The sequence below is a fragment of the Botryllus schlosseri genome, chromosome 3 (genome assembly GCF_051294905.1).
Source record: "Botryllus schlosseri isolate E-star chromosome 3, Bs_hap1, whole genome shotgun sequence".
Taxonomy (NCBI): Eukaryota; Metazoa; Chordata; class Ascidiacea; order Stolidobranchia; family Styelidae; genus Botryllus; species Botryllus schlosseri.
In genome coordinates this window covers 28,733,770-28,805,858 of record NC_137238.1, presented here as the reverse complement: position 1 = coordinate 28,805,858, position 72,089 = coordinate 28,733,770, and the positions used below count along the sequence as shown (strand labels likewise).

Below are 72,089 nucleotides of genomic sequence, written 5' to 3'. Positions count from 1 at the left end.
GTGTCGGTCGGAGGTTGTAGAAGTAACACAGAAACGGGACCCCTGAGTAATTGGTAACATTAGACAGAAACCCTTGCTGCAGTGCTCCAAAAAGTATAAATCTTTACTTACTGCCTCGACCCGACAATTTAAACATGCTATTATGCTTCCTTAAGATCCCGTTATGGGGGTATGGAGACGACGGGGTCGTGATACGCTATGTAGCCGTTTTCATTTTTCCGATATCTGACGAACTGCAAAAGGATGGGCCCCGGTTGACAACAACGCATGCCATATGAATGAATTTAATGTAAAATAATTCTATCCAATTTCGCAAAAATCCTCTTCCCATTCAAACGGGTGTCTCGATTTATTTACGAAAATTCCATCTATTTGCAGTGTTGGTAATCATCATGCGTTAATCGCGAGCTTGCACGCTGTAATTTCAAGAGTAGTCACCTCCGATTTACTGCTAAATGTCAGCAATTCGTCGAGCACATATAGTTTGGCCACGACTAACCGAGTACTTTCAAGACCTTTCATTACTTATTTTAGTAGAAGTCGTTTTAGCATGCTTTGAAAGTCGTTGCTTCTACTTGTAATCGAGTATACATTTATGTTACCACTTCTACTTCTAGTAATGCTGGCTACTTTGAACTACTCAGGTACGCGTATGGATTCAGATTATGCATTCATGAAATGCATTTCGCGCTACTTAACACCACTCAACATTTGTCAGTACGATGGTGGGTTAGCGACATGGGTGAGTGTGCGGTGGCTTATCTGGTATAAGGCGCCGGTGGCTCCAGATTGTCGTGATAGCAAGGCGTTTCTGGGCCATAAGAAGGATTCCCATGTGCGTCAGGATGGTACGGTGTAATACCGTCCCTGATATGAAGTTCTGACTATTCAGTCCGTCCTTCTTCATCATACGTTATACAGGAGTTCTTAAAGTATGGGTCGCGAAGGGTATAATTTCCGACCGGGTCGAATCAAGAATTCCGGCTTAAGTGTTGGAGGTTTATCTTGGCCCCTCCTTGCACACCTGATTCGCGCGTACGGTGTCTTAAAAAGCCTAGATGTGGACCGTGCAGATACCCAATTATAATAAAGGCACCGAACTGGTGTAAATGACCGTTGTAGTCGACAAGCACCGTGAATAACACAACACACACACAAAGAAAACAGGTGTAAAATAATCAATGTAATCGAAAGACAATGATTACTGAAGCAAAAGTAACAACAGCAACAAATTCTACTCGATTCCTATAAGCGTGGAGATTTCAGTCGAACCGCGATGCGTCTTCTCGTGGTCCATTTACAATTCGGTATTTTTTTCGCAAGTCCTCCAGAACCGCAGGTAGGTCAATATTGTCAGTTACGGTCATTTCAGAACGCCTGGCATCCATAGTAACCGCCACATCGTTATTATCCTGACGTTCACGTATTCCGTCACGGGTTCGATACCACATGTCTTCTTTTATGAGACTGCATAGGCTAAACATCCACTTGCCCGATATGATCACCTGGGCAATGTTTTGAAAGAAAGCTATGATTAGCAGCACGATCATAATGATATATACTGCTTCAGTCGTTCCTTGCTGGCCTATTGCGACGCCGTTAAGAACCAGAAATGCAGCTGTTACAATTGCTGCTATAAAACCGGACGCGATACCTATAATACCCATACAGAGGGCACAAGTATAACAGTCCATCCAACATATATTCAAGGTCATGTGTATCATTAACAATCCATTCAACAGTACTTGCACCCCGACGTAAGATACACCGTAATAGAGAGCACCAGCTTCCTTCAACATCGTGAAGGTGCAGCATAAAATTGCAATTCCGATGAGCAATTCAGCTATTCCGAGCAGTAAGACTTTCCATTCGCACACGACGTCCATATCCCAAGTTTCAGATCACGGCTTGTGCTACAAAACTACCTATTTTGCTAATTCAATCACTATTCAAGAACGAAACATAATTGTCATTACCTATGGAAGCCTCTTACCAGTCTGGAAAATTACTCGGGGTGCAACACGCGCGCATAAATATTAACTGGAGTAGGCGATAACGCTATTTCTTCGCGGTAAGACATCGAGGCCGATATATCAGACTGGCTCTAATTGTGACCATAGGCGTAATCTTGATAAAGATTTGCAAAGGGTGGCATGAATTTAGTAACCATAACATGACTTCACGATCCCTTGCTACGAATTAAACATCATATCGTCACAATGCCCTAGTCCAGTGTTTCTCAAACTTTTTCCGAAAGCCTACAAGAAATTTTCTTATCTTTCTCTCCGTACACCAGATAGCTACAGAATGACTTATATTATTCAAATCTACCCGTATTTATTAGTCATTACCTTTTTATTTTACCACGACAACACCAATCAATTGTAGGAAAACAACATAGATAGATTAAAATGAATCGTCTGCAGAAGTTAGTCTATCCACAGAATAACATTAAACGTCGGGGATCATGTCGACGCTAAATTAAAGGATTACTGCTTTTAAACGTAATGGCCATCAGGGTCCAAGAAAATTGCCCACACTCTCACGTTGAAGCATGGATCTCGATTTTCAATTTCTGCATAGTTCCAACCAAGGTGCTGTCTTTACAAGCTGGGCTGCATGGCTACCTTAAATATATTTCATATCAAGATCAACATCCGTCATTTTTTTCAGGAAATCACACATATCCACCGAGGACGCTCAAGCGTCCTCCTATTCGTCCCACTTTATAACTTTAACTCAGACAGTAAGGCCACTGGACATGCCCGACTAAAAAAGGTCATAAATGACGCGAAATGTGGAATATGGACGTTCGAGCGGGTCTTAGGGGAGAGAGACTGGAACATGACTTTTTTTTCTTTTTATTGAATACAAAATTATTTCCTGTAAAAGTTTTTAAATCATCCGCCTTCTTGTTGGATAATTTAACTTTTCCAATTTTCCGGAACCCAAAATATGGTAACCCACAAACCACGCACTGTGGCAAACATTATCCTCCATTGTCAATTTTGATGATTCCATGGTTCATGCATTGCGTAATATACGTTCGTTGCGACATGACAAAATACATCCTGATTCCTGTACTGTACTGGATGATGGATTAGTTAGTTTGGCCCAGTATCCTAGTAAGCTAGTCGCATCAGTGGCATGGCTTTTCTTGTTGAGAATCTGCAGTGACGGAGTAATACTAACGTAACGTCAAATTATTGCAGAGATGTAGCAGTGTTCAATCGTGTACTGTATATTTACATGTTGAATTTCGCAAATTATGCTGAATAAGCACAATAAAAAACCGCCACTCATCGCGTTCCACTCTCAACGCTCTCGCATACCAAAGTTTCAGAGCTAGAGTGTCCCAATCGATACTTCGTTTCATTGAACGACAATGTCGCCCGCGGCTACGCCACTAATTGTTACAAACCCCAAATTCGACTATTGGACATATTTGCTCAACATAATTCATCCCACTAAATATCCTGCGAGTAAGGTATACCTACATGCGTGCAACACCCAATCTCCGTTATCTGATAGTACTCTGACGCAATGATACGTAGCTATAGCTATACACAGGGTTGCCATCGACATAGACCCGAAAATAAGGACAGTCGAAAAATTAGATTAGCATATAAAAACGTTTTTGAACTTACTTTGTATTTATACAAGCCGTGGTATATCACATTCCATACTTTTCGCCAGAAACAATCTGCTCCAGCAACTCCTTGTTATTAGGAAGTGCTTCATGGATCTCACGAGAGCTCAGGTCTAAGTTTACCTTTACTCGGGGGCGAAACAGCACTTCGTCAGCCCCCCCCCCAAAAAAAAATAAAAATAAAATAAAAAACGCTGGTCGTGCCCCCACCCACATAGGGTGATAAACCAAACTTCTCCACCTCGTTGTTATTAGAGGCGTCAACCAAGATGAAAAAAGGCTGTGGCCTACACCATGTTTAGACAAAATCATTTTTGAGCGTATGGAGCAAGAACTCGAGTAATAATGCTTGTAGTCTTGGTCCTGGCCGAATAAAACTTATTTGCGATGTTGGAATCGGGGAATATTGTTTGAAACAATTGCGATGTACAATCGTTGGTGGAATGATTGCTGGTGTTTGACAGTATGGAATGCCCAGATACCCTCTGCAGCAGCTGCCTCGTCGTCTGTGGTCGTTGGTGCCGATCGACTTGTTGAAAAATTATTCATCGACTGGCTCAAATTAATCATTATGACACACTTCTTGTGTTTTTGGGTATCAATGTGAGTTGAAATAGCGGTCTTTCCTATGGCCTCCAGGTTGATGTCACAATTGCAAATATTGCTATGTGCGAAACACTCGCCCTTCAAACTTCGTTAGATATCTTTGAATTCTCTCTCATAATCGTCATGAAAAACGTTTTTACGCCTGTTCATTTTTACTAATCAGATTTAGCCTTATTAGTAGCTAAAGCTATGTGCGCAAGTGTAACATGATTTAGAAAAATTTATCAATGATTAATAGCTTTACTACTTATTAACCAATGTGTCGACTTCACTGCGCCTTTTTTCACTACGCAATAAATGCTTCCTTTCCCAGAGCTGCAGCTTATTCTGCTGTAGACCAAACAGCAAGAGCCTGGTACTGCTGTTTACTGCTAAAATGACGTCCGCCGTGGTAGCTTATTGGTACTCATGGCCCGAGCTATCTCACCACTTAGAAGTCTAATCTTATGGGGTGTACGTCACGAGAGTTCCTTTCCTTTATGATGTCATAAAATCTCGACACAAATCAAATACCAGATGAAAACGATCGAAGTTCTGTAGTGGCTTAAAATAAGACGAAATAAGGACGCAAGTCGAAAATAAGGACATTTCTTAAAAATAAGGACAGCTGAGTTTTCTAAGACGTGGACCTTCAAAATAAGGACAAATCTTAAAAATAAGGACGGTATGGCAACCCTGGCTATACATGTAGCCACGATGTATGGATTACAAGCATCAAAACTCATTTGTCCAATTATGGACCGCAATACTGTCTCCAAGTATGCTTAAGTCAATCTAAGTTGGGATTTCAAATCTTAATGTAATATAATCGGAGCTAATTACTTGCCAAATACGCTATTTAGCAACCGCATTGAACTCAATAGAATGAGAATTCATGCGGTTGACATTATAGGTAAGTATACAAGAGCGCCGTCCACGCAGTCACGACACGAACAGCAACGATTATATTACGTCACCGGGAGACAGGTTTCGGTCGGTAAGGGAAGTTGAACTTTCTAAAATACATCACGAACATGCGATCCCACAAAGCAGCAATACTAATCAATTTATGATGACCCGGTGTATTATATTAGCACCAGTACTTGGTATATAGCCAATATGCTACATTCATCCAAATATCCCCTCGACCTCTGCCTAATTGCCTATCTATTAGGGATGTTGTGAACCCGTCAAAGGTTCAGGTTCGTGTGAACGCGAAGCATTTTGAAAGGTTGTGTGTAAACGCGAACGTGAACCTATGACGACACGTGACGTCACATTACTGTTGTTTTTTTGGGGTATTCATGGTGTTTGTCGACTGCTATGGTCATTTACACCAGGCCAATATTCTTCATATTTTCCGTAACTGCCGACTTATAGCACGGCCCACCTCTAGGCTTTTGTAAGACACCGCTGACGCGGATGAGGTGGCGAGGAGGAGCCTAGGACGTCACATTACTAGTACCAACCCTACATTTCAGTGAAGTCATATATTTATCTAGGTATACGCGATACTGGGCGACGACTCTGGCCACATATACCACGATGCTGAAGCACAGGCCGACTTCGTAAAGGTCACCAAACGTATCAACTGTAGCAATCAAATGCTATATTAATCCCGTAAAATCAATATCTTTCGTCGCTTTGCCAACAATTTCGACGAGGACTGGCTACGGAATGCATGCTTACGTTTGAACGGTCTAAGCCAGACCGGACAATGTATTCGGCTGCTGACTATTGCTACATTGAGCAGTGTGTAGATCGGGTTTCTATACTTGCTACCGATGTTACGCCATAAACAAGTTATACAATTGCCAACAGCCCAATCGCAATGATTTGTTTTTTTATAATACAATAAACGTATCAAATCAAGATGGATCCCTTAACACCAGCTTGGCGTTTTACTTTAGCCAACGAAGTATTCTTTATATCAATTTCATAGATTGGTTGTTGCATAAGCACAAGTACCAATCGCTAACTACCTACACTACATGTAGTATATTTCGTTCTGAGATGTTGCGTGACTTCGGTTCAAGCTCACAGCAGTCTCACAGTCACTAAATAGTCACACAAAAAAGCTGTATATTTCGAGCAAACTTTTGTAACAAAGCAAGCACAAGGTGCAAGGTGAAAGGTGCATGCTCGTTTAGTGTTGAAGTTTTGATGCTGCCAACGTCATGTACGGAGTGGTCCAAAGTCGAAATGCAAAGAATCTCAACCAAATATGTTATAATAACGAGAAGAATTGTAACATATGAAAAAGGTTTACAGTCCGGAACCTAGCAAAAATCGTTTGTTAACGTGAACCTCTAAATTTCTGAGGTTCTCACACAGAACGCGAACGTGATCTCCACACTGTAAAAAATCTGGTAGATTTACGGGGAAATCTCTGTAAATTTTACCACAAATTACCGGTCGCAGCCAATTACTGTGCGTAGCTTGTCATTTTACATTTTGATATGTAATATTACCTTAATATAGCTGTAAAGTAAGTTACCAGAATTTCTTCGCAAAATTACTGACAGTTACTCGTTACTGCAGTTTACCGGGCTATTGGCAAAATTGATTAGCTTCAAAATCGCTGCAGCCAATGTATACGTAGAACTGAATGTTACTGATATATCATTCTATAGAGGTGATTTGACCTGATTGAACCTCGTTTGCGAGACTGGGGTCTGTCATACCGAAATTGTTGGCCCTAGTATCAATTTAAGCTTGTAGGGTACAAGAAATAACTGACGATCGTAGCTAATGTGGTACACCGTAGCCATATTATATTATAAGGCAATGGCTGTATACGGCCAGTCTCGCTGGTTACATTCGTTGTCACGGATAAGGCTGATAAGTTAGAAAATTAGTTCAGGATGTATATTATTGCTCGGGGAAACTAGAAATATCAGCACCGCATGCTCAGCTAACCATTTGTTAATGGCGGACAAGGCGACCTGTAATAGGTTACATTAGGTGACTGCTTTTTCTGAGATTCGTAGTAAACAACCAACGCACAACTGTGACATCACAAGCAGCGTCTGGTTAGGTAAGTACAGTAAGTAGGGAACAACGCATGGAATATACATCAATTTATACGAAATTAGATGAAAAAAGGGACTGTATGCAATGATAAATGTTTCTGTATGGAAAAAACGAACCAGATCAAACATTATAACGTGGCCAGTAAATATTATTGGTGTCATGTGTCAGCGGATGAATACCATTTATTTCGAAATCGTTCGAGTGTCGTCTGGCCAGTGGCCATTAGTGAGATTTGAGCAAAGGGTGGAGCGAAGCTTGTGCTTGAAGAAAGTGAACACGATCGTTGAAGATTCCTAGGAATGCTGAATGGCATACGCATCTTAAAAGGTAATACAGTAGTACATAGTATTTGTTACCGTGAATATCTGACTCTGCACACCAGCCCTCGATGACTTAGATTTCATGATTGATATATTTCATTCGCCGCATTCTCTGTTCTATTTTGGGATATTTGTCGACTTATATAGTGACCACATACTCCGCTGCGGAGGACTTGAAACTGTTGGCTTGCTAATGTCATTTTCGGGCCATAGTATAGATATGTTTTCATCCACTGCTGGATTTGTTTGCCACACATGCCACCTTAAATTAGGAACCTTTTGCTTCAATACAGAGATAAAGTCATGAATCTCTGCTATGTCATGTAAAAGGCGGAGCCTTCATCACACAATGTGCCAGTACCGGTACTTCAAAACATGTTATATTTTTGTTAGCCTATTTGTCTTAGTCTTTATAATGTCATGTCCACTGTCCAGGTTAGGAACTTTGCTTTATATAGCTACTTACGCACGAATTCTTTTTAGTGGAACTTCAAGATACTACTTACACAGAAGGAATGAGAACGAGAAAAAGAAACAATTGGAAGTTTGGCCGGTGGTGAAATTAATTCACGTTTTCTTGAGACCACTCGTGTTACTGCATGTCTCCTAAAGAAGAATTAGACCTCCAGCAGCAATATTTTTCCATCGATAACCACTTCATCGTGATATCATGAATGAATATACAGTTTATTCCAATGTCGTTTTGTGGATGTGAAGAAAATGTTGCGATATTTTTGCATCGGGTTGCTTTGCGATAGGTATGGATGTACGTGAATTTACAAGCTGGTATGTAATCCTGATTTACAGGAACAGCATGTAGGTAGGTAGGCGGTAAAATGACAGTCTCGATCGCAAATGTACAGGAGAACATGTAGATTATATATACCGGAGGTGACTGTAACATTACAGTCTGGCGTGTAAAGTGAGATTACCGGACGAGTGTAAGTTAAATTTACATTGACTAACGGTAATGTTAGATTACCACGAAATGTCTGGCTACCGTGCTTCCAAACATTTCGCGGTAAATCGAGGTTTTTATTTTTTACAGTGCACGTTCACACCATCCCTAGTATATATTCAATTTTCTGCGAACCAACGGCTCGAAAACGCATAACTTACATTACGGGAAATTTTTGCTGCCGAAGGGAAGATCGAAATGTAATTCAGACGGTTTGATCATTAGTTTAACTTTCATCGCACACACGGGGTCAAGAGTTGCCAACGACATTGATACGTTCTACTTAACGTTACAAATACATGTCACGCGTTAAATCTGTCATTTCATCTGACATTATATTGAAGTGGTGGACTTACATACCCCGGAATAAGATTCTTAGTTCGTATTAAGGAATAACCAGATGATATGTAATGTTGGACATTCGAAGCGTCGTGATCTACGATATACAAGCATATGTTGTGACTACACCATGGGCCAGCAACTCCAGGTAGGGATGCCGACTGTGGCATGGGAGGTAACATTCCGTGTTTGTTTGATATTCATGGTGTTATTCAAGTACATTTTACACCAGGCGGATATTTTTTATATTTTTATTGTCAAAAAGCCGTAACCCTCAACCTCAAATCGCCAAGGAATGTCAAATTAGCTTTTGTTACGTACATTGACAGCGCAGAGACAGGTGAGGAACAAATGTCGCCACAATCAAAGTAACTATAGAATGGTTCAAGGCGTTAGCTACATTTTACCTCTGAAGTGAACAAAAATATATATCCGTTACCAAAACTCGTTTCTATTCGATTCATATGATTATAGTCAGTAACCCAGAAACAATGAATTACTTCCACACAGAAGACTCCGCGCGCAGTTTACAGCCATACTTGCACGTGGGATTGGTAGCCCCGATTTGTCGCATAAAATATCAATAAGCGGCAAAACATTTCAGTAGAAACGTAGAGAGACACGAGATACAAAACTAAAGTTCTATACAATAACCAGCATAAGCGCATCACCTGGATAAGTAATATTGTACTGTTGAAAGGAACGCAATATATTAATGTCCCTCGCGTAGACCGAAATCTCAACTTTGAACATTTATAATTGCATTATGAAAGTAGAAAATATTAGCTATGAATCATATTAAGTGCCCGTAGTTAGATGAATCACCGTAACTTCTCCGAAGCTTGCTTACGACTAGGATCAGTTTGTTAACGTTTAAAGCTCATGCGGGCCATCTGTTCAAGTAGTCCCCGTGGAAACCTCTTTCGCTGTACCTACCGCGATGGCTGGGCTCCTATCTGCGATGATACTGCAACATATACATATTGATCCAGCCCTCGTTGCAGAGCCGCCACGATGTGGTGTCTCTACTCTCTGCGTTGTCAGTGCACCACCGGGTACAGCTTATTGAAGGTTTGGAATTCCGCCTATTTGTTGCGAGCGAAAATCCTGCCGGATGTAGATAACAGGTCATGGATAAAGCTTCCGCCCACAACCACCAGCACAGCAAAATGCCAACTGAATAATCGATATTATAAAGCCACCAAATAGTAGTAGAGTTATCATCGAGTGAAGAATGCATTGGGCCATAATCCGATACCATGACGCCGCTGCAGCAAAGCTCGACAGCGCAACGCCGATTCCAGCAAGTATTATTGCGAGTATGGTTAGCAAGATGTCGGCGTGGTTCCTGCGGGTGGACACATTCGCTCTTGCATTAATCTTAAGAAGTCCATTCCCGATCAGGAAAAGTCCGCACCATATTCCTTGCGCCGTGAACGTAAACGGTGACCACGCATCCATAAAGATTGTCGCGATGCCAAACACCAAGGACATTCCGCCCATCACGCTTTCCACGATTGCCAGCCAAAAAAGCGTCCTCGAGTATTTGAGTTGTGTTAGTCGCGTGTCATCTTGTATTTGTCGCACCGTTGGCTGAGCGGTGTGATGTTGTGTGGAGGATGAGCAGCCGTCTCCGAGGCTTTCGCAATTTCCGGATGTTGTCACATGAGCCGAGCGATATATGTTTGCGAGCTGCAACATGTTGCAAATTTATCCGTAAATGTTTACCAGTAGCTGCGAAAACAATTGGATTCCCCGTGTGTCGTTCGTATATCGATGTTCAAAATAGCCTGCAATGGCAATAGCATCACGGTCGATATATAATCGATAGTTACTGCAATAAAATATCACACACCAGTTACACCTACCCACGTGTCGGACGTTCATCCAGGATCCTCCTCGTCATCTCATCCGTGTAAGATGTGTTCGAAAAAGCCTAGAAGTGGGCCGTGTTGCAAGTCGGCAGCTGCGGAATCAAAATTAAGGAATATCGGCCTGGTGTCAATGACCATTGTAGTCTTCAAACACCATGAATACCACAAACAACATCCAGTTACAACCGCGCTGAAAAAACATGCTTGCAATAATTAATCCGGCTATCACCTAAATCTGTTGACGATAGGTTCTGCTGATTGCATTCCTTCACTTAAGGATAAAATATCTTTACCATACACTGCGTACAGTACAATCGTATATTTACGAACATGTTACCCAACGAACCGGACAAAACCAGCTTACCCTTCAACGTATAGCGTGCAGAGCTGGCCCATATACGAAAGTCAGATCGCCGTTCGAAATAATCTCAATGCATTCGTAACGCTGGTAATCTTAATGCTTTTGCGGCATTAAATGCGCGGTGACACGTATCCTATATTGTCAATATGAACTACAGTGCTGTAGTTTCGATGTCTCGCATATGCAAAAATTTTTGGGCTTGTATTGATCTAGTATTCTGTATCCATAAATAGGACATTTTGTGGTTACTGTAGGAATCGAGCTACAGTCAAGTTGATACTCGACTGTCGACTCGTAATCGAATCCCTGCTGTCAACAACATCATACATCACTCAGTTCCACGTCTCCTTTCAGCATTCCCTTTTCAATATCGTACTGTACTTATTTTAACACTATAAGGTCGAGTAAAACTGCTTGTAACAATTATGCGACTATTTGCAATATTCTATATTGCCGGTATCAGACAGATATATATTATAGAGTAGAAACTAATGCAATGGTTCGCAACTTTTTTAAATGTCGAGGTTAATCTCCAACTTGAAATGCAGCGTGGCTTACCTCTACATTTGATAATCTGCTTACTGATGAAACAAGGTCTGTGCGGTTCCTCCGTCCTACATTCACGGCTTATTTGGGAATCTGATTATTAGGAAATAAAAAGATGAACCCTCGGTACTTACAGCTAAACCGCCTGTCTATCATCCTTACTATAATGTATGAATCGCAATCATGACAGTAGCTATTTTGATTGAATCGGTATTATGAGTGCATCGCCAACATGCATCGATATTTTGAATGCTTCGGTTTTATGACATTCGCTTTATGTCACTGGGCGATAGGAATGGCTCGCTATTTTGAGTGACTCGCTGTTTGGCAACTCGCTAGCTAGTCCAGATATCATAATCGACGAGACTGCACCTGATAGTTCACTTGTAGCAGTCACACTAATTACCAGTGATGGCTTCATTGGGCCATGATTACATTGTACTGGCTATTTCACAGCTTACGGCTGGTGATGTTTTAATTCAAGCTATAAAATAATACGAATGCTTCGGTTTTATGACATTCGCTTTATGTCACTGGGCGATAGGAATGGCTCGCTATTTTGAGTGACTCGCTGTTTGGCAACTCGCTAGCTAGTCCAGATATCATAATCGACGAGACTGCACCTGATAGTTCACTTGTAGCAGTCACACTAATTACCAGTGATGGCTTCATTGGGCCATGATTACATTGTACTGGCTATTTCACAGCTTACGGCTGGTGATGTTTTAATTCAAGCTATAAAATAATACGACATTGACACGAGCTAGCTGTTATCACTCCCGACAATCATCCCGTTCATCTCCGAGCAGCTTATAGACGTATGAACCGCAGCGTTCAAAATAACACCCTGCGGGCATACGGAGTCAAGTTGTGTGAAGACAATTAAAGAGCAATGTATGTTCGTTTCAAGTCAGAATACCAATTACCAACTTGAAGTAGTCTAAATCATGCGAACTCTAACACTCATACTGACTGATGCTATACGACAATTGCCGCGTGAATTCATGTGTATGTTAGTCGCGTGTCATCTCGTATCTGTCGCGCCGTTGGCTGAGCGGTGTGATGTTGTGTGGAGGACGAGCCGTCTCCGAGGCTTTCGCATTTTCCGGACATGATCCGAACGACATCTGTTTGCGAGTTCCATGCACTCGATCATGATGATGACCAAGGAATGAAGGTCTCTAAACACTTTCCGGAATCAAGCGCACGTTGATCTCATACGAGATTTGAGGTAAGGAGTTGGGACCAGGGAACGCGACACTCTCATATTATTAACCGATACGGCGATACAGTTACGTTTCTGTCAATGAACGTTCATGTCAATGATTTGTTATTTTTAATATAACTTTCAGGGCTAGACTCATTGCAGTAGAATTCATTGACTCGAACACTTAGAAGGCCCCTTATCAGGAATTAACGGCTCAATACGAAGCATTTCACGTACAACGAGATTCAAACGGAAGCATTTTTGGCTAAGTATGACGTTACAATGCAATAACAGAAAGGAAAGCCAACTGTACCGGTAGTCGTAACAAGGAAACGAGAGCCAATAATTTAATATTGATGGAAATTTTTGAAATTGTAATATTGCAAAACTAACAGTAAGTGTTTGCTAGTCGCTACGATAACACTTTGGATTCCCCGGTGCCGTTCGTATCGATGTTGAAAATGGTTTGCAAAGGCAATACCAACACTGTCGATATATAGCTCAAGTCAACACATAATTTTAGGCAAACAAAGTAAGAATGGTTTGGGGGTTTTGAAAGGGCATTGATTCCTAACATGGCCTCATATTTTTTCAAATTGGCTCTAGTTTTGAAGATAACCCATGGGGCTATTTTGACCAAATTCTCATATCTTCTCTGTATGGGCTGGATAAAAATTTGGATAAGTCGTACCATCAAGTTCTGAAATGCAATTTAATTTTCAATTCTACACACTGAAGACTGTTTTAAATTGAAATACAGCAGCAGCATTATATTTAGGGGTATTCGATTTATCATAGTTGGAGACGGATATCATGCGCAGCAATGAACTCCAATCATATATGTAAGTAGGCTATTTACCTAGAAGCCCAACTAACGTTGCATTCATTAAATCAGGGCCGGATATAGGAAAATTAAGTACTTCGCGGGCCGGATTGCTGAATCGATACATTATTCGCCTATTTATCCACATATACAAGGAATAAATCGTATTTAATGAATGCATTTTAACGACAGCAATGTCACAATCTCGCCGATAATGACGAAAACAATGTGAATCTGAGAACAGCATTGTTATACACTCTGCTTCTCCCTGATCAATTAACACACGGTGCAAGTCTTAAATAAAATTTCAAGGCGTTCTATAAGCCCGGTACCCCAACTTTACCAAGATATCAATTCATTAGGGTTGAGTGCATGGTAAATGCCGATAATGCAAGTCTTCTCGCTTCGATGAACTTACGCGTAAGCTCTACTCTCGCACGCTGCGCACACACGTATATAATAACACACTGTCACTAAAATTTGACGTTTAGTGGGGAATCTCGGCGGACTGGGGCCGCGGGCCACAATATCATGTAAGACGGGAAACTGTCCGCGGGTTCGGCTAGACTCGTCAAAAGTTAGAGGGAACATTGGCGAGACGTAGGCTACAGTGTCATGTATGGAGTTACATTGTACAAGTCGAAAATGGTAAGGGGAACCGCGTCTTTTGTCTCCCGGTTACGCCTATGATGACAGCCTACTGACAATCGAAACGAAAATAGTTTCAAATATGTAATAACCGGAAGTTATTGCTGAAGTAACCTAGTATTACTGCAGGGTCATACGTCGCATGCGGTTCAAAGGGCGTGCATTAAACTCGAACTTAAGTGCGTTTGATGTAGATTTACGATTTACTGTCTTCGGCAGGTATAGTATTATTGTAACATAAAAATAGTCATAATTGCTATTTATTATCAATTGTCAACTTCCCGCGGAAGTACACAGCAGTTCGGCAGCGAATCGTATAGGATTGAGTATTTAGAGCACCGCATAAATCTTTGAAGTGTCGGTCTAAGTATGTCCGGTCTTGAAATCATTGTAGGCTACATAATTTAAGAGTCGCAATAATTCTTTCCCTCGTTGAATTGAATGTTCAGACATCGCAACTTCAGTAAGTACAAAACATATGCACAGCTTGAAGAATAAAAATTCTTTTTCCACTTCTCTTTAGTCCCCCATCAAACAGTTCCCTCAACATAGTGAAACTACAACCTCAATCACGCAAACTGAGTTCCTGGATGCGGGATTGGATCATTGTGTTGCGCGGCGTGTGTGGAATGCTGAGCGGCAGTAATATGTACGCAAGAGTTATGCCGGGCATAAGCGCCATAACTACCGCACCATAAACCCTTCCTATCGGGGTAGCTCGAAGGAGGTCCAACATTATTACGTTAGTCGTTTGTTGGAGGAGATTCATTCATCAGGAAATCTTCTTTTTGCGATTTTTTGTCGCTGGAGGTCTAGACTTTAACAATAATAGCAATAAAAAATGCGGATACTTTAAAGAAAGAAGGCATATCCGCGTCGATGATTTCTACGCATTGAGCAGGACTATGACTCTAGGCTAGGAGGCGGGCCACAGACCATTTTGAAACCACAAATGGTCCACGGCCAAGAAAGGGGTGAGAGCCCCTGGCGTATGCAGTGAGGTCGGTGATGAAGCGCCCAGATAAACCTCCGGCACATAGGAGCTGGCCCGAACCGGGATTGGAACCCACCTCCATTGGCGTCGCGACTGTAGTGCTTAACCAACTTCGCCGCTCGCTTCCCCAAGTCATACGATGTGAAGTATGTAAAAGTTCTGAATAGATTGCACAGGTGGTCAGGAACGAAAGAATGTATGTAGTTTTTCGATTTGTTTGTTTGAACTTTATCTGTGAGACTGTCGTCCAAACTGAGCAAAATAGCCCCACGCCACGGTAGCAGAACCTATTGGTATTGTAGTGTCGTTAGTGCACTTAGCGATTTCGGATATCGAAACATACATGTCTAAAAGCTTTTGCGAATACTCGATCAAAATTTCTTTTTTAAGCTCCTCACTTGATTTCTTTTTACAGCCTCATATTTTTCTTCAACCTAAAATATTTTGAACATGTCTTATACATCACTTCGACTTCAATCTGAGTTATCGACGTCAACGGCATAACTGGTAATACCACATAAATTGCAATGACACCATCTGTCATATTCATACCGTTCTTCGAATTTCATCCCCGTTTGGTTGCCCGAAACAATATGTTGTTACTTCGAAAGTACTAGAACTGGGCCGGGCATACATACGGCCCGCTACGGGATTTTGTCTGGCCCGCCGACAGATCGCGCTCATAAGTGATGATGTGGGCCGCGTCGCCGTCTACAGGCATTTAGGTGCAATCATTTTGGACAATGAACATCATTAGCAAAACAAAGCGACGTTCCAGTACAACTGATATTCACCGCTTAGGCGTAGCCAGGGGTAAAAGGGGCCATGCCATTCCCAAATGTTTCGAGAATATTCGTAATATCTATGAATAGCACAATATTTTTGGGCAGATGGATTCAGACTAAAAAATTTCGCGCGCTTTTCGCGATTTCGTGTTTCTATACGTCCATATCTTGATTGTGAGAATAAAGTATCATAGATGCACTAAAATATAGCCCGAGTCCGTGCATGGGGTAGCAAAAGTTTCCAACGAAGTAATTAATAAGAATGAACCCACCCGAAGTGAATAATCTGCGACAAGCCCATGAATATATATTCTTATAGCATGACCAATGTTCAAAATTATAAGAACGTGTCGTAAATTTTCGAAGAAAGCACTTGCTCATACACGCACTAATATCATTAATCAAATTCATTTATTTATTCAACAAATTACCGCGCCTGGCGTGACTAGAAGCCACATACACAATGATTTCATATCACCAATTTAGGCCCGTGAATCGGTCTCCCAATACCGGGTATAGTTCGCAACTGCAAGAATGTGTTCGTCTCTGAATTGTATATACAAAGGGTGGTGCACGGTAGGATGGATGGATCTGTGGCGAGTTCCCACGTGGGAGATAGCCTGAACTCATAAAAAATTCAGAAATCCAGCCCGCCTTATCTTCATGTTCCCTTATCCGGCCCGCCGGACGGAGAAGTTGCCCGTCCCTGTACTAGATTAATGCGCATTATGAACGTTATAAACAACAGCTTGAGCAATATGCCAGTTAGAGCGCTAGGTTCCTTTTTTGACCTGTAACACAATATCTAGTCGCTCGATGGCCCTATAGTCTGGTCACCTTACTGAGCAAAAATCTGAAATTATTACCTGGAAATATCACACAGAAGTACATTACTTATCCGTATAATTCAAAGCAGGTAAATAATAAAAGTCCATCAAAAGAAAAATGTCAGACGGAAATTCATGTATATATATATATATCCGTTAGGTAGAGCTTGTATCAAAGTGTTTAGCCAGCAAAAGATCTGCTCTTTTCGGCTGAAGACATAGGACCAGAAATCATTGTGCGATTTTTGATCCGTCGGTACCACATCTCCCTATAGGCGGTATTCGTTCCGGGCCAAGCAAGTAAGTGCGATTTAATCAAGGCTAAGGCCAAGGATCCGTTAGCTCCGTGTAGCAACGAATGGTTTGTTACATAATAGCAAAATTGCCTCACTGCAGTTACAACAGCGGACAGCCATTGTCTGCCAACGCCTTTGCTGAGAGAATAGTAAAGCATAGTATAATGGTGGAGCTTCCGACTAATTGCTTGGTAGGTCGTGGGTCAATCACGTCGTGGTCAAGTCGAAGAAGTGCCCAATAAAGCCGGTACCTGTTGCTACCCTGCTTTACGAGCGGTGTTCGGAGGATGGGTTGATTAAAGACTTAAGATAACTGACTGGGCCATTTCTGAGCCTTCGCTATCCAGCGGCATATGTATATCTAGCACGCAAGGTATATGCGTATGCACAGATCATGTGTATAGGTATCATGACTCGGTGCGCATGCCGTCAACACGTCAAGGAAGTATTGTGTGCTTACGTATATATGATACAATCACCTTGCTATTTGACAAGCTCTGGTGATTTTACAAAAAAGTACACGGTTTTTGGACGCTTTTAAACCATTATCAACTACAAGCCTTTACACAGGCACACGTTTATACTCTTTTATCGGATTAACAACAGCGGCTTCAGCCCGCAATTAGGCTTATGGATACATATACCCATTCAAGTACACCTTATCGGAGATCAAATTGGACCGGCGATTTTTCAGCTGATTTCAAGCGTTTCTGATGTTGCAATGGTGAACAGTAAAAAGTTTCTAGTAATTTCACAAAATTCCTACTCAGTGTGATTACACACGATATGCATGACATGATTCTGAGGTAATCTACCAATGGTTTCGAGCTTGGCAACCCGCTAAGGCATCGGAACAACATTCGTTGTGAATGAAGTAACAATTTACATCAAATCGCATGATTTCGCTCAATATGTAAATCTGCGCAGATAAACCCGATCAGCTATCAGGCCAAACTTCGACGTACGCGATAATTACTGAAGCACAGCATTAAATCAATAATCTACTTTTCTGTAGATAAGTGAAAAAATACCCTGAAACTTCAGCATTCGATAACTTGAGCGTGCTCCATAATCGTGGAATGATATCTGTTAATATCGCAAAATTACTTCTTGAAATAATTCGGTGTTTGGGATTGGACGTTTAAATGGCAGGGATTATCGGAGGGTGATATATAGGTCATCCAGTCAAAATACTCAGTAACTAAAAATTACATAGAATGATAGATGTGTGATTTCGTACATTTTTCAATATTCTGAAAATTACATTATAACCATCAAATAAAGAGAGCGGTCAAGCCACTTAATCGTGCTCTAACACAGGGGCATAAACATAGGGAACGGTACGCAAATGGAATATCCTGATGTGCATCAATGCAGCGATCGTTCAGTCTTGCTAGGGTTAAAATCGGTTACGCCATCGAGACAGGCATTTTGTCCGCAGCCTGTCCGGACGCCGGAGGTGCGCCCATTGCGTTTTGCTGTTGGGCGTAACCAGTTTGCTGCTGTGCGTAACCAGTTTGTTGCGGTACGCTCGCTGGACCAGGCTCGTACCGCACGCCGCCACAGCATAACGCTGCGTGTGCGATGCTCAAGACCATCAGAGCCACATTCAACAACGCCATCATGGCGTGCACCGCTGCCAAACTTGCGAAGATTCCTGAATATTGGGACGATCTCGATGCAGATAGTGCCATCGCAGCAAAGGAAATGATTGCGCAAATGATGCCCATGATCATGTTCCCGAGGTACGTCGTTTTGATCGGTCGTATCGGCAGACGGACGCCCAAAATACCGGTTGTGATTGCGACCGCTGCGCACCAAATGAACGGTGAATAGGTGAAGTAGTTTACTGTGATGGAGCTGTAGTATCTTGAGTACTCTTTGAAGACTAACGCTATCGATACGATGCCAACAACAAACACTAACGATCCCAATACCAGCTCGACGATTCCAAGTTTACGAATTTTGCCTGCGTGTCTGACAAGAGGCTCTCCGGGTTGGGTTGCTGCATTGTTCTGTGCTTGCGGATTGGCAGACATTTTCGGTGACGGTGCGGTTTGCGGCGGAATAAATTAGAAGATTTACAAATCAGTATATGAGCTGGAAATAGGGAAATGCATATTAGGTTCTGGTGACTTATTCCCATAAACACACCGACTATCATCTATGATGCTTAAGAACGGAACGCTGCATGCGAAGTAGACAATTCAGTATAACAGTTTTCGTTTCATTCTATAAATTGGAGCTCCATGTCTCTTAGTCACCGATTTTCTATAAGGCATCTCAGGATCGTGTCCCCGACAATTGTAACATTCTCGCAAAGCGAAGTGAAACAAGTGTATACGAAAAATAAATAATTATATTTGATGAGTTGCCTAACTGGAATTATTTTCTTTGTGGACGCTAAAATCCACACTGACATGACATTATATTGATTGACGCGAAATAATCGACGCGAAGCCTAATACTCGACCCAGAAAAGAATCACTCGGGAAACAAAACAAAAAACTAATTACTTTGTTGATACGATGATAGGCATCAACGCACCATGAAATTGAAAGCCGGAATTGAATAGAACGAATCCAGAACACACTTTACTTAGGCTGAAGTGTCCAGATACAATTAGTAAATGTACGTTTCAAAACGATTCAACTCCACTGCGAGAAAGCGGTCTCGAGTCGCTAACAATAAAGCAATGCCAAACTGAGCATCTACTTCAGATTAAATTCATATCTCATGCACGTCATATCAGTGGTGATATCACCTGGATTATAGACGCACCAATCAGAGAAGGCCACGTCGCCCTATAGGACGCCAATTGCCACATCATCAAGTGCCACATCATCCACCCATTGCCACATCATCTGATACGTCATCTGTCACACCTGTGCCACATCATCAAGCGCCACGCCTATAAGACGCCCATTGCCACATCATCGTCACGTCGTCCCAATTGTCACACCTATATGACGCCCATTGCCACATCAAAATTGGCCTTGGCTAGAATTGAACCTGGGCTTGTTTGAGTGTAATTTCACAGCGCCCACCACTATACTATCACGCAGACTAGGCGTACTGAGCTGCTTTGAGAATATGAGCACCGATTCTCTCTTGAATTCTGAGACTTGATAATACCTTGCTCTAGAGCAGAGGTCTCAAACACGCGGCCCGCCAGAGCATTTTGTGCGACCCGCGACGACATTTTTGATTTTTATTAATTTGACAATATATAAATGTCACATATTTTTTTTCAGGTTCATCATCATTCATCAAACTTCACTATCACATCAATTGCAAACGCTACCATGCAGTGGAAGATTCACTATTTCGCCACATTTTCACTTCATGATGATAAAACCTGACCCTTAGACGATTCGTGACTGAAATTTGTGAGTGGGATTTGGACGCGACCTTTCTTAAAATTACTCGAACTCGGGCTGACTCGATGGAAAAATGACTCGAGTGGACTCGGAATAATGAATTTGTTAGAACCATGGACGCAGCAAACTAATCGCGTGTCATGGAAATAAATAAATCAGAAGGTCGCAGTTTGGTATTTCGCTAACCAAGCAAGTAGTTATGTCAACCAGTGGCAATCTATTAGTTACATCTTAGGTCGCTTAGTCGCTGAACCATGTTATTAAGGCCGCGTCAAGGTACCGAATAGCCTACCTTAGTGGTACGCTCCGAAGATGGCTCGTTCGGCGTTCCGACATTTCTATTACTAAGACGCATTCATTATTATATTGATGTTATATTTATATATTTTTCCGCTCCTATTTTCGAAGATATTTGACCATGAGATTAATAGCCTACTTATCAGGAGTATACCCGAATCTTGGATTGGAATTACACTGCCCAACCCAAAAATGTTGTGATATCAGATCAGTCTCTATTATCACTCTGTTAAATTCGAAATAGAAATAGGCGATAACCTTAATGATGACAACATACATTTATCCGCTCATATTGTGTCTATATTTTATAATTAATATATATCAAGTACAACAAGAATTCTATTCAAATAGTTATAAATGTGATGATATTTTTCCTGCCAGGCCTAAATTGATACAAGAGTAAATCACATTTTGACGATGTGTGTTTATTGTCAGCCTGCTGGATCTGCTCACTTTCAATAGGACAATTCCATCCCGTCAAATAAGGCCTACTTGGAAAGACATAAAATGCCCTTATATATGCTGCGGCCCGCGGCGTCGTCAAAACTGGAAAACTGGCCCGCGAGGACATTTGAGTTTGAGACCTCTGCTTAGAGCAGGGCTGGCCAACATTTTCAGCCAAAGGGCCACATTCGATTGACGAACTTTTGCGCGGGCCACTATCCGCGCACAGCGCGAAAAAATTTTGAAGTTCATAGTTCAATAATATTGTCACTTGACTATACTGCGGGCCTGCTGTATATCGTTGGGCTAAGTTTGCGAGGGCTGGGCTATTCGGCGCATGGACATATCGATATCGAAAGCTGCGACCAACACGCGTCAATCATTTCGTGCCTATAGGTTTCATAGTCGACGGTCTTACTGCGAGCGCAAACGCAAGGTCGCATATGTTGAACGACACTTTGTCTCATAATCGCGAATATAGTTACACTCAATCTGATACATTGGGTGTTCTTCAATTTGCACAAAAGGGCAACAATTTTAAAAACAAAAAATCGAGTGACAACATATTGCGCTAAGCTTGTAGAAATTTTTTACCTTCGATAAATCTATCGCAAATTATTCTGCTTTATTGTTGTGTACGAAGATATAGGCTACCAATATGTGAATGGTTGATGGATCTGTTAATGAGTCGAAACTGATATTTTAGTCATCACATCTCAAGTGTTGCGGCCAGACTAATCAAATTTTTGGATGGCCTTGCAAGTTCACAATCTGTGCAATCCATTTTTGATGATATTAGAAATTTCGGAAATTACCTCGCGGGCCACTCAAAACCTTCTCGCGGGCCACATGTGGCCCGCGGGCCACGGGTTGGCCGGCTCTGGCTTAGAGTAATGACATATAAATGTATGTCTATGTAAGACTATGTTCGCGCCGGCTATAGCGATCGTGTCATCATTAATTACTCAATGATTTTGTGGAATTCTCCGAATGCAACTTGTCTAGTTATCACAACCATGAATGCTCACATTCCAACAAAAGCTTGAGACGTGTATATGTGCCGCGAATATTGCCGAATACGATTCCAAGAAGTTGAGGCGTAGACATGTGCCACGAATATTATTACAGAATTACAGTATTGCAGGCGATCCCTGTTATCGTCCAACCATGAAATGTAATAGACAACATCCAAACCTATTACCCGCAAGCAGATCTCATTCGATCTGGCTTCATTCGATCAAAGGCAACCGCTGCCAAGCTGTGGCAACTTATACCGCTAATACAGCTGTGATACAGATGTGATACACCGGATTGCCGGAGTATATGATAATATACAACATTGTGTATTTCACGCGATATTTGGATACAAATATGACTTCCTATTGCAATGGTCACGAGTCTATATAAGCGCATGTTAGCTGACTCGAGACGAAACTCTTTTGCTAAACCTACTGTTCTCAATGTCTAAATATATTCGTATGTCTTGTGTAATATCTGCGACTTAAGAAGATCTCACCAGGATACAGGATTCCAGGTTAAGTAGTCAGCCAGCTTCACCTATTATACTTTGGTTAGCTATACTTCTACTACCAGGAACATTAGGCCTAACACTATATCGTTGCAATATGACGAAAGTATATGCATAATATGCACCATTTCTGTAAACACAGAGAATACAATACTCTTTACATCGCCTAGAACAAGGTGGGTTACTGATTCCATAGGCAACTCCTAGTCGCTTCCACATCTTCCTTTATTTCATTGTATCGCAATTTTTGTGTATTGAACTGATAAAATTGCTAATAAACCAATGATGATGATGATGATGATGATGATGATGATGTCAGTTCTAGATCGTTTTAAAGATTATTTGGTATTTTTGGACGATGTCTATTTCATTGCACTTTGTGAAAATAATGTGGGTTGATCCCCATTTCACAGAAATGTCGTTTCCACCAGCGTGCGTGGCTTTGTACGATGGCTTGTATACTCGAATCATTAGAATTAATACTCGAATCATTGTGCCAAGCCCTAATGTGCAGCTAACAAGTGAAATTTCGCTGTCGACATCTCTAACTGCTATGGGGGAATGGGGATATTTGCGGTCATTCGTGGTACAGCTGTTCCGTCGGCTGCTGGATCAATAATAATCATAGCATTCATCTATCAATGTTTCAAGTCCGGGTAAGTCATCTGTTCGAAAAGTCGCCATGCAGTCATGCAATATTACGATAGCGAGTTTTACCGAAACATAGTGCCTTTCCATATTTAAGCACAAGAAATAAACCGCTGCTTATATTACTGACAACTAAGGCAATAGCAAGGACATGTCAAAAAAGTCAAAATTAGATCAAAATTGTAGCGTTAGGTCAAAAATTTCAAAATTGTAAACAAAGTTAAATTATTTTTACAACCTGCACTTCGGAGATTTTGCACTGTCGGAGAACTTATCATTTGAAAATTTACAACTTGCAGCCTACTTTATAGGCCTACCGTTGGAGACGCCCATTGTCTGCTCATTGTGAATCATAAACATTTAAATAAAACAATTATGTTGACGTGGCGTTATGCTCAACCTACCGCACTATCCTAACTGAAGCAAGACTGCGTGGCCACTGCATGGTTCTTATATCAAGAAGCGCATTATGAAAAAATTGTGATGTAGACACCATTGTAAGAATGAAGCAACACGGCGTGTCACCAGCAGTGTACGCGCGCACAACTTCAGTGTTGTCAGCCAACAACTGCTACTGTTCTTTCTTCATTATTAGCAAGCTACTTAGTAAGGACAGACACTTTCTACCCGAGAATGTAGGAAAGTATCTTTCGTTGTACTACAATATATTTTAATTATTTCTACTATGATACATGATGTAACTACTGCTATTCTTCATAGAGCCAGATTTCGGTAAAATCAAGTTTTTACATGAAAACATTTCTCAGTTTTTTAATTCCAATTTTTTTTTCAGGCCGAACTACTACGTAAGGAGTTGACAGTTCGAACCAGAAATGATGAAAAGTAGTACAATTCTAACACATTATGTGAGGAAACACCTAATTTGCATACGTTAGGATCCAAATTTGGTCAATATCAAGTTTTTTACGGACAAAAAATGTCATAACTTTGATTTTGTAGGTCAAAATCTTCCGTTTTTTGTTAAAAGTACCCTACTGATAACAGTGCTGTTATTTCAGTTAATCGTAACGGCAGCCCACAATCTCAGTGGAAAAGTGAATTGCATGCAGTAGTCATACGTATGCTCAAATACGCGAAGCATTATTCATTATGTCGTAATTCTGTGTTCATTTTATCTCATTCTCAAACGGCCCTATTTGAACACCAATCGTTATTTCGCAATTCTATACTCATCAAACGAATATGCCACCACAGTAGGGTTATTCAAAAATAACTTGTTTTCCCGAAATTCCAGCGTCCGGTTGTCTAAAAAAAGTTATACGCCCAATTTGACTTAATTCGGACCAGCAGAAGCCGCTGCCGACCAATTTGAAATTCCGGCCATTTTTGGAAATAAAAGTATTTACAATAAAATAGTATATTCATATTGAAATGAACCCGAATATTTTCGGCTGACACTCGTCAGGGGTAATCGTCAGCAATATTTTGTGATACGATTGTTGATATACAATGTTCTTTCCAACTCTCTACTAGTTGCTGACGATTACCCCTGACGAGTGTCAGCCGAAAATATTCGGGTTCATTTCAATATGAATATACTATTTAATTGTATATTGAAGTTCTGTACCTCCAAGAAGCTCTTCAAATAGTATTTACGGTGGCATATTTCATCACTACGGAATGACGAAAAATCGTGTCCCATGTATACCTGTTGAAGAAATATGCTTCACCCCATGGTGTTCCATCATAACAAGGGTCTGTGATATAGTTTGAATAACGACATCGCCATTCAATGAAAATATATATCACACTGATCAGCTGGAAATTAGTCAACTTCATCGAAATATCCACATTGAAATGATCGTAATATAATTTGCAAATAAAATACTTTCGTCATTATTATGAGCGACCACGATAAGGAAATAGAGGTAAAATACAGGTTGATATATCTCACTAACAGCCAACCTAACATCCTACCTATAATTAGGGCTGGGCACAATGATTCGAGTACTCGAATCTGAATCGAGTATTAATTTTAATGATTCGAGTCGAGTAGTAAAATACGATTTTTTCGAGTACTGTAATTATACGCTCCTAGCAACTGAAAGTTAATTTACAAACGACAATTATAGTTTTGATACTATTTTCCGCTGAGGAAGCCTTGGAACCTTGATTGGCTGTGTCGCAGCATAATAGACATAGTACAAAAGCTACGAACGTTACTGAAAATAACACATATCCGAAGTCATGATCGTTCCATAACATTGTCAAGAAGTGCAATGAAGTCGGTATGGTCGAAAAAATACCGAATTATCATTAATGTGACGGGTAACAGGCATTATGTTCTTCGTGGTGGCATAAAATGTACATATTTGAACTTTGACATAGTACATTCTGTTGTGACATCATAATGGGTGATACTCGAATACTCGACTCGAAGCATTTTACGTGATTCAGAATCGAATCACTCAGGTACTCGATTTGGCCCAGCCCTACCTATAATATCTAACTCGCTATTATGACACTCGCTATTATGAATGACTCGTTATTGTTACGCCTGCTGTCGTGATACCAGCTGTTCTGAATGAAACGCTATTATATATGCTTCGCCAACATGGATCGCTATTTTGAATTCTGTACCGCATAGGTCACTTGTAGCAATCACAATTATTACCACTGGCTTTAGTAGGCCATACTTACGTTATACTAGGGCTGTAACCAAGTCACAAGGTTCCGAGTCACAGGTCAATCTACTTTTATAGTTTGGACTCGATTCAAGTGGAGTCTTTTCAATTCACCACCGAGTCAAGTCCAAGTCAGCGAGCAGATGGTCGAGTCCAAGTCATGGTATGATGACTCGAGTCCGAGTCCAAGTCATTGTGTCGACTGTTTAGTTTCCAGTTAAAGTCTCGTTGAACCCGTCTTTATAAATCTGTTTGGTGATATCGAATGGTTCACATATTTAATCTACTCATTTTCGTCACTTTATAAGTTTCCGTCCCATTTTAAGTAGCAATGCCAATAGACCAGTGGTTCCCAAACGGTGCGGAATTCTCCACCGGTGGGGAATTTCGGGATTTCTGGTGGGGAATGGACTCACTTTTTAAACAATCTTTACAGTAATATTCTCCTTTATTGAATGTCGTTTCGAAATGCCGAGCGAATATTTCATAGCTAATTTGCAATTCAGCGATTCATATCATCAGTGCCTCCAATTAGCGAGAATCGCCTGGATAGCGACACGCGATCTCCAGAAATGTTCTTATTCATTTCTACGCCATCATCGGTCACGAAACGTAGTGATAGAACAATTCTGATTCGTTGTAATAAGAGCTCATATTGCTAACATGTATTCAAGGGAGATCATGGACTCGATAATTTATAGCACATCTGAACTTGTTACAAATGAAATTACATATTTATGTCATTTCAAGTTCTTTTAGTATTGTGCGAAAGTGTAGTTTACGGCGGTTTATATACATATCGCCCTTATGAGTTCATCAACATCAGGAAGTTTATCGGACCCATGTATAACTCGGCATTTACGTGTGTAAATTGATGCTTCCCCGCAACATTTGGAAAATTTTCAAACCCCTCTTATTTTTCTGTTGGCTGCGCGCCGAGGTAGATACATATATTGACGGCGGTGCGTTTACGGTTACCCGTTCACCGCTGCGTTAATTTTATTGTGAGCTGATCGATTCCTGGGATCTTAACAATCACCAATAGCACGTACTATTTACTAAGCAAAGTCTTGCAGAATGTTATTGGAGGTAGCACTTTGAAGGACAGATATGGATATAGAGATTTTAGGTGGGGAATGAAGGCTCGGAAGAAATCGGAAGTGGGGAATTAGGATAAAAAGGTTGGGAACCATTGCAATAGACGAAATCCCAAGAGCATGGTTACTTTACTATTCTTCGAAATTACTATGAAATGTCGGTATTGGCCGTCTGAGTTTCGAGTCCTATTACTTGGTCCGAGTCATGCAAAATTACACGAGTCCAAGTCGCGACAATACAGAGATTGACTCGAGTTGCGTCGAGTAATTTCCGCATTTTAGGAAAATGACTCGAGTCAAGTCGAGTAATCATTAAATCGCGACTCGAGTCATTACAACCCTGCATTACACTTGCTATTTCACAGTTTTCGGCTTGTGATGTTTTCATTCAAACTAGAGAATAATACGACATTGACACGTGCTAGCTGTGGTCGCTCTAAACTACCATTTCGTACAGCTCCGAGAAGCTCATATATATATAGAGAGAGAGAGAGTCTTTATTTTTCATCAAACCAAAATACATAACACTCGGCAGTGGTGATGGTACAGAGAATATGCATGCACAGTATTCGGTATTAGATAGGAATGATCGATAAGACCGTCAGGGTCATCTAGTCTGATCATACCAGCATCAAACAGGTACACTTGACTCTAAACAGTCTGGCAGTAAAAAAAGTTACAGTAGTTAAAAAAATAAAATAGAAGAAAAATTAAACGATGGTAGCAAATGATCAATGAAGCAATGTCTGGGCGAGGTAGGGCAACAGTGTTAGTGTAACGATAAGAGGTGATAAAGTAGGGCTTTTTTGAATCTATCATAAGGCAATTCACGGATATGTGGTTGTAATGCATTCCAAATGATAGGTCCCGAGTGGTCGATAGATCTCTTAGTTAGGTTGCTATTGAGTTAGGTTGCTATTGGGTGGGGGTAAGTAGATATTTCCCTTTGACGAGGATCTCGTGTAATGGGAATGGACATTTTTAGCAGGTATGAAAAAGTCATCAAACACAGGAGGCAGAGTATTGAAAAAATATTTGTGAACAACTTTTGATACTTCGAAGCGATATAGCTCATCAACTCGCAAAATTCGATGCTTACGGTAGTAAGGCGATAAATTGGTACGTAAAGGTACAGATGAGATCAGCCGTATCGCACGGTTTTGCAGGGTTCGAATTCTGCACTGAAATGTTTTGCATGCACTTCCCCATACTACGATTCCATATTGCAGGTGAGAGTGGAAAAGAGAAAAATATATGGTTCGTAGTATTGATCTGGAAACCAAAGATTGCAGACGGGTCATTATTCCCACACACCGAGCTAGTTTTGATATTGTGCATTCAATATGCTGCTTCCAAGACATTTTAGCATCAATAGTGACACCGAGATATTTTGCTGAGTCACATATGGAGATTTGTTTATGATTGATGTTCACAGTGAAACTATGATTGGCATTATTTAAAAGGAGCATCTCGGTCTTATCTGCATTCAAGCTTAGTTTGTTTGCTTGGAGCCATCTCACACTTTTGGGAGTTCCCTATTCACGGATGCATGCAAATCATTGCCATTGTTAGAGGTTATGAAGAGGTGAGTATCAACAGCAAATAGGGTTGTGCGGAATAAAGATGCATTAACAATGTCGTTAATATAAATGAGGAAAAAAGTCGGTCCAAGGACTGAGCCTTGTGGGACTCCACAAGTTATATCTCTGGTAGTCGATCTTAATGTCCCCAGTTTAACAAATTGTTTGCGATTTGCCAGGTAGCTTTCAAGTAGAGTTGCTGCAATACCCCTGATTCCATAGTGTTCTAGCTTGTATCTTAAGATTCTGTGGTTAACTGTGTCGAAAGCTTTGCGGAGGTCGATAAAAATGCTGCAGCCACTTTTTTTTGCTTGATGGTTTTGTAATAGTCCGTTACAATTGATAGTATTGCATGGTTGGTGTTGTGGTTTGATCTGAATCCATGCTGGGTCGGAGACAGTACTGCATTCAATTCAAACAATTTTTTGAGTCGGCAGTCAATCAGTTTTTCAAAAACCGTGGCAAGATTTGGCAGAACAGATATTGGTCGGTAGTTAGAAATTAGCTTTTTACAGCCTTTCTTAAACACTGGCATTACTCTGGCAGTTTTCAGTGCATCTGGGAAAATGCCCAGACGTATCGACTCATTAAAGAAAATGCATATAACATCACCAATAATATTAAAGACTAGCTTCAGAAAGTGCGTTGGGATGAGATCGGGTCCTACTGCTTTGCTACTTTTCATTTCAGATAGTATGATGGCAACTTATCCTTCACTTGTCGGCTCAAGAAAAATGGATTTCTGAGGGCCAGGACTCAAGTACGAGAGAAAGTCATCGGAGGAGTTTGGTATTGAAGCTGCAAGATCCGGACCAATGTTGCAAAAATACTGATTGAACTTTTCTGCTACTGCAAGCTGGTCTTTGATCATGCTGCCATTCTCGAGTAGCTCGATGTCAGCAGCACATATGGGAACTACTGAACAATATAGTTCAAAATAACATCCTGTTGGCATACATAATGTGTGAAGACAGCTATAGAGCAATATATATTCGATTCAAGACATAATACCAATTCACGGCAGTCTAAATCAGGGGTGGCCAATCTGCGGCCGTGGACACGTAATTCAATTAGTCTGTGTTGGCGGCCGTCGGCATACAATTTGAGTTAAAGAAATGACTCCCGATTTCTTGAAATATTTTATTAATCTTGAAATCTTCTTTGCGCTGCGCGCGATTCATGTTGACTTCATTTTTCGATTCTAATGTGATAGTGCCTTTTGCAATCAGAGCCCCACAATACTGATGCGAACAGCAAAGGAAAATGATGCGCCTCATATGGAAATACCGACTCGGAATCGTGTGATCCTCACTATATTGACAATCCTGATGGGAGGTCAAGAAATAACAGCATGTTACAAAGTGACTAATAACTAGGGCGTTTTTTTTACCTAAAAAAGGAACATTTTGACCTAAAAAATTTAAATTATGACTTTTTTGACCTAAAGAAACTGAATTTTGACCAAATTTTGACTTAACGTATGCAAATGAGGTGTTTTCCCACATAATGTTAAAATTGTGCCACTTATCTTCATTTCTGGTTGGAACTGACTGTCCTAACGAAGTAGTTTGGCATGAAAAAACGTTTGTGGCTTAGAAACATGCAACATTTTACACGGAAAAACCAATATTATAAAATTTTGTAGTACAACGAGAGAAAATTTCCTACATTCTTGGGTAGAAACTGCATGTATTTACTAAGAAGCTTGCAAAGGACGTTCAACAGCAGCAGTTGTAGGCTGACAACACTCAAGTTGTGCGTACACTGCTGGTGACAAACCGTGTTGCTTCATTCTGACAATGTTGGCTACATCACAATTTTTCATCAAGCGCTTTATAATATAAAAATGATGCAATGCGCAAGAAGTCTTTCTTCAGTTAGGATATTGCAGTGCATTGACCATAACACCATGTTTACCTACTTGTTTTATTTGACCGTTTATGATTCACAATGAGCAGACAATTAGCCGTTTACAACGGTAGGCCTATAAAATAGGCTACAAGCTGTAAAATATCAAATGATAAATTCACCGACATTGCAAAATCTACGATACGAACGAAATGCAGACGTCAAAAATATTTTGACTTGATGAAAAATTTTGACAAATTTTGACCTAAAGCCTCGTGCACATTTGCGTAAATCGTACGCGCGTACAGTGCGCATAAAGCATTTCTTTAGTTTCTTTCCTTTCTCTTCTGTTCTCTCGTTTGCTCGTCGCGTAAAGAGCCTCTTCTCTCTCGTTTCCTTACGCGGCCTTTACGCGGAGAGAGCGATTCGTACGCGCGTATTGTTGACAATCCGAGTTCATTTGTGAGAATTCACACACGCAAGGGGTCGCAAGGTATTGATGGTTTGGAGTTCATTTATGAGAATTTAAACTCGCAAGGGGTCGCAGGTTTTAAAATATTGAGTATCGATCCTGCGCCGGAAAATAGCTATGAAGTCCTGCCGAGTTCAATTGCGATAGTTTGGAAATTCAATTGGTCTTCTGTCGGCTGGCCGTACGGTTTTACCAATTGCTACAGGTGTTATAGAAGGACTTCTTCCCAGCTAGTTGACCGCGCGTAGAACGGCTGTTTTTTATGGTTGAGAAGTACTTAATTATTATACTGTGAAGTGTGAAATGATCATGCTTTTGCAGACGAGTAATATTATGGAGAATGTAGATATTAATGAGAGGCTTATTGAAGAGGTGAGGAGCAGACCATTTCTGTACGCAACGTCGATGAATGATCATCACAGCAAAGCAAAGTCGGCTACATCCTGGAGGGCGATAGCGTTGACATTGGAGGCATCAGGTATGAGATGAGATGAGTTTTTATGTGCAGTTCATTGCTTGTAACGTGGATGCCTGGATTGCAGAGGATAAGTTGAAAAAAAGATGGAAGTCGATTCGTGATCGGTACGTTAGGTCAAAGAAAAATCTCCCATCGGGATCAGGAGCGGATGCGTTACCGACAAAGTGGGCCTTAAGTTCGCTCTTGACTTTTTTGGATCCATATATCGAAGTTCGCAGGTTAGCTTCGGTTTATTAGCAATTTTATCAGTTAATGCACCACAAAAATTGCGATACAATGAAAATGATATGAGTCTAGAAAAGTTATTGCTGTAGTCGAGATTTATGGAAGATTTGTAGATGTGGCCGTTCCTAAATTTTTATTTGTAGCAGGGCGTTTATTTTTTCTATAATGGGAATTCTAATATGCTATATAATTTATTATGTTATTTTCAAATGATAAATTAATTGAATATAAAACTGAATCTACAGTACATCCGGCAACATGGCGGACTGTTCGTTGGAACTGTCCGTAAAGGATCCACCGACTTCCTCAGTGCCCGACGAACCAACTATATGTAAGTAGTATACACGGTAACGTTAGTTTGCTGAGCTAAACAATTACCTCTTTTTCTGCAGCAACACCAGCACGAAAACCGAGGAAAAGGAGAGCAGCAACGGAGGAAGAGGAGGAGCAAGACAGTGACATTCAGGCGGTACTGAAAGTCATTAAGGAGGGTCACAAACGTGTGTAACCAACCGAACTTTAAGGCCCGCCAGGTTTCATATTGTGGCACATGTCGATATTTGCAGGACAAAGTGGTAACGACGCGTTTGGGGTTATGGTAGCGAGAGAGTTGGACAAATTTGATGACAACGACCCATTTCTCATGCACATCAAGATCAAGGTGCTCACTGATATTTCCGAAGCCCAACAGAGGAGAAGAAATTTTCCGACCATCAACCCAAACGCTTTCGGATGATTTTCTATTGCAGCATTGGTGTCTGTATCAGTGGTTCTTTACCATGGGTGGTCGTTCCCCTTGGTGATTCAAAGCAGGATGTGCGACAAGCAGTATGCGCATATTTGTGATCACGTAACAAGTAGGGTTGGTTTTGTACTTGTATCGGGGATGGTTTAAGTCGCATCGTTATTCAAGTAGAAGCAGCATAGCAATTTTGATGGCATGTCAAACCTGCTTCAAGTAAAAAAGAAATACCGTATCTGAGAAGTACTCTACTGCTTCAAAAAAAGTTGAATAGGTTGATGGTTTCCGCAGGTAATCGGATGTGACAGCGGTGCATGGCAAAACATTGTTTGGAAAAGAGAAGTACTTGTGGCATTTTACGTATTTTGTAACATTTATGACTCCCACTGAACATACAGATGTCATATGTTGCAATAGTGATCAAAACAGGTAAGTATGCAGGTACGGTAAGTATTGAGTAAAGTAGTTATTATGGAAATAAATTCAGTTTATTGTTAATAAATTTATCTTTCCAAAAATACTGCAAGACTGTGATACATTGAAAAGATAGGAAATTATGTGCACTGAGTTGAAAGTTATAGAAAATAACTAAGAAAAGCTATAAAAATGTGCCGGTGTGTCTCAGGTGAGGTCAGTTTCAGACCCTGGTCGAGCATTGGCTGCTATTCATTCTATAGAATCTATAGAATGATATTGGATTATGATTAGGATAAGGCTTTATAGAGAATCAGAAAAACTCAAAAGCGTCACGTAGCACCTAGAGAGGTAGAATAGACCGCAATAACAGCTGAGGGAATTTGGCATTTTCCGGATTGGAAATAGGTTGATGTTCATGTTGTCATTGCAAGTTGTACTTCTTTGTTATCTTTTAGCTACACAGAACAGCATGACGCAGCAAGAAGCATTTGTCTGAATGTCAGGAAATGGTCATAATAAATGGCTGGGAGATCTTTCATTTTAACCGGGTTTAAACTTTGGTCTCCACGGTGTCTTCTCAAGGCGAGAAACACCAACTCCTACAACCAGTTGTGCCCCGGTTTGCACTTGCACATCTTGGGTCTCAGACAAATGCAGTAATAAATCTATTGTACAAAAATCTGGTCCTGTGTCTTTCTCTGCCTCTGCTAGTATTTAGAGTCATCATCGCTAACAAGAGACAAGATTTTAGCAAAATCAATGATTTATCATATATTGCAGGAAGAAGTGTAACAGTGAAATGTTGCCTCAGAATATTAAATCAGGTTGCTTATCATTGGCTAAGAATTCCAATGTCCAAAGCCTCAGCATTTCCGACAATATGTGATCATCATAGGCAAAGCACTTGGATATGATCAATTGATCATATACCTCATTCGCTTATGATTAGAAGCTCTTCAGATTAGAGAACTGCATAACCATAGCACAATCGGCTACAAAATGGTCACGAAGATTCCTAATAATATTTCCAATATCATGAGCTAGTATTAACATGCATGAATATATTTATATATATGGAATCTATGTACAGAGGTATCTATAAAAATCAGTAAATAAACATTGATATATTATATATATGAATTTAAGACAACATTGATATATTATAAATATATATTTATGGAACAGAGGTATCTATAAAAATCGTGAAATAAACATTGATATATTATATATATATATGAATGTAAGACAACATTGATATATTATAAATATATATATATGGATTCGAGACTCAATGCTAGGGATGGTGTGAACCTCAGAAAGGTTCAGCTTCGTGTGAACGCGAACCTTTTTGAAAGATTCTGTGTGAACGCGAATGTGAACCTCATGACGTCATATTGCTAATTCCAACCCTACATTTCAGTGAAGTGATAGCGTATATTAACATACACGATACCTAGCGATGACTCGGGCCATATAATGCCATTACGCTAAAGTACATATTGACGTTTCAAACGTCGATAAATGTATCAACCAGGGCAATCAAATGATATAATAATCCCACAAAATCAATATATTCCGTCGCTTTGCCAACAATTTCAATGGGGAATTGCAAGGGAATGGTCAGACCGGACAATGTATATTCAGCGGATGGATATATGGAAAAGGTTCACAGTGCAGAACCTACCAAGATTTGTTTGTGAACGTGAACCTCTAAATTTGCGAGTTTCACACACACAGAACGCGAACGTGAACCTCGCGTTCACACCATCTCTACTCAATGCCTACGCAAAATCACCCCGCTGACTACTGAAATAAGAAACAAAATCATCCCTAATCTTCGTTGCCTCCTCTGTTGGACGTCTTCCCGCTCTTACAAGATTCCGCCAATGCGGTGCGGGTTGCTGTGGGGGTTCATCGCCATCGTTTGCCATAAATGCAAGGTGATGTTGATCACCTGAAAGATAATTATGCAGGACAGTAGCTGCTTTTACGATATGGTCAGCATGTACAGGAGTGATTGCCAATGCCCTGCGAAACATTCTAAACCGGGACGACAAAATGCCAAATGCATTTTCTACAACATTCCTGGCTCGAGATAACCTGAAGTTATAATGCCTCCGCTCTGGGCAATTTAAATAGGAACCTGGAAACGGCCTCATAATATGCCTCTGCAGTGGGAAAGCTTCATCTGCAACGAAAACATGAGGAATTGGACTTACACACCCAGGCAGGGGAGCATCTGATGGCAGATCTAGCTGAGCCGATGCTAAACGCTTTCCCAAAGCGGAGTTGCTGAAGCACTTACTATCATTAACCCTTCCATATTGGCCTGCATCTACTGCAACAAACTTTCTGTCCGCATCAGCAACTGCCATCAGAACTATACTAAAAGTCTTTTTATAATTAAAATACATTCTTCCAGAATTTGCAGGCTTCTGAACGATCACATGTTTACCATCAATACTGCCAATACAATTAGGAAAGTTCCACTTATCTTTCAATTGTGCTGCGTTCTCTATCCATTGTTCTTGTGTTGGTTCTGGCATGTAATCCGCTGCTAAAGCCTGCCAGATAGCCACATAAGTGTCCCGGATCAACTTGGCCACTGTTGACTTCCCGCACCGATACGAAAAAGCGATAGTTTGAAACGAATCACCAGTAGCCAGGAACCTAAAATAGTGAAAAATGCTTTTGTACAGGGATTCTCAATTCAAATTTACTGTACACAGATGCCGTATATAGGCCTATACCACAGTTGTAAATTGGTTTCAACAATTTATATTGTAATGATCAAATGGATATATGATTTACCTGAGAGTGATTGCCAGTCGTTCATTGGGAGGAATCGGTTTCCTCATCGCTGTCGTCTGCTTCGAAATGAGCGGGCCAACAATTGACAGAAGCTCGTCAAACTTGTCAGGTGTCATGCGGAAATATTGAAAGAAGGCTGCAGGTCTTTCGTATCTCATTTCCTGTGTTAGCCTGTACTCTCCAAGTTGATCCCTTCTCTGGAGAATGGGGTGAACCCAACAGGCCCGCCTCTTCTTTTGTTTCTTCTTCCTCCTTTCGTCCTTCTTTAGAGCCAAATAAAGTAAAGCCAGCAGGTCCATTTCCGTTTGGCTGCTTGCCCCAGCCGAATCATCCTGCCCTCGTACAATACTCATCCTTGTCAACCAAAGTAATTTTCTCCACCACAAAATGCTGTGTCCAGTGCAAATTGCGAACTCAAAAGAGACCGATTGCTTTTGTTTTCGCGCGAAAGCAGCTTGACGCTCGGCAGCGACAACATGCGGAAACGCGAAAAAATTTATTCTCACTTTTCGTTCAGCGATGACGTAATCTCTCGTTTTGGCCAATTTAGTGAGAGAGTGATAATCGTACGCGCGTACGATTTACGCAAATGTGCACTAGGCTTAACGCTACAATTTTGATAAAATTTTGACAAATTTTGACATGTCAAAAAAAAACGCCCTACTAATAACAATGGGCCCACCCGAAGATGCATCACAATATATAACTTGCCCCAAATTTCCGAAAGCACCCCCTGCATGAACTCTATACCAGTGAATCTGATAACATGGGCTGCGAAAAGATAAACGTTTGATAGTAATATGTAAAATTACCAATATCAATTACGAAATTCAAAAGTGAATCTGAAAATTTTTTCGCGCTTGCTGCGAGTATGAGCATTCCCTTTACATTACCAGTGACCATACTCGCTATTTTGGTGCGTATAATAAGCCTATTGTAGCGGCTCTACAAGGCGCGCTCGTCGATCGTATTGTGTTGATTATTTGATTACCAATTTGTGAAGGTTTCCGCGTCCCTTTCAATGCATGCATGTGATGCGTTACTGGTCAGTTACTAACTTCGCTCGCAATAAACGGAGTTCTCGCTTCATTGGTGACCCCGACGTGCAGGAACGTATTCCCGCACTACGGACATGGATCAGCAAGCAGGCAAACAGAATGCGGTAGCTGTTAAGTTTCCAACCTTTTTGGGCAGAGGATCCACGAGTTTGGTTACGACAGGCGGAAGCACAATTCACCTTGAAAGGAGTAACTTCAGATGAAACCAAATTCTATTACGTAGTTTCAGCTTTAGATCAGACCACAGCAAAACGTCTGATAGAACTCTTGGACAATCCTCCGCAGGCAGAGAAGTACAACACAATCAAAAGTAGGTTATCACAGTCTTTTGCCTTGTCTCCACAAGAGCGAGCTGCACGTCTGTTAAATATGTCACCTCTTGGCGACAGAAAACCGACAGAGATGATGGACGAAATGCTCGCACTGCTAGGAGATCATCACCCATGTTTCCTTTTCAAATACTTGTTCTTACAGCAAATGCCGGAAAACATACGTATAGTGCTGGCACAAGAGGATCTAGATAACCCACGAGATTTGGCTCAGCGGGCTGATCAAATGTGGCTATCGAGATCCGGCGATTACAGTATTAGTAAATTGAGCAAGACCAAACCGATCATTCCCAATGCGATGGAAATGGTTTCAAACTGCTGCTTCTACCATCGACGATTTAGCAAGAAAGCACGATAATGTTGCCCTCCCTGTGCTTGGCAGCAGGAAAACGACAAAGGCGGTTGTCCGCAGTAAACGGGGCAACTGGCAAAAAATTCTTTTACCTGCAATACCTTAGGTCCAAATTCCTTTTTCTTGTCGATACTGGGGCGTAAGTGAGCGTATTCCCACCCACCAGGCACGAACGGAGACACAAAACTTCTGGTCCGCTGCTTACTGCCGCGAACGGAAGCCGGGACCAAGCGTCTTTCTTTGGTTTTCCCGTCAGGCGAATATGGTTGGGAATTTACCTTGGCTGACGTGTCCCAGCCGTTGCTTGGAGCAGATTTCCTTAGAGCGCAAGATCTGCTGGTTGATGTCAAACACCGTCGCCTTATTCATTTGCATTCCCTAACCAGCATTCCTCTCGGTATTAGTGAACACGTTTCGCTTGGTCTTAATTCTGTCAGCACGGGAAGGTCTTGCTACGCGCAAATCCTAGCCGAATTTCCCGAGATTATTACCCCGCATTTTACGCATGTACAACCCAAGCACAAGGTGGAGCATCTTATCATAACAACCGGACAGCCTATTCATTCTCGTGCAAGAGGATTGGCACCTGATGAACTCGCCATCGCACAAACTGAGTTCAATAAAATACTAGAGTTGGGAATCATCCGCCGTTCTTCGAGCCAATGGTCTTCACCTTTGCACATGGTGCCCAAGGGTTCCGGAGGTGGGCGTCCTTGTGGAGATTACAGGCGTCTTAATACCGCCACGCAACCAGACCGTTAACTCTATCCCACATCTTCAAGACTTCACCGCGCGCCTCGCGGGATCAAATGTCTTTACGAAAATCGACTTGGTGCGAGGCTACCATCAGGTTCCCGTCGCACCTGATGACATTCTGAAAACGGCTATCACCACACCATTCAGATTGTTCGAATTCCTACGCATGCCATTCGGGCTTTAAAATGCAGCGCAGACATTTCAGCGAATGATGGACATGGTGTGCCAGTCACTGGCCCACAACGGCCCACAACGGTGAAAGGTCTTCAGGAATTTACGGGGATGATCAATTTTTATCATCGGTTCATACCCGAGGCGGCAAAAATCATGATGCCTCTCTATGGTGCTTTTTCTGGAAATCCAAAAACGCTACTTTGGACAACTGAGATGGAAACTGCAATGGCAAAAGCAAAAGAAGCTCTAGCCAGCTCCACACTTCTCCATCCTTTACCAGAGGCAAAGACTGCTTTGACGATCGATGCCTCGCAATACGCGGTTGGGGCAGTCTTGGAGCAATTTATAGACCAACGCTGGAGGCCATTAGCGTTATTCAGTAAACACCTCCGACCTCCGGAGCTCAAGTACAGTGCGTTTGATCGGGAATTGTTTGCTCTGCAACTTGCCATTCGACATTTCCGGTATTTTCTTGAAGGCCGCAACTTTATAGCCTTTACTGACCACAAACCACTGACGTTCGCATTTGCGAAGATATCAGAGCCTTGGTCGGCGCGTCAGCAACGTCACCTGTCGGCAATCTCCGAGTATACCACAGATATTCAGCACATTGACGGGAAAAACAATCGTGTAGCTGACGCTCTTTCACGAATTGCAATTTCCAATGTACAGAACCCGTTACTCGACTCGACTCATTAAATATATTGGGCGAGAGTTCGCCGGAAATGGACACACACACTTTGACCTGGGCATTTGGCGTCCAGCTCGTTCATTACGACTATATGCCCTGGAAGGCGGATGTAAGCTACTATGGTTATCGAAATGCGGCCGTGAATGGCAAAAAGGTTGGCCACCCCTGGTCTAAATGATACAAACTCAACCATCGGTTGTACACTCAAACTGACCGATGCTAAATATAGATAGTTGATGCGCGAAGTCATGCGTATGTTTAACAGTACGAAGACATTGATGTAATTTAAGTTGAACTGAAAATTTATCAACTGCAGTATGATGCGAACCTGCGAACCTGAACATCCTATCCTTATTTACTTAGCCAGGTACGTTATTATGTGATCGATACGTCTTCAATGGTATCTGCTTCTGTTTGACCATTGATGTGTGAAACGCGTCGACATGTGTAGCTCATGCAAAAAACTCTGGCAGAAATGCGTCGGGGATCTAAGCATTCATAAAAGGCTGCGTTGCTAAACGTTGCATAGTGCATTAAAATGTCAATTTCGCGGTGCATTTTTATCGAATTGACATTACCTTTCAGTTTAGTATCGTTTGTAATTTGGATTCTCTCTATATACCAATGTTTCTTAACCTTGCTTCCAGTGCTCCCGAAGGGGCGATCTGGATTTTGATGTGTAATGATACGCTCAGAGGGCGATGTGGGCGCTCGTATAAAAGGGGCGGTAAAGGGGGAGCTGGAAAAAAATAACGTCGCAGTACAGGGTCCTGTATAATTATATAGTGTGAACAATAGTTCCATATTTCCTTGAGTTCTCACTGCAAATCAACATTCGATAAAATCCGTCAAATTCCGAAATTTTTCGTCGCGTTTCGCGCGGGATGCACACTGACAGTGCTTGAAAGTTATTTCTATGAATGCAGTGCTTTATCAAAATTCATGTGAAATCAATCGCTCGTACTTCTAGATCGCCAATTCCTATTGAAACACTTCCATCACGCTATCTCGGGTTACTTTCTTCAAAATGTATCGAACTAGGTATTGTATCCTGCCGCGCACGGCGTGTCGAAATCGAAGAAAGAGGCACTGTACCACTTTTGAGAGCGAGAGCCTTTTGTACATTGAAGATGTTTTGGAAATTTTTGGCGAACATATTAACTAAATTTACTTCTATTTGAGAGTTACAAAATTAAATATTCAGAGTATCATGACGGACGACACTATTTAGTGTTGTGATCTACAACCTCAACTGAACGTGATATAATATGGATTGCTTTGTTTGAAATACATTTATGTTAAAATAAATAACTGGGTGCAGCGCTAAATTCAATGTGATCGAAGAATGCTACCACTATCTCAGTTGATTTGCTAGTCACAGATATCAATATAACAAAATCCAATACAATTAGCGTCCCCATATTGCCCGTCGCAGAGGTGAATTTGGGATGTGTGCACCGGGCTTGAACCAGATGGTACGAGCCCTTACCCGAACATTGTTGTAACAACCATGCTTTGATCTTCCAATTTACCACATACAATTAATATATCGTTATTTAGTTGAGCGGTCCTCGGGAATGTTCAGGTAATTTCCAATAGTGAAGGCCAAACCCGAAAGGACCAACCGGACTTCGAACTGTTGCCTCTTGTTTTAGTACTGTCATTAAAATATGCTTGGGGGTGCAGCCCTAGGCAATTGAATAATTTTGGGTGCAACAAAAAAAATCAGTTGTTCATGAACAATTGACATCGGCAAAAATATCAACAATCATTGTAGGTTGGCATAGTTATCTCACCTCGCCGAACGTCACTGATTAAGACAATGTAGGTTACTAAGGTAAGATAAAATTATAGCTACACTGTTAAAAAAATACCAGTAAATTTACTGCTCAAATAGCAGGCAGCAGTTTTACTGCTATTTGTAAATGTAATTACTGCTTCCAGAAAGTCAATTAAATTACGGTGTTATAGCAGTAAGATTTATTACTGGTTTGCTAGTAAATTTACTGACTAACTGTAAAACTAAATACTGATTCCAGTAAGATTTATTACTGGTTTGTCAGTAAATTTACTCCTTATTGTAAAACTAAAAACTGCTTCCAGACAGTCAATGAAATTACGGCTAATAACAGTAGGATTAATACTGTTTGCTAGTAAATTTACTGCCAATTTGTAAAGCTAAATACGACTCTTTGGCGCACTTCGGAATCACGGCACAATCACAGTAATAATATGCCCGATTTGCTGGTAAATCCACATACAATTTCCTCGACTCCTAGACCGGGTCATAAACCCACACACTAATCATCAATTAATGATGCAGCGTCGAAGCATTTATTGATGTATTCATGGAGCTTTTTTCAGCAACTTTGCAAACTTTATCACTTCAGGGTGAACGTCAGTTTTTCTTCTTTTAGATGTCTTTGAGCCCTGCTCTGCGATCCCAGCAAAGTACCTATAAATGAAATAGGCTAGATATTACTAACAGGCACAAAGAATCAAAACGATTGCCAGCTGATAGTAATAGTGTATTCTAGTACAATTCATGTCAGGGGTGGCCAACCTTTTCAGCCGAAGGGCCGCATAAGATTTTCAAACCATTGCGCAGGCCACTTCAATATTGATAACCTTTTAGTAGTCGTCCAATTATGAGCGAACCGGATTAGGTAACGGCAAAAACGAGACTTATAAAACAGCTCATCAAAATCGATAACAATTATGTTATTAAAATCCTGAATACATAGCCGCGCCAAGCGCAAAAATTATTCAAAGTTAATGAATGAATTCGGTCAATAATGATGACACTTGAAATATTGTGGGTCGCCTCTGTATAGAGCTAGGCTCATTTGGCTTGGCAAGGACTGGGTTATATACATATTTTAGTCATCAAGATCCTGCATTTCGCAACCAGGCTGATCAAATTTTTGTTTGGCCTCGCAAGTTCACAAAACATCACCTGGGTAATTAATTTTTTGAAATTATAACTAACTTCAAGAATTACTTAGCGGGCCCCTCTAAACCTTCTCGCGGACCACGGTTTGGTCATCCCTGATTTACGTAGACCAGGGTTGGCTAATTTAGAAAATTACACCGTGGTTCACTCTCACGGGCCCGCGATTTGGCCACTGTGAAGCACTTCTACACAAGTACTCTAGTGGTTATGGGATGCATCAATTATGTTATTGATTACTTCTACTGGAGTAGCATCAGAGACTGCTTGGGACAAGAATTAAAGATAGAAGTTGTTGTCTTGTAAAGCATATAAAGGTAGGCATAGTCGAGATCAGAACGTGTTTCGGGGAGTCCAGGTGCATAATTAGTATCAATTAAATTTAGTATAATCTGTTTCAATTGTGGTCTCACTCTCACTCATAGCTCACCTTTGCATGAACTCCAATGCAGCTGTTGCTTCTTCTGGGTACTCCATATTGAAGACATAGAAGCAGGCGAAGAAATAAGCTACTGCAGAGTAGAAGGATTCCGTCGAATAAATGGTCGATTTTTCAGCGGTTATCAGAAACTTGTCTGTACAGTGGACGGTCGAGCCTAAAAATGCACGGGTATTGTAGTCAGATTAGCATCTTAATAAATCATACCAATTTAGAGGTGGTTGTTGTAAACCAGTGTTGGGATGACTCCAGTCAAGACTTGATTCGAGTCATCTTTTTGTAAAACTTGACTTGACTCGAGTCAATTTGTTAAAACGACTTGACTATACGTATCAGAAATGTTGATTGACTCGTGACTCGGATCAAAATTCAGGAGTCAATTCCAAGTGATAAAGTTATCGGTGTTGATGAAAATAAATGAATCTTGCATATGTTCGGATTGTTCGCGCAACGCTGGTGTAACCAGTGACAGCTACCAATCATTCCATTATAGTGTGTTTTACTGAGCCGCCATTGTTCTCTCGCAAATAAATTGACCACAAACGAAGTGTTCGAAGCTTACAGTTTACTTTGTGGTAAACAAGTAGTAAATTAATTTATTAGCAAAATATCTGTCTCTGTCCGTACCTTGACCATTAACCAAACATATTGTTTTATTGAAAATGAATTCGACTATAGTTTATATACTCCTCAACTATTGGCGCCTACTTGAATTGTGTCATATTAGTTAGTATTAATTGGTAATGTGACTTGACTCGCGACTTGACTTGAATCGACTCAAATCACCTCCAAATTGTGATTTTTATTAGATACATTCCCGCTAACTTTCCACGCTAATTCCTAAAATTATATAGCGCATGCTGACATGAATTGGTGTAATCATGAGCATAAAATGTCACTTCCAAAACTATTGCATTGCAATCTAAACAATAACTTACTGATTGCGATCAAGAACGGATGATTTGGAGCCTCCTCCACAAAGTCTCCTTGAACACTTTCCTGAAAACAGATATGGATTGGATTATTACAACACACCTTCATTGACATCATTTGGACTTGTTTGATTGTTGGAGTCATCTATCAAACAATGGTAAATGGCAACAAATGACTGCAATGATTCGACTACTCAAATCTGAATCAATTATTATTGTAATTATTTGAGTTGAGTAGGAGACATTTTTTCGTGTACTGAAACTATACGCGTCTCTCCACTGAAAAGTGAAAGGTAATTTATTAACGAGAATTATAAACTAACAACTATGAATAAAAGAAGGCTTTTTGCTTACCATTCGCCTGAATATTTGCGAGATTGGCTCATCAAAGTATGAACATAGTAACTAGAGCATGCCCATAGAAGCCGTGTATGATTGCGATTGAAGCATTTTGCATATTGTCGAAATTCTTTCCATTGTGGTGACAACCCTCAGTGACTTCACCTTTTTCAACGCCCTGAAGAGAGAACGGGTTCCTTTTATAAAAGATAACAGTAAGATAGCTGTCTGCAAACATTCACAACTCAATATTGAAATAAAACGAATTTTGAGCTTTTGTCTGCGACAGGCAATATAATCACGACCGAGTCTGGGGAGTCATGTAGTGACATAGCATTATCTATATCAAAATATAAGGATAGCTATTTATACTTACGTTTGAATGAGGCACCATAGCTACTGTCCATCATGCGAATGATGTGTTCCTTTCCATCAACCCTACCAGTATGCTTGGAATAATGTGCAAGCATATACTGATCTTCCTTATTCTATGAAAGAAACCCTTCTGTCACACCCGCAACTGTTTGCCGAGAACAACCGCTGTATCCCGTCTGGCAATTCTTAACCTCAATCTTTCTCGCTAATCCCCTGGGATATCGAACAAAAGAACTATCGCTGGCTTCCCGCCTGATGAAAGTCACTCAACTATGACAGTTGCGAGTTGAGTGACTTTGCGCCTGATTAGCTCCTGTTATTAAATATAAAGATGACTATAACCCTTAAAGTCGATGTACCACCATACAATCTATTCTTAAGCCTACTTGGTGTTAGAACGGCTGGCCTACTGAAATTATGTCAACATGAAACTATTGATTGTTGCGATATTGAATTCCTATATCTATAAATGCATATTTTCAAAATGCTGATTGTCAGCAATCTCTAGGCCCATTTACATGACGGTTTAAGTCAGCTTCGAAGCCGACTCGTCGATCCGACTCTCTCGTATTCGAGGAAGAGAAAAAGGCAAACTGCTTCAAGTCGACTCGAGCCTCAAGCTGTTGTGTAAAGTGGTTTACGATCGGCTTGAGCTCTCGCAACTTTTGTTGTTCGCTGAAGATGCTTGTTGCTGCGGGGTAACTAGGCTTGTTGATTCATATAATTCCCGTTTCTTGTAGGGAAATTGGAAAAGTATGTTGACTGAGAGTGAACTTATGAGGATTCTGTTTGTTATTAAGTATGTTTATGATGGGATTCATCAAATTTTACTGGAACAAAGGAGGCATCAACCCCCCAGGATTATGGATTCCTCAACAGACAACCGTACCGGAAGAGTATGGATGCATCCAAGGTTTGTCTAGATTCGTATTTACGACATCTAATAAACACCAGAACTTTATTGTATAGTATCCTGACAATTTACAGCGTACTGTTGTGATAGTCTGGCTATACTTTAGATACGGGGAATATTGGGAAAAAGATGCTGCTGAATACAACAACGCTCAATGGATTGAAAATTTTCGGTTGACTAAGGAAACTTTTATGGAATTATTGAACCTAATTAACGAAGATATGAGGCCAGGTAGTGTGATAATATCTTAGTCGTAAATCTATCTATAGACTGAGTTCGCCAACGTCTAGCAAAATGTTTAATATCATCAGATGATGTGACAGTGAGGAAACCAATACCTACAGACAAAAGAACCGTCATCGCAATTTATATGCTAGCATCCTCTGCTGAGTACCGTACTGTTGCACACATTTTTGGAGTAAGCAAGTCGTCGGTTTGCAGGTGCCTTAAACGGTAATTTGGAATTTCCTTGATTGATGTATATATATTATATAGTCAACTGTCAAACTAATCTGTATTTTTGTTATAAGGTTCTGTCAGGCAATAAACAAGCAACTCCATGTGTTCATTTCGTGGCCAAAGCCAGAAGAGGCTGAAGAAATCGCAATGCGGATACAGAGACATCACCACTTTCCTCAGGTTCACAAGAATTCATTGAAAATCTGCATTGTTGCTCAGTAATATGCCTATACATCTTTCATGATAGGTTGTTGGATGTGTCGACGGAACCCACATTCCAGTGACGGCGCCATGTGAGGGCAAAAAGGATTATACAAACCGAAAAGGCTGGGATTCAATAATTTTGCAAGCAGTTGTCGATGATCGGTATATGTAAGTGTGAAGAATATGTCAAAAATTGATATTAATTGACTATAAGGACATATAAAAATTTAAGGTTTAGAGACATAAATGTGAAATGGCCTGGCAGTACCCACGATGCAGCCGTCTTCACCGAATCAGGCATATTCAAGCATCACGACAAGTTACCCAAGGTTTGGAAAACATTGCGACTTTATTTCACTGAACATGTGAAAACGAATTTTTTCATTATTTTTTTAGGCATCTATCTGGTTGAATGAAGTGGAAATTCCTCAACTGATACTCGGAGATCCGGCATACCCACTTCTACCATGGCTTATCAAGCCATTCATCGGTTTTGGCTTGCCCCCTGATCAGGAGTCATTCAACGTGTACCATTCCAGTGTTCGCATATGTGTTGAGAATGCTTTTGGAAGGCTGAAGGCACGGTGGCGAATATTGGGAAAGAAAATTGGTGCATCAATTGACATGGTACCTGAAATTGTGTCAACATGCTGTGCTATGCACAATTTGTGCGAAAAGAATGCAATCGCTATACCTGAACAGATTGACCAAAACCACTGCTTTCCTCAACCGCCAACACATTCTCTTTCACAAAGCGAAAACCAGCATAATGATGGCGCTAGGGTTCGCCAGGCAATAGTTCAGCACTTGGCTGACACGCAGCCTCTGCGAATGTCTTTTCGTCGATAATAAGATATGGATTCAATTTTTGGTGAATACAGTTGTATAATTTAAACACAAATGTGTATTCGCAAGGAACGTGTAATGCAGGAAATAGGAGTGTCTAGTTGGTAGGCATTCTAGTTGGCAAACACGGTAGTAGCTGGCACTTTGCAGCTAGGTGCAGGATATTGCTAAACTTATCAGTATCACAATTTGAGCAAAAGCCAAATTACTAGTACCACAAGAGGAACTACATGAATTTTATTAACTCTTAAGCTTAGCATTCAACTTTCATCATTGTTGATAGAATCATCAATCTCCACATGTACCACCACAGGTGGTGACTGACATTCACTTCTATTTGTATGTACAACTCCTTCATCTTGTCTCATCATCAGTATTCTGAGCGATTCCATCAAGGTCTCGTTCATCTTGTTAACTAGCTGTTCTTTACAAATTCGATCCTTCTCGCACTGCTCAGTGAATGCATTGATGTATTTTTGCCATCCATCATCGTCTGAAAAACGAAAAGTGCTCCATTATACACATCAAAATATCCAAATTAATTGTACATTACCTTTTTTTCTCTTATGCTGGCGAATATTTCTCACATCTAAAACATTATTTTATGATTGTCAATTTCCTATACCAAACTGGTACTCGTGTACTTTGCACCTGCTCTTCGCTTCCTAGTTCTAGGCATGCCAGTCTCAGTCTCATCCGCTTCGTCTGCAGTTTCACAACTAACGTTGAAAAGGGTGGCGGTTGACTGAGGCGACGATGTCGATGTTGTCGCAGTCTCTTCACTGGTCACTAGAAATATAGTCAATCGTAAAGATGAAATACAACGATGTAAAATGATGCATGAACTAATATAACATACAATTTGAGTCATCAGCAGCAGCAGCATCATCATCATCGACGGAGAGCAGTTCATCCGGTGTTGCATCTAAAATGACAAGAACTAGTTAGTTCCAGAATTTATGTCACTGACAAATCTGTATCATACCAAACTTCTGGCGCATGGTGTCCACCATTGTCAAATCTCCTTGAAAAGCCTTGAATTCAATAATAGGCATGATGTATGACAGCATAAAAACAGTTCAATGATCATGAAAAATGGAAGCAAATCACATATCACTGCAGATAAGATTACAAATGGCCTACGGCTTAACATATAACAACTGTTTACTTTGGTTCGTGGTCTCTGTGACAAAAGGCTATGCATTTTATCGTAGAAAATCCAGGTCACTGCACCGGCTCCTGACTTCGACGCTACCTTCAATTTACTGTAGTAAATGTTCTTCATATTTTTCCACTTCGTAGATATCTGTTTCCTGAATTCATATTGCAATATTTCTCACTATCTTGGTATTTTTTCACATTATGCAATATACATAAACAGAATTGACAGACACTATCAGAAGTATTACAGTGGTAGCTATCTATATATAAAGATGGTGCGGTGAGGTAGTCTATCTGCAGTGACGAGGCAAAATCTCGGTGGAAATGTTACTAAAAGTCGTAATTTCAATACCACTACAGTAAAATGCTCACAAAACTAACCAGTCTCTTTCTATATTTCTCTTCATGAATTCTTCAGTAACACTTTGGTAGTATTGCTGATTCCTTCCTCGACAACCATCTATCTTGTTGATTATATTCTTCTCCTCGATTATATCAAGAAGAAAAAAAGTTTCTACATCGGACCACACACCTGGTCGTGCTACTTTGCTCATGCTATTTGCCAAACGCAACCTCTTACTCCAATTCCCAAATGCAATGCACCGTTCGAAAATATTTGGTAACGGCGTAACAAAACAGTGGAGTAAAGATTCATGTAAACTGCGCGCTTCAGCGAGTCAGCTCGGAGTTGTCGCGTGACGTCACCGGAGACGGCTTGAACTTCAAGTCGAATCGAGCACGTAACCAGGCCTTCTGACACGACTACTAGCAAAATCGTAATACTCTACGCGTTTATGTAACCCTATTGTATATGGAATTACAATTTTATCAAAATCTTTCTTTCTTGGCCACAAGAAATGCCCACCCATACGTGTGACAAATGAAATAATTTACGGATTGATTCGGTGAATCGAATTGCGATCTCATGTCCGTAAATGAATACGGCGGAAATAACAGTAAATTTCGTTACGACCACGCATGTAAACTCGTTTACTGCTCAAAAAGGTGTAAATTTACGGATTTATTCGGTGAATCGAATTATGATCTCGTGTCCGTAATTGACTACGGCTTAAATAACAGTAAATTTCGTTACGACCACGTATGTAAACTCGTTTACTGCTCAAAAAGGTGTAAATTTACGGATTTTTCTAACAGTGTAGGTTAATCAAATTACCGCAATATCTTGCTTGGTGTTGTGTCCTCCGTGCTTGTTCATCGGTTCATTGAAATACAGTTACCATAAACCAGTGCTTGATTGTGTGAACATAAACGATTAAGATAAAGGCCGCATCGTTGTCAGACATATCTGCATTTCGTTCTTGCAAACAGTGTCTTTCGTTTTCCGTTTTAAATCGGGCGAAGCGAAAAAGCCGTGTTGATATAGTCATGAAGATTTGGATTATAACACCAGTTTGATTGAATTTGCACCGATCAGGAGATAGGTGCTGTTGTTTGTGGTATTCATGGCGTTTGTCGACTACTATGGTCATTTACACCAAGTCAATTTTCCTCATCTTAGTTCAGTCGACTTGTGACACGGCCCATTTCTAGGCTTTTAGAAGACACACAGGATGAGATAGCGAGCACCGAGCAGGAGTCGAGATGAACCTCCAACACTTGGGTAGGAATTCGTGAGTCGACCTCGGTCGGACTAGTACCCGCAACCCATTGGCGTTGCAGCTATGGATTATACCGATACGCTATCTTGCCGCTTATCAGGGAATAGTAGGCTATTTGAAAGCAGACCGCCAAAACTCAAGATATTCAATCCGAACATAGATTCCTAACACTTATCCTACTCTATCGAAACTCACACTTATCCTACTCTATCGAAACTCCCAACTCCCATTGTTGGTTGCATCGCCGTATGTGCTTGAATAACTGGTGAAGCATTTAGCGCAATTTCAAGTTTCATAAGCTGCCGGAATACCGCATTTTTACTGTTTCTTTACAGAATTCCAACAAAATTCGCACAGAATTCCAACAAAATTCGCACCAAGTTCCTAATTCTGTTTAATCATTTCACCGCACAATATTGCGATAGGAAGGCATCGAAACGAATTGGAATAGTTTATTGACCAGTCACCCACGTTGGCATACAACACTTAAATACTGAATGAAAATTGAAAAAAAGATTCCGTGGCATGTGTCGATAGGCGGAGCCGTCATGTCAGACCAAGGTCCAGCATTTAGTCACCGACAACGTGAAGGTTCCACAGCGATATTATAAGGCCGTAAAGCGCATACAGATATCGCATTTCCCACATAGGCCTAGTAATAAATCCTAATTATTATCACAGCATGCTGCTGGATTCTATGCAACGACCAGTTGCAAAATCTGTTTTTGGGGGTAATAGCTGTGGGGTCCTCGTGATGTCATCGTAACAAGGTGGTTCTGGATCGTAGCAAACGTTCACGTGTGTTTCAAGGTCGCACGATGTCGTCGCGTCGACGGCTCGAAATTTATCGCCATTCCTACTTCCATCTTCGAGCGAGATAATTTGTATCCGTGTACGTGTGTCGTTTAGAACCTCGCAACAACACAGCCAATAAACACTCCACCGCCAGCCCGTGTAATGACGGTAGAGCTCGACGGTCCCGCGACCAGACCGAATCGTTCTGGCCCGGCCGTGAGTTAGAGCATACGCGGCGCGAATCGGAGCGATACGGTACGCCATGTGAACGATGCTCGCCGCCGTGCCGCATAACATGCACAGTAAAATGCCAACGTGAAGTCCGGCTAGAGTAATGCCCTCGATATATAGAAATGAGATTTCCATCACCACACAAACGCTGCCGGCGATTGTTGAAACGGAGCCCGCAAACGCACTGCATCCATAATCAGGGGCTGCCGTTGCTTCTTCTTGTGAAAGTAGAAACTCAAACAATCCAGATGACAGGATAATCGTCGATGTCACCTGAATCAATATTTCGCGATATCCAAACCCGGCGGCTAGTCCCATAGCAAACGACACGATTCCAAAAACCATTTCCAAAATTCCGGCCGCAAGCGATATCGTCTTGTACAGAATCGTTTTTCTGGTCAGGGCTTGACCAGACATGATGTCCTCTTCTCAAGTATATGTGCCCTTTTTCGCGTCGAGTCGATACGCTTCACCAGTCTTTTGAAGCTAGGCGTTATTACCGGCAATGGCAATTAGTCGTTGAGCATGAAAAACTGAAATTGAATAACCCTATGTTACGGTTACATAATTGTTTGTATACATGGCTGGTCAAACTAGTCACCTTTGCTACTCAAATAAAGCAACACTGTAAAATTGAACCTAATAACATGTAGAAACACTAATTTTACGGGCATCACCGCTAATTCAAGTGATAGATTAAAATGAAGGAGGTAAGTAAGTAGTTTCGAAAAGTAGATTTTAGCGCGGTCGGATAATTTTAGTATTGGCTAGTTAGTTAATCGGTGTTGGTTACCATCTAGATTCCAGGAATACGTCCAGATACGCGCAATTTTCGAAAATATCAAGAACTACCGTGATTACAGGGACTATTTCGTGCAGCTGTCATGGAAATGTCCCTCGTCAAAGTGACGCTAAAATATGTCGAAATTACTTTACACTTGGCAAAATCAAAAGTGTGGAAAATCAAAAGTGTGGAAGGTATAAGTAAAATCAAAAGTGTGGAAGGTATAAGTAGCTCTGCCTAGAAAAGTGGTAAGTAGAACGAGAAAAACACGGTACACGAGTAAGCAGTGCAATAAGGCCAACTTACGGAGTACTCAGAAATAGAAAGTTCGTTACTGACCAAATCTGCTTGTATATTCACATTGCACCATGTAAATTTAACAGCACTTGATAGGCATATTATATCTCAATTTCAAGCATATTGTCTGAACGTTTCGTAGTATATACCGGAACTTTCGGTCCTCCGCTATACAATCGGTTATGAATGTTGCGGCTATAGCTTAGTAAATGCCAACTAGGGCTGGGGACAATGATTCGAGTACTCGAATCTGAATCGAGTAATTATTTTAATGATTCGAGTCGAGTAGTAAAAGACCATTTTTCGAGTACTGAAATTATACGCACCTCGCTACTGAAAGTTATTTTATCAACGAGAATTATGGTTTCGATGCTATTTTCCACTGCGGAAGCCTTGAAACCTTGATTTGCCGTATCGCAGCATACGAAACATATAGTACAAAGCTACTAAGGTTACTGGTAAAAACATTTCCGAAGTCGTGATCCTCCCACGACATTGTCAAAGTGCAATGAAAGCGGTAGGGTCTGAGAAATACCGAAGTATCTTCAATGTGATGGATAACAGGCATTATATTCTCTGCGGTGGCATAAAAGGTACATATTTGAACATTGACATACTACATTTTCTGTGACGTCATAATGAGTGATACTCGAATACTCGACTCGACTCGAAGCATAATACGTGATTCAGAATCGAATCACTCAGGTGCTCGATTTTGCCCAGCCCTAATGCCAACAGATGTAAATCCAGGAAATGCCGCAATAGTTCGGATCCAGACACGGTTGACTTCACCATAGTATGAATGATGGTTCATATATGTACCTTTTACAGCAACATAAAGAATATGCCACTTCTACATCACAATAAATTCAATTTTCTCTTTTCCTATACCATACCAAGTTCATTGAACTTCGTGGCAAAGTTTCTCACGACTCTGATATGTCATTAGCGCTAACGTGCGAAGTTCTGTACTGCGTCTTTCGTATGCAACGATACGACGACCGCATTTTACGGCTGTGTGAAAAATTATATGGAAACGATAAATCTCACTGGTAAATTATCTCTTAGTGGAAGAGAGCTGAAAGTTTCAGTATTCGAAAAAATCATCTCTCCCTACTTGTGTCGAAAAGTGACTGGTGAAATTTGAGAAATTGTTTTACACGAGTGAGTCATTGCCGCCAATTGTAAGGCTATGGAGACGGCATTTGATACATGGAAACGCTGTCTCCAGATTAATGACCAATGTTATGGCGCATATCCGATGAATAAACCTATTTTCCGTCAATGGCCGTAAGTATTCAGACTAGATCTGTCTTAGAAAACCCACACATGCCACTGTAGATCGCCACTGTAGATCACCACTCTATATACTCATATATATTCCCGCTAATACCTTGCTGTCGCTTTACCAATGCTAGCACATCTCGGCTTGTCGCTGACACGTAACAATATAATATCGAACAGCTGCGAAGCCATTATCCGCCTACTTGCACAATCACAAAACACCCTTCTAAAGCACTACCCTGCGGCGTAGTGTATAAAGAGAGTTGGATCGCCTGTAATTAGGTCAGGGGAAGGAAATTGTCAGCCTATAATTGTCACGGGGTCATTCATCCGTAGCTGCCTCGACGAGAACAACAAAGATGTATTTATGAGTTCGCGCCGGGGCGTCGTGCGTGGAAAGTGGTTGTCTCTTGTATCTTTTTCTGTATTCATTAGGAGAAAATTCGTCAGCTGCTGCAACGCTAGAGAGATATAGCCGAATCAAATTATATATTCCTCAAACCCGGTGTCCCGCTCATCAGATACTTAAAAAACGGATTTACTTAACTCGCTAAACAAATAATTAGTGCTCCATATTGCGATCCCAGGCTATTTACGTTATGGAAGGTCACACAGGGGCATCTTTTCTGTAAGTGTGCAACACGTAAATGCGAGACAAAGCACAACCTTCTTTGCGTCTCTCGAATTTTTGATAAGTTGTCTTACTAATACGAATATGGTAAACTGAAATAATAAAAAACTCCAATAAATGCACAGCCTAATCCTAAATTAACTGTAAAACTTACCGACTGTCCCGGCTCTACTCACACTACTACACTTCCCACCGTTTACCACACAAAATAAATCAAGCCGGACATGACGTCAAAGAGTACCAACTAAAGGGGAATGATGCAGAACTGCACAACACAAAGATAGTACGTCTCTAACACTCCATATCTTCTAGATTTATAAATTTCTGTCTGCAATCTCATCGTTCATGAGTGACGACGAACGCAAATCAGGCGCGCTGGTTGACTTGTTTATTAAATTTGAGGTTTGGAACGTGAAGTAACAATTTAAAGGACACACCTTGTAATTCATAATATTACAAATGCATCAAAATTGTTCAAACAATACTATATGGAAGCACTGGCTTCATATATGGATTGGATTACGCATGCGACGTACGTACGCTATGCAGTCGTAGGAAACAAATAAACAGACTTCGTAAATGTAATCACTGTTCACTGTTCAGGGTTCATGTTATACAACTCATATGGTTTTAATCCAAACGTTAGAAGTGAGTTTTATGTTCGAAATTCCAAGCAACTTTTGATGGTCGGTCAGAATCACGTCGCTTGCTGTATTTCGCCCGTTGACCTTAAAATGCCTCGCTTTGATATGAAATATCAAGAGATTAGTGCTAGGTTATATCATTAGTTTATAAAAAGTTAACATAAACCAGTGCTTGCTTATACCAACATATACGACTGACGCGAGATTGTATCGCTGATATGCCCGCATTTCGTTCTCGATTTCGAGCAGTCTTCATCGTTTACAGTTTTAATGTCAGTCAACGCAATAAAAAAACGTTTTCACATATACGCAAATCCAGGATAGTTTTGATTGTGTTTTCATCGCTCACGGAATATGATTGTGAAACAGACGGCCAAAACTCAGACATTAAATTTTAACTAGGGATGGTGTGAACCTCTAAAAGGTTCTGGTTCGTGTGAACGCGAACCTTTTTGAAAGGTTCTGTGTGAACACGAACGTGAACCTCATGACGTCACGGGACGTCATATTGCTAATTCCAACCTATCCTTCAATGAAATGATAGCCTATATTAATGTACACGATACCTAGCGACGATTCGGGCAGCATTACGTCACAATGCTGAAATACATATTGACGTTTTAAACGTCGCCAAATGTATCAACTGGGGCAATCAAATGATATAATAATCTCATAAAATCAATATCTTCCGTCGCTTTGCCAACAATTTTGACGAGGACTTAGCAGGGAATATAAGGGAAGGAAGGGACGTAGTTTATTTTTGTCTTTGATGTTCTTGCGGCATATACACCGACTCATGATATACATACACACGATCTGCGTATATGCATACCATGAGTAGGCTACATGATGTGCATATGCCGTCGGGCAAGGAAGATGCAGATTATAGCCTTGTAGCAGGGTTGGGATGACTCGAGTCATGACTTAACTCAAGTCAGACTCGAGTCACCTTTTTCGTATGACAGATCGGAAAATGTATTCGGCGTCTGAGTATTGCTACATTGATATTGAGCAGAGTGTGAAACGGGTTTCTATACTTGCTCTCGATATTACCCCGTTAACAAGTTATACAGCAGTAGCCAACGCCTCAATCGCACCGATTTGGTTTTAATGATCCAGTAAACATATGAAGTAAAGATTGACCCCATACGCCTGCTAGATTGATTAGTGGAATAAGCATCATTCACTGACTAGGCCTACGTAGCTTATTTCGATCGTGATGTTTTGTGATTGTGGGTCAAGCTCGCAGCAGAGAGTCAATAAATATTTACAAACGGAAAGTTGGATATTTCGAGCAAACTTTTGCAACAAAGCAAGTAAAACTTTTGAGATTGTCAAGGTACATGCTCGTTTAGTGATGATTTTTTATGCCTATAGCGCCATGCATATAGAGTGGCCTGCAGTTGAAATGCAATAAATTTGAACCAACGATGTTGTAATGAAGTGAAAATTGTAGTATATGAAAAAAGTTCACAGTGCAGAACCTACCAAGGTTCTGTTGTGAACGCGAACCTCTAAATTTCCGAGGTTCACACACAGAACGCGAACGTGAACCTCACGTTCACACCATCCCTAATTCTAACATAACAGCGGCCCAATCATAACGTACAACTTATTCTCCTGTTAGTGGGCAATGCCACAATTGGTGTCGTCGGTGAATACGAAAATATATCAGCTACTACAGCAGTTGTAGCATTTTCCGGTATTACATTCACGTCAAGTATGGGGGATGGTGCGAACCTCTGTAATGTTGAGGTTCGTGTGAACGCGAACACTTTTGAAAGGTTATGTGCTAACACGAACGTGGACCTATGGCGTCACGTGACGTCAGATTACAAATTCCAATCCTGCATTTCAGTGAAGGGACATATTCAGGACCAAAAGAGCACTTCGTCAGCCCCCCCCCCCCCCAATAAAAAACGTTGGTCTTGCCCCCCACATAGGGTGATAAACCGGACTTCAGGCGGGCTTCGCCCCCCTCCCACAGAACTCCCTCGTGATTTACGTCTTTTGCCAGTACTTATCGTCTACATTTGATGTACTTTTGGTGAGTGAGCTTGTATCGCCTAAAACGCGCCAATCGCGACAAATTTCTGTAATTCATGATTGAATCGGCCAATATGATCTGGAATTGCATAAATATTACTATCAATTTTATCGTTTCTCTGCTCACGTAATCAGATTTACCGGTAGACCTGAGTGAGGTGTGTTTGAAACGGCAAGACCACTAAATAATAATTAGGCATCCTTCGAACGTACCCGTTGGTATAATGACTTCGTTAAATTATGCTATTTCGTGACCTCCTATCTGCTAAGTCAAAAGATATTGAAATCGCCCAAACGTACTAAACTGAAAGACGTACACGATTTCAAATTGGTAATTCTTTACTGGCAAATAATGTTCGTTGCGGGATGGCATTTGTCTTGTGGGGCTCAGATCGCCAAGACAGGAACATTCGGCGCTGGTGATTTAGACTCTCATGGAGAATTAAGCATATATGTATATATATCGAAGGTTTCGGTCAGCACCAGGGCAGTATTTTTCGGCCAAGGTCTACTCGCTACTGATCGTTCTGGCCCACTTCTCAGAATCGCATGCTACATGGCCTATAACTTCATGTGTCTTGGTGCGTCGTGGCACGGTAATGGCCGATGCCGAAGTGCCTATTTCTATACATCAATGCGTAAATGCATAAATTTCCCCAAAAAATCTCTATCATTTATGTTAATTCGTCACCTATCACATAGCTCAATTTGCACCTTTTTATAATCCATCCAATCAGGTTCGTTTTCACAACTACTTACTTACTTGAGTACTTTTAAAGTCAGTCAATTCTACTTCTACTTCAAGTAGTTTTAGGTTGCTCATGAAAGAAGTACTTCTACTTGTACTTGAGTAGATTTTTTCGTCGCTACTTCTACTTCTACTTGAGTAGCTTTCTTGACTACTTTGATGACCTCTGTATGTATATCACAACCCAAACCTTGTGTTATAAGCGACTTTTCGTCATATATACCAGTCACTACGGTCATCCGCAAAGTGCACTGATCGGAATTTTACTTCTATAGCTTAGTTAACGTGAAATGATAACATCAAGAGGAAGCCGCTATAGTTTATGAGCCATTTAGATTCACCGTCATAAATGTTTGTTTTGTTCACGTTTATGAAAGCACGATTACCGTTCGCTATCATACGAGAATAGTGACGACGTATCGTGCAGCACTGTGCCCGTTGACAAATATCATATGCTGCGTGGTACATTACTATTCAACGAAACCTACCCCGTCTGTAAATGAGCTAGGATTGCTGCGATAAATAGATCTGACCTTGCAATTGCAAGTCACACAAACCACCATATAGTTTACAACGCTCAAGATAATACGAATCTATATACTGGCTATTCTATTACCCCATGGACACTTCACTGCAGTGGTAGCACTCTTCGACCTACCGTTGCCACGCGTGGACAGTATACCAAGCAGCTACTAAGTTGCTATCTCCACATTCAGCAGTGATACCAACCCCTTCTAAAGCAGTGCCCCGCGGCGCATGAAATTAGGTTAAACGTTCGCATGAAATTATGTTACGGGCTCGCATGAACCTACGTGAACAGAAGGTAATTAGCATCCCATTCAATTGTTCCGAGCTCATTCATCCGTAGTTCTGGCGCTACGAATGCTGCTGGCTTATTATATGCTTCGTGTCGTATGTTTATCAGTACGAACAACAACGGCGTATCTGCGACTTCACGTCGACGGGCCATGTCTGGAAATTGATCGTCAGTTGTAGTGTTTTACCCCAGGCATTATGCGGATTTTGTATTGCGGTGATGGTACCAGGGTAGGGCCGTAACAGCACTTCGTCACCCCCTCCCCCCCCCAAAAAAAAACACGTTGATCTTGGGCCCCCATATGGTGATAAACCGGACTTCTGGGGGGGCGCAGACCCCCCTCATGCTGTTTACCGCTATTTATCAACTGCATTCGCTGTCTATTTTGTGAGTAAGTTTTTCTCGCCTAAACGCGCGAAGCGCGAAAAATTTCTATTATTCATCATTGAATCGGTCAATATGATCGGGAATTGCATATATATTGCTATCAATTTTCATCCTTTCTATGCTCTCGTAATCAGATTTACCGGTAGAGCTGAGTATGCCTTAAAAGGTTGGACCCCTCAATAATAATTAACATCTTCGGGCGCATACCCGATGGCCGGAACGAAACAGCACTTCGTCAGGCCCCGAATAAACTTGGGTCTTGGGGTCCCGTAGGGTGATAAACCGACCCCCCCCCCCATCATGTTGCTCGCTTTTGCCACGAAATGATTTGTACTATTTAGTGAGCAAGCGCGAAGCGCGAAAATTTTCGATAATTCATGATAAAATCGGTCAAAAAGATCGGAAATTGCATATATATTGCTATCAATTTCTTGGCCTCTCTACTCACGTAATCAGATTCACCAGCAGATCTGAGTGAGGTGTCTTGGAAACTGAAGGGCCGTAAATAATAATTAAACATCTTCGGGCGGGCGGACTTGGTGTGACTTCGTTACATGATGTTATTTCGTGACCTCCAGTCTGCTATACCAAAACATAACGTAGCCTACTGAACTAAAAGACGTACACGATTTCAAATTGTTATTTCTTCACTGGCATATAATTTTTACCTGCGCGATGGTACTTGTCTTTTGGGGTTTGGATTACCAAGACAGGAACATTCGGTGCCAGTCATTTAGGCGCCTATGGACAATCAAACGTCAAACCTATATATGTATTTTGTATATATATAACGAAGTTTTCGGTCAGCATAAGGGCAGTCCTTTTCGGCCAAGGTTTTCTCGTTGCCGATCGTTCTGGCACAGTTCTTGGGAGTCGCATGTTATGTGGCCTAAAACTTTATGTCCTGGTGCGTCGGGGCTCGGTAATGCTCAACGCCGATATGCCCATTTCTATTAATCTTGCGTATTTTTTCTTGGGGGAAGAGTACCCAATAACCAAGATATTTGGCAACTTGAAATCGCGCACGGCACGGAAATTTTTTGAAAATGCTGCATAAATTTTCCAACAATACTATATAATTTATGCTAATTCACGAAATAATTTTGGGCCCCCTCCGAGTCAAGTCACGAGTCAAGTCACAATTCAAGTCAAGTTGCCTTTTCGACGTATGAGGCATGATTATTGCATTTTGCCAGCTGTCTGAAATACAGATTGAGTGGCCATTGATTCTGAACTGATGAACGAAAATAGAGTTAAATATACATGCAAGAAGGCGCTGCATCGCTCACGTATACGTAGAACTGTTAAACTACGTCAGTTTATATTTACCAGCCAAAATAGAGAATAGAAAAACTAATGGATAAGATGTAATACATTACCCATTTATACATATTGATATGATACAATTCGAGCCTGCGCCAATGGTTGAGGAGTATATAAACTATATTCGAATTCTTCAATTTCGATTTAACAAGAGGTTTGGTTAAGGTAAGAACAGGAACAGAACTAAATATTTTGCAATTAAATTACTTTACTACTAGTTCGCGACAACGTAAACTGTAGGCTTCGATCACTTCGTTTGTGATCAATCTATTTGTGAGGGAACAATGGAGGCTCAGTAAGACGCACGATCATTGAATGATTGGTCGTTCTCATGGGTTACACCAGCGTTTCGCGAACAATCCGAACATGTGCAAGATACACCGATTACTTGATGACTTGAAATTGACTCGTCAATTTTGATCCGAGTCACGAGTCAATCCACAATTCTGATACGTCGAGTCAAGTCAAGTCAATTTAGCAAAGAGACTCGAGTCAAGTCAAGTCATACGAAAAAGGTGATTCGAGTTTGACTCGAGTCAAGTCAGGACTCGAGTCATCCCACCACTGTAGTAACTGTGTATCACACATTTATATGCTATCTCCTGTACAGTAGGCTACATGTAGAGACTACAAGTCGCTGTCATGATGGCGACGGTTGCGCCACCCTTCGTATTGCATGCCCTGTTATTTCTGGATACGATACTTTGGTTTGTTGCATTTTAAATTTTTTTGTCATTATTTGGATAATGTCAATTGTAAACGATTGACGCCAGTCACCGCTGAGTCTTGCGCGCCACGACATCACTTATGTGCCAGAAATTTAAATGAGGCGTTTATAGCTCAGCACGATATCCACCACATATTTCAAAATGTTTCGTTAGTTACAGTGGTTTTCAAACTGGGGCGAGGAAAAACAGCTGAAGGGGGAGCGAAGCTATGCGGTCGACTTAAACATTTCTCGCGCTACGCGCGATTTCCCTCAAATTTATGCTTTTTGCTCCGTGTATAGTCCGAATGTCATATTTGAGAATTCTCTCTTCAACATTCATAACCTTCCATGCCATCAAACTATCCGTTGGGATTGCTAGCATTCTAGTTGCATTTTCTGATATGACGATAAGGGGCGCGCGACATTTTTCACTGTTATAAAGGAGGGCGTGTCTAAAAAAGTTTGAGAACCACTGGGTAGGTCAACCAACCGAGAACAAATGTGCACGCGAGTATACAAGCCCGGCTTCGGAATGTCCTGTGAAATACATACGAGCGCAAATTCGCCAGGTCTTTGGAGCCTGAGCCATAGCAAGGAGCCGGAGCAACGGCTCCTTCGTAATTCACAACAACCATATCTGTTGATTTCAGCAGCAGATCTTCGCGAAATTAAGAATCTTTGCCTCTTTGGCGCTACCTTTACTGACTAGACATGTTCCGGGGGATTCAACAGCAGAGCAGTCATATGCTCAATGTTCAATATTAATACATGAGCGCCGAACCTCGGTATGCTAGATATGCTTGTGGATATTGTGGGTGTTCGGCATACCCGCAATTCATCATCATCACAACCTTGTTGACCAATTGTACGGTTCGAAAATAATGATCGCTTTGTATTACGCGAAATGGGACAGAGGATGAAAACGTGATTTTGTTGCACATGTCGATATGACGAGCACGCGCCGAGAAATTCCATCTCATCGTTGCTATGCATCGGATGAGCAAATAGCCAACTCGTTTTTTCGTGATAGTTTTATAATCGGGCCGCAAAATTGGACGGGGTTATCGTATATGCAAAAGCAACTATTTGAATGCATTACTGCGCAGGATCGTCATTCACAAAATTAAGGATATTCGAGCGTAAATAGGGGATAGAAGAATAGTAGCCCAAAACGGCGTTACACTCAGCAACAAATTTTCGCGGTGCGAGCTACTCCATGCGATGTGAGAACCCCATGGTATTTTATCTTGGAGACAAATTACTAATTTGATACGCGATTTCCAATTTTTAATCATCTTTTTGAGTAATCATTCTTGATGTCTGCCAGATACTCTAGTATTCCCGAATTATCGCGCACTGTGACTTGTAAATGTGCATAGTTTAATTCCTTACTTGCACGGCGCAATGTACAGGGCACAGACAGTGTTGAATTCCTCCAACCATAATATCCCCCTTCCATAACAAAGACACAAAACAATTCATTTTGACGTTTATAAATTTTATTGTGTTCATGTGAAACATTTCCTGGTGCCACGGGGAACACTGTTTCGATCTAAGGCAGAGGTCTCAAACACGCGGCCCGCGGGTCGCATGCGGCCCGCCAGAGCATTTTGTGCGGCCCGCGACGACATTTTAGATTTTTAGTAATTTTACAAACTATAAGTGTCACATATATCTTTTCAGGTTATAAAGTGAAAATTCCCTCTTAAATTGCTCCGAAAGCCCTAAAGGCCTAAACTATTCATCAAACTTCACTATCACGTCAATTGCAAACGCTACCATGCAGTGGAACATTCACTGTTTCGCTAATTTCCAATTCATGATGACAAACCGGACCCTGAGACGATTCTAGACTGAAATTTGTTAGTTGGACTTGGACGCGACCTTTCTTAGAATTACTCAGACTCGGGCTAACTCGATGGCAAAATGAAAACGACTCGAGTGGACTTGAAGTGACTCGGAATGCCGTAAATTTGTTAGAACCATGGACGCAACAAACTAATCGCGTATCAGGGGAATAGTAATAGATCAAAAGGTCGCAGCTTGGTATTTCGCTAACTAGGCAAGTATAGTTATGGCAACCATTGGCAATCTGTTAGTTACACCTTTGGTTGCTAAACCATGTTATTAACGCCACTTAAAGGTACCGAGTACCGTAGTGGTACGCTCCAACGATGTAACAGAAATGGGTCGTTCGGCGTTCCGACATTTCAATCACTTGGACACATTCAATAATATGTTTCTATATTCCTATTTCTATATTTGAAGATATTTGGCCATGAGATTAATAGCCTACTTATCAGAAGTATACACGAATTCTGGATTGGAATTACAATGCTCAACTTAAAAATGTTTTGATATCAGATCAGCCTCTATTATCAGCTATAAATGTGATGATTCTTTACGTGCCAGGCCTAAATTGATACAAACGTAAATCACATTTTGACGATGTGTGTTTACTGTCAGTCTGCTGGATCGGCTCACTTTCAATAGGATAATTCATTCCCGCCAAATAAGACCTACTTGGAAAGACATAGTATACCCCTATAAATGCTGCGGCCCGCGGCGTCGTCAAAACTGGAAAAATGGCCCGCAAGCACATTTGAGTTTGAGACCTCTGATCTAAGGCGTATATCGAAGAAGCGCCCTGATATTTTAGTCATCAACATCCCAACTGTCGCAGCGAGACTTGTAATTTTTGGTTGGCCTTGCAAGTTCACAATCTGAGCAATTCCGTTTTGGTTATATATCAGGATTGCGATAACTTAATAGGAAATTACCTCGCGGGCCACATACGGCCCGTGGTCAGCGGGTTGGCCACCCCTGATATAGACAAACCCAATCGATAGCTTTCAGATTAGGAGCCGGAGCTGGAGCCGGAGAAGTGGTAATAATGCGGTGCCGGAGCTATTGTATGATAGAATAAAGCTCCGGAGCCGGAGCTGGAGCAATTCAACATTTCCGGCAGCTCCAAAGCACGATAATATATTCGAAAGTTTAAGGTGTATGACAGGCTGTACAATTTGGTGTTAGTCCAATTCAGAATGCGCGCCCGAAATGCAAAGTGCTGAGAGCACATGAAATATTATTTTGTCATTTAAGCGTGACCCATCATGCTAAATTGTACCATCTTACAGTAAATTACAGATTCAATGATACCTAAAGACAGAGTTTGGAACCTATGGCTTGTGAGCTATATAAGGCTCGTTTGATTATATAATATGGCTCTTTGATAAATTAATAATTTGTATCTTATTTATCAATAATGCTTAATTACTTTTGCAAATCTTCATGGCGAGCAGAATCATTGGGATTGTAGTAGCTGCAACAAATTTGTTACGGTCTGAAAGTGACATATTGTCGGGGTTTTAGGGACTAGGAATCCCCCCTTTTCAAAATCTTGACACTTGAGTCAACTATTTCAGGCTGATAATTTCTTATCCACCAGTCCTATATAACCAAGTGCTGTTGTCGCAGAATCACGAATTTTTGTGGTGCTTCGCGTGAGATATATAAGGACGTTTACACGAACGTCTCATGTGCGCAGCAGGACCCCTAGTGCCTCACGTGACAGTTTCATCACAGTGAATAAGGCTTACCAACAGGTTTGCAATTAGACTATCTAATCTATTTCAGTTGCCGCTAGGTGCAGGCTACTGTCTGTAACGTATCAAACAATGTTTTTATTTTCTAGCCATGATTTACGCAGGCGATAAATGATATCTGAAATTACAATACAGTTGATTACGCAAGTGGAATTCTCGAATTTGTTTTTTTATATTCGAGAAATATTTACCGCGGCCGAATCACTGATAGAAGCCCCAGGCAGACCGCGCTACATTGGGCAACAACTGCTCAACCTACCCCAGAACAAAATATGCATAGCATAGGCCTACGACAGATTATTACACTGACATCCTCTGGTATCCGTTAGCTACATATTACCACCGGTTACAAGTTATTGGAGGTTTAGAATTCCACCTATATATTTGGTATATTTGTATTTTGATAAATGACTCGAGTCAAGTCGAGTCGTCAGAAAATCGCGACTCAAATCATTGCAACCCTGCCCAGCGCTATGAATGCCGCAGTCAAGCAATTCAAACTAACGTGGGTAGACGATGGGAGTATCTAAGTCATTCGCATTCATCAGTCAAATGTTAGACAACTAACCAACGTTAGTACTCTACATAGCCAGACTATGGAGAGAAAATGTACGACACAACACGAGGTATATCTACAAGTACTCTACAACAACACTTATCCGCGACGTTTACGGGACGTGCATGTTTCGTGAGTGAGAACAAAAAAGTATCAGTCCGTTTTCGGTATTTAAGTGAAACGATAATGAATTAGGTATGGTGAGTTAAGGAGATCTCGGGAGAAGGTATAGCGGCCATTGGGAACCCGCCCTCCTTTCCGACCACTGTTGTGGATGAATAAATAGGCTATTTGTACGTTGGAAACAGAGTTTGCGACCCCGCGACGCACTTTGCTTTTCAATACTTATACCATCAAAAATTGTCAAACTGCTATCAATTGGGCCATATAGTTATTCCCGAAGGAATCGTTTCCTACCTTACTCGCGAGGTGGGTAGCTCCCTCCGCGCTTCACCTCATATTTGATTTCGACTGTCAATACTCCTAGAATTCCCTGGTTTCACAGTTACCTTTAGGTTGGATTACCATATTTTGAGATCTGTTAAAAGGGGACGCTTTTTGCAAGTTACAACAGATCTCTAAGTGGACGAGAAAACGAGTAGTTTAAATTTTTATGATAAATATTATTGCATGACTAAAAAAGGTCTTTTCCAACTCGTCTCCCGAGTAACCCGCTTCTTACTTCAATTCTTTGGTGTTGACCGTTTTGTAGTCAACCTATTCACCACTCTGTCGAAATTCGGATTTAGCGCCATTTATGGAATACTGGAATAATAGTGAGAGGCCAAATTTTTGGATTTAGTGTAATGACTAGGCATTTTCCTGTTGTTACATCATGTAGCATTATATTGAAGGGATATATACGCTATGAACGCAGATAATTAGGAAGGGAACTCAATTAAATAAGTTTGAGAATCCCTGCTATCAACCATATCGTAAGCCTAATACACGATTTTGCAATTGTCGCGACAGTGTCGCAGGCGCGAAATTATTTTCCTAGTCAAGTTGTCTGGGTTTATGCCATGGCATGTAACCGTACTATATATGCTCCTGCGGAATCATGTCGGTCGAGAAATTCTTGGCGTGTGGTTGGTGACTGAGATGGTGCTTTGACAGCTCATCGTTTATGCTATTGGAATGATTTTGTCCTGTATATTGGCATATCTTTCTACATTTCCAAAACCTAACAATATCTCCTCGTCTATGTCTTTTGAATAGATGGCGTGTACAGAGTTATTGAACCGGTAATTCTGCATGATCGCAGATTTAAATACTTCAAAGATAATACAAAACCAACGTGTCGGCTCGTTGTATCGCTTGTCAGCGACTCTTTATCATTGTTATCATAAGTGGTACTGTAATCTGTGTGAATGCCGTCATCTTTCAAGCATAGTGAATCAGCTTCAATTCAATTGTACATTGCAGTTTTATACCTCCAGGAAGATTAATGAATATTGAGATTAGATATCGCAGAGGCGGTTGGTTTTGTATTGGGTGAATTCGCAATTCAAAATGTTAAATTGTTGTAAATGTTGAATTGTTATCATAAGTGGTATTGGGATCTGTGTGAATGACGGTCATCTTTCAAGCATAGTGAATCGACTATTGATATTAGCTATTGCAGAGGCGGACAATTTTATGTTGGGTGAATTCGCAATCCAAAATAGTTAATTCGAGTCTACAGACAAAATTGCTAAAAATGATCATGCCTGGCCATGAGCCGATAGACAAACGTAACCGATTTCGAGGAACATCCACGAATACGGGCATGTAGTCTGAATGAAATTTAATACAATAAGCCAAGATTTCTCAAGCTGGGTCACACGAGGATTTTACAATTGTCGCGACAGTGTCGCGGATGGGAAAGATAATTTCCTGGTCAAGCTGTCTGGGTTTTATGACATTGCATGTAATCGTAATATATATGCCCCTGGGTTTTATGACATTGCATGTAATCGTAATATATATGCCCCTGCGGAATCGTGTCGGTCGAGAAATTCTTGACATGTGCTAGGTGAATCAGATGTTGTTTTGACAGCGCACCATTTAGATCAGGGACGGACAACATACGACCCGCGACGTAAATTTGACCGGCCCGCATACGGTTACGGCTCTAAAATGATAATTCCCGGCGGTTACAGTCTTCCGCAATCATCCACTACTTTTACTACGTCCGACACGAAGCCAGAGTTCTAAGAACCTATTCACAACTTTGATCGACCACAGATGCTTCATTGATGTGCCTTGGTGTAGCTCATGTTTAGTGATGCCTCGTCCGCTGAGCATTTCGCGTGAGATTGATTGCGTACGTTTTGATTGGAGTTAAGACGGGTGGACGTGTACTACTGTGCATCGGTGAGCAGATCACATGCAACAGCGGGAGAGAGATCGACTTTTGTCGTTGTGTTGCTGTTGTGGCCTTGTGGCAATTCATGCTTCTATCTTCGTAATAAACTTCGCATAAGCTATCGCGGCCCATGACGGATGCTGGGTATGATGGAGTGGACGATATCACAACCTGCATCAAGCAATCAAAATTGGATAAAGTTTTGAGGATTTGACAGTCGTAATTTCAATGTCTCTTGCCGGCGACGCATTTGCTGCTCATTGACAATTCCCTGAGGCTGAAAAGAGTGATGAATCTCGCATCGATGAGAACGACAATGATCACTGATCAGGTATTGAAATTGTCTGTTGTTTTGGGGTTGCTGAAGCGTGTATGTCTTGTCAGACAAGGACGACACTAATCGCAAAAAAGTTGAAATTGATCGTTAACTATCATGGGTTGAAAGGGACTGATATAAGCCCCGTTGCTACTTCGTATGATAAAGCCAGATGAGTACGATGTTTTCTGTGTAGCGGAACGCATTTTGGAAAGTTCTGTGAATCATTTGAATGTTTCCTTTGTGCTGAGAGCAGACGCATTACTCAATACTTCCAGAAGGTTGACATGCGGAAGGGAAGCGAATGTGGGAAGCTGTGACTTTGGAGGGGTGAAGAGAGATAAAGAAAAATGGAGAGAAGAGATGACAGACGAAGAGAGAAGAGATGACAGACGAAGAGAGTTGGAGAGAAGAAATGAGAGACGATGATGAACGGTGATGAAGAGTGATATTCATCATGGGAAGGCCGTGTTATTTTTGGCATATGCCAGAACTGCCAAAAATAACTTATTTTTGGCATTTTTCGATTTTTATTTTTGGCAGTTTTGGCATCGTCCTCTAAATAGATAGTTTCAGCCTCGAATTAGTCACAAAAACACTTTATTTGGGCTAAAAACACACCACAAAATGTGCAGCATCTACGTATAATCAATGCCAACAAACAATAAGTAGAAAAAAAACCTAACGATTTCATAGGTTAATAACATCAGACGAAACCACAAAATGTGCAATATCCATCGAAATCGGTGCCAATAAGCAAAAAAAAGAGAAAAGCCTAACAAACACGCTCAACAGCTGATTGTTACAGCTGTGGAATAGACTTAACTCGTTTGCACTGTAACAATGCTTCCAAACTCAGGTCAGCTAAGTTTCTCCTAAATTCATTTCGCGCCCAGCGAATCTGGGAAATATCGGCTTCAACAGTAGCCGTTGAGGGAAAGAATGTTGCCAGTCATCCACAAAAGGTTTTGATGCATCATGCATCATGAAAAGAGATCACTTCGCCAGTGCCATCGATCTCATCGCGGAAATAATTTTCTCCCGATCCTTTTCTAGGAGTTTCCTGTATTATCTCTCAACACATTCTATTTATAGTAGCCCGACTGTCATTTCTCCTTCAGTCTACCGATATATTTTCGGAGGGCTTTTGTCACTTCAGGTGGCTTTAATAATACCAACTCGCATGAAAGAGTCCTGGGAAGGTTAGCTTGTTTCAGAACATTGACGCAACAAGACTGTCTGGCAAAACGAGACTATGCAGCTCAGAAATAGCCAGACAGTTTGTTGCGTCACAATGTTCAACTCGATCACAATGCAAAAATCGTGATTGATTTTGGGGGTTCCAGTTCCATGAGCAGAATATAATTTATATTTTAATAATCAGTACTGCGGCAGCTTCTCATTGATACCCGTTTTCTCAAATTTAGCGCTCGACAAGCCGGTCAAAAATGGTCGTAAAATTGCCTTTGCATTTGGTTAACGTCATACTTTCCATTTGTCCAGTCAGCCATTCAATCTCGCTGTGCCCACACCATTTAGGACACCATGCTTTCACCCCTAATGGGTGGGCTGGACCCAGATTAAGAAACCTGCCTTTCACAAACGCCCTTCTCGCTTGTAACGCGGTCCTGTTAACACAACACCATGAACGAAATACACTATTTGGCAGGCCGTGTTATTTTTGGCATAAGCCAAAAATTGCTTATTTTGGGCATTTTCAAACTTTTTATTTTAGGCAGTTTTGGCATCTGGCTCCTGAAATGCCAAAAATAACACAGCCTGATCATGGGGGAATGTGCCTTTGTGTAGCTCATGTTTAGTGATGCCGCGTCCGCTGAGTATTTCGCGTGAGATTGATTGATTGATTGATTGCGTACGTGTTGATTAGAGTTTAGGCGGATGAACGTGTACAATCGGTGAGCATATCACATGCGACAGCGGGATCGAGGTCGACTTTTGTTGTTGTGTTGCTGTTGTGCCCTTGTGGCAATTTATGTTTTTATCTTCGTAATAAACTTCGCATAATTGACTTCAACACTTACTGAAAGACATCACGTTTATAAATTCATTGAATACTGCTTTGGTCGCTAAGATTAATCCTTGTATAGGTGGATAATACGTATTTGATGTATCGATTCAGGAATCCGGCCCGAAAAGTCCTTCATTTTCCCACATCCCGCCCGCCGACGGAAGAATTTGGCCGCCCCGGATTTAGATGGTATTGGAGTGCTTTTTTCTGTACCTCAGCAGGTCTTTTTAGATTAGCAAAACCTAACAATATCTCCTCGGCTATGTTTTCCCAATGAAAGATATGTACAAATACAAAATGAATCAACCCGTAAGTCTGCATGGTCTCAAATTTGATTACTTGGAAGATAATACGACACCGACGTTCCTGCTCGTTGTATCGCTGAGAAATAATACCCAGCGATTTGTGTGAGTTTGTGCGGCGGCAATGAGTCAGCCAAAAAGTAGCCCAAAAAGATTGGTGACGGAGATCATTTGCTTCGAATTCATTCTATTTGCTGGAATATTCATCTGGGTTAAGCCGATGATCGCACGTCGCATTGAGCCTTTAAACACTCAATTATCTTTCTCAGTATTAAATTGAAACGATAATGAATTAAGTATGGTGTGTTCCGGCGACCTCGGGAGCAGTTAAAGCGTCCCATGTAGTTGACGCGATCCCTGCTTGCCGAACACTGCTGTAAATGAATGAATACATAGGCTATTTGTATACGCTCAAAAAGGAGTTTGCGGCCCTGTGCCTAACTTCGCTGTTCATTATTTATACCATCAAAACTGTTAAACCGCTTTCAATTGAGTCATATATAGCTATTCCCGGATGAATCATTTCCTACCTTACTCGCGAGGTACGTAGATCCCTCAACGCCTCACCTCACGTTTGATTTCGATTGTCCATACTCTTACAATTCCCTGCCACCACAGTTACCTTTAGGGAGGGTTACCATATTTGGAGATCCAAATAAGCAGGATACTTTTTGAAAGTTACAGCAGATATATTAGTGGACGAGACAACGGGTACAGTTTACATTTTTACGAGAAGTATTATTGGGTTGACTAAGAAAAAAGGTCATTTCTCCTACTCGAATCCCGAATAACCCGCACACCACAATTCCACCACAATTATATGGCGTTGACTTTTTTTAGTCAATCTTGTCGTTACTCTGTCGAAATCGCCAAATCCGGAATGCGCGTCATTCATGGAATCCTTGAATAAAAGTGAGGCCAAATTTGGATTTAGCGCCTGTTGTTACATCATGTAACATGTTCAATTTTTTTTCAGATTCCACTGATTCAGTGGCTAAATTGTCAGGTTACCCTTGAAACGCTGCACACCAAATTTGGTTGAATTCTAACAAGTATAAGCAGCCGCAGAGCCAATTTAAATTTTGAATTTATGATGAAAAATTAAAAAAACAATATTTTATTAAATTTTTATCGTAAATTCAAAATTTAAATTGGCTCTGCGGCGACTCACACTTGTCATTAATATTATATTCTTTATTGACAGTAAAACTGATAAATAAAGTGATGACTAGCGTACACAAGAATTTACAGGTATTTCGCACACGAAAAAAAACTTGTACTTGTTACAATTGAACCAAATTTCGTGTGCAGCGGTTTGTTAGCGTGACCTGACAATTTGATCATTGAATAACTGGAATCTGAAAAAATATATCATGTGAACAGACCAGCAGCTACAAAATGCCACAGGTTACAAATGTTGCTGTACAATCGCCTGGCTCTCAAAGCTATAAAGAAGGAATTCCTTTTTAAAGGGAGGACATTTGGGTGTCCTCGGATGATATTTTCGATTTCGTGAAAAAGGAGGACAAATCCTGCTAAAGCAGTGGTTCCCTACCGATTTTTGGTGTCGGAGCCGCATTTCAAATTTCAGTGTACGTTTGGAATCGCATGAATACACTCATTAAGTTCAACAAAAATTATAAAGCATGAAAGCACGTACCAACAAATAGCAACTTCAACAAGAACAAAATGCACAAATAATTCCATGTCCAACTTGGCATTGGCTTTGAGCTTCAATAAGGTTGACAAAGCGAGGCGTAATTACAGAGAAGGCAGTACGCACTAGCTGCTTGAGATGGTCATCGGTCAATCGATTGCGATATTGATTTTTGATTCTGACCCTTTTTCTGAAATAAGTGCTTCACATACATAAGTTGACCCAAATAGAGAATAGTTTTTTTGGCATTGGTCATCAACATGGGTACTTTCCCACTGGAACCTGACTCCAAAATTCAAGAAAGTCATAACTTATAAATAATTACTTGAGCTCGATATCTGACTGCATGTCGAGCGACTCAAGTTGTAAATTAATAGGCTCAGTGGCCACTCATCAATCAAGTTGCTGATGAGCCTGTTGTATGCATCAAATGATCCATCGATTTGATGGTCAGATAGCGTTGGATAACGTGTTGTTAAACCACATGCTTAAGTCACTTAAGTCTGGTGATGAGCTGACTCAAATTTGAGTGCCGATCCAAATGCATTTGAGTGTGAGTAAACTTTTTGGCGTGAGTTGAGTAACGAAATCGTTGCTGACTAGAGAATCGCTACTCGACAGCAGAGGAATTGGTCTCCACCCTTAATTATAAACTGCAGACTCCAAGCCAAGCAAGAGTAACTTTTGAATATCATTATTTACATATAAATTGATATTTTAATATTTTCGTTGGATTTTCGCGGTTGGGAGTCACTGTCTCTAAAGGAAGACGTGTAAACCTACCTGTAAGTCAACCTAGAAAAACTCTGTCGATCGATATCGAGAAAGAAAGTCGAACTGTTTTTCGACTCCAATCATTTATTCAAATATTGCAACAATAGTTGTCATGGAAAGCGAGGCTAGCACTCAAAACATACGTGAGTGCCGATTGGGCTTCAATTTGCAAAAGAAGAGGAATTTGCTCGGAACTTCTTCGTATATAGATTGCCGCAAACTATATAAAGAATGTGTTGTACCTTTAACTGCGCATTACGGTGTATGAATCGATGGTACAACTATACTATTCTGCTTTTGAATTGGTACCATGGTTGAACAATATCGCTCTTAGGGCACTTCCGTTACAACAA

General features: G+C 41.0%; 4 protein-coding genes and 3 long non-coding RNA genes across 10 annotated transcripts; 1 reads left to right on the top strand and 6 right to left on the bottom strand.

The window, feature by feature from the left end:
• Window positions 1–1,170: 1,170 nt before the first annotated feature.
• On the bottom strand, window positions 1,171–6,582 carry LOC145435085 (uncharacterized). The gene is made up of 2 exons (XR_013913703.1): window positions 4,941–6,582; window positions 1,171–3,560 (listed from the first exon to the last, which is right to left on the bottom strand). It is a non-coding gene; the product is annotated as an uncharacterized LOC145435085 (long non-coding RNA).
• A 2-nt stretch (window positions 6,583–6,584) lies between these two features.
• On the top strand, window positions 6,585–8,318 carry LOC145435086 (uncharacterized). The gene is made up of 2 exons (XR_013913704.1): window positions 6,585–7,594; window positions 8,071–8,318. It is a non-coding gene; the product is annotated as an uncharacterized LOC145435086 (long non-coding RNA).
• An 803-nt stretch (window positions 8,319–9,121) lies between these two features.
• LOC145435079 (uncharacterized) lies at window positions 9,122–11,665 on the bottom strand. 3 transcript variants are annotated; one of them, XR_013913696.1, is made up of 3 exons: window positions 11,123–11,665; window positions 10,753–10,948; window positions 9,122–10,674 (listed from the first exon to the last, which is right to left on the bottom strand). It is a non-coding gene; the product is annotated as an uncharacterized LOC145435079 (long non-coding RNA). The 3 variants fall into 3 exon arrangements; XR_013913695.1 differs by lacking the exon at window positions 11,123–11,665 and having other exon boundaries at window positions 10,740–11,114; XR_013913694.1 differs by lacking the exon at window positions 11,123–11,665 and having other exon boundaries at window positions 10,753–11,114.
• Window positions 11,666–17,008: 5,343 nt separating this feature from the next.
• LOC145436317 (uncharacterized) lies at window positions 17,009–19,699 on the bottom strand. The gene has a single exon (XM_080313676.1). It carries the CDS (start codon window positions 19,282–19,284, stop codon window positions 18,655–18,657), a length of 630 nt encoding a protein of 209 aa, XP_080169802.1. The 5' UTR covers window positions 19,285–19,699; the 3' UTR covers window positions 17,009–18,654.
• A 15,217-nt stretch (window positions 19,700–34,916) lies between these two features.
• Window positions 34,917–36,463, bottom strand: LOC145435415 (uncharacterized). The gene is made up of 3 exons (XM_080312691.1): window positions 35,858–36,463; window positions 35,494–35,716; window positions 34,917–35,000 (listed from the first exon to the last, which is right to left on the bottom strand). Exons 1-3 carry the CDS (start codon window positions 36,208–36,210, stop codon window positions 34,917–34,919), a joined length of 660 nt encoding a protein of 219 aa, XP_080168817.1. The 5' UTR covers window positions 36,211–36,463.
• Window positions 36,464–41,528: 5,065 nt separating this feature from the next.
• On the bottom strand, window positions 41,529–44,685 carry LOC145436316 (uncharacterized). 2 transcript variants are annotated; one of them, XM_080313675.1, is made up of 5 exons: window positions 44,254–44,685; window positions 43,893–44,055; window positions 43,545–43,605; window positions 42,598–42,763; window positions 41,529–41,672 (listed from the first exon to the last, which is right to left on the bottom strand). In XM_080313675.1, exons 2-5 carry the CDS (start codon window positions 43,893–43,895, stop codon window positions 41,564–41,566), a joined length of 339 nt encoding a protein of 112 aa, XP_080169801.1. In that variant the 5' UTR covers window positions 43,896–44,055; window positions 44,254–44,685; the 3' UTR covers window positions 41,529–41,563. The 2 variants fall into 2 exon arrangements, with proteins under 2 accessions (XP_080169801.1, XP_080169800.1); XM_080313674.1 differs by having other exon boundaries at window positions 43,545–44,055.
• A 2,210-nt stretch (window positions 44,686–46,895) lies between these two features.
• On the bottom strand, window positions 46,896–49,753 carry LOC145436315 (uncharacterized). The gene is made up of 5 exons (XM_080313673.1): window positions 47,660–49,753; window positions 47,534–47,599; window positions 47,326–47,463; window positions 47,228–47,263; window positions 46,896–47,167 (listed from the first exon to the last, which is right to left on the bottom strand). Exons 1-5 carry the CDS (start codon window positions 47,742–47,744, stop codon window positions 46,935–46,937), a joined length of 558 nt encoding a protein of 185 aa, XP_080169799.1. The 5' UTR covers window positions 47,745–49,753; the 3' UTR covers window positions 46,896–46,934.
• Between the last annotated feature and the right edge of the window lie 22,336 nt (window positions 49,754–72,089).

Excerpts from the sequence above, each read along its gene's own strand:
- LOC145436317 (XM_080313676.1), bottom strand. The coding sequence starts at position 19,284 with ATGTCTGCCAATCCGCAAGCACAGAACAATGCAGCAACCCAACCCGGA.
- LOC145435415 (XM_080312691.1), bottom strand. The coding sequence starts at position 36,210 with ATGAGTATTGTACGAGGGCAGGATGATTCGGCTGGGGCAAGCAGCCAA. Across the intron at positions 35,717-35,857 it reads CGACTGGCAATCACTCTCAG|GTTCCTGGCTACTGGTGATT; the intron begins GTAAATCATATA and ends TCACTATTTTAG. Across the intron at positions 35,001-35,493 it reads GCAGTATTGATGGTAAACAT|GTGATCAACATCACCTTGCA; the intron begins GTGATCGTTCAG and ends ATTATCTTTCAG.
- LOC145436316 (XM_080313674.1), bottom strand. The coding sequence starts at position 43,683 with ATGACTCCAACAATCAAACAAGTCCAAATGATGTCAATGAAGGTGTGT. Across the intron at positions 42,764-43,544 it reads TCCGTTCTTGATCGCAATCA|GCTCGACCGTCCACTGTACA; the intron begins GTAAGTTATTGT and ends GTGCATTTTTAG. Across the intron at positions 41,673-42,597 it reads GCATTGGAGTTCATGCAAAG|GTACTTTGCTGGGATCGCAG; the intron begins GTGAGCTATGAG and ends TTTCATTTATAG.
- LOC145436315 (XM_080313673.1), bottom strand. The coding sequence starts at position 47,744 with ATGCTGTCATACATCATGCCTATTATTGAATTCAAGGCTTTTCAAGGA. Across the intron at positions 47,600-47,659 it reads CACCATGCGCCAGAAGTTTG|ATGCAACACCGGATGAACTG; the intron begins GTATGATACAGA and ends TTGTCATTTTAG. Across the intron at positions 47,464-47,533 it reads TGCTGCTGATGACTCAAATT|TGACCAGTGAAGAGACTGCG; the intron begins GTATGTTATATT and ends CTATATTTCTAG.